Source organism: Dasypus novemcinctus, chromosome X (genome assembly GCF_030445035.2).
Source record: "Dasypus novemcinctus isolate mDasNov1 chromosome X, mDasNov1.1.hap2, whole genome shotgun sequence".
Lineage (NCBI taxonomy): Eukaryota > Metazoa > Chordata > Mammalia > Cingulata > Dasypodidae > Dasypus > Dasypus novemcinctus.
Genome location: NC_080704.1, coordinates 153,192,545 through 153,264,633, shown reverse-complemented (window position 1 = coordinate 153,264,633; position 72,089 = coordinate 153,192,545). Strand labels below are relative to the sequence as shown.

General features: G+C 39.1%; 2 pseudogenes; both read right to left on the bottom strand.

Moving 5' to 3' along the window:
* Positions 1–39,403: 39,403 nt before the first annotated feature.
* Positions 39,404–39,504, bottom strand: LOC111759382 (U6 spliceosomal RNA; annotated as a pseudogene).
* Positions 39,505–43,804: 4,300 nt separating this feature from the next.
* LOC101432226 (la-related protein 1B pseudogene) lies at positions 43,805–71,176 on the bottom strand (annotated as a pseudogene).
* Positions 71,177–72,089: the final 913 nt, after the last annotated feature.

Below are 72,089 nucleotides of genomic sequence, written 5' to 3'. Positions count from 1 at the left end.
TATCCCCTTTTACCCCTCCTAGTTGTTTCTTAGAATTGAAATAAAGTACTCTTTGCCCATTGCTGCAAAACTATTACAATAGTACTCTTAACAATCACCCATAGGTTACATTAGTTGTATTTTCATGTGTTTCACCACATTCTCAACACTTTGTAAGAGAAGAAAATTCTTAAATCTACACTATTAAACACAATACTCATTCACCCCCAAAATCACTATGCTATACTCACCCTATATTAGGCCCTAGTTTCCTTTCAATTGATATTTACACCCAAGAACTACCCCTTTCAGCCACAATTTCATTTCTAAATCTGCATTGTTAATTATACTCACTATAATGTGTTACCATCAACTCTATTCATTTCCACACTTTTACAATAAACCTTATTAAAAATTCTACACACATTGAGTATCAGCTCCTATTCTCAACCCACATTCTATTTCCTGCTAACCTATATTCTAGAGCTTATCTGCATGAGTTTACTCATTATATTGAGTTCATATTACTGAGATCATACATTATTTGTTCTTTTGTATCTGGTTTAATTTCCTAAACATTATATCCTTAAGGTTTATCCATGTTGTTATATACATCCTTATTTCATTTTTCTTACAGCTGTATAGTATTCCATTGTATATATAACACATTTTGTTTAGCCATTTATTAGGTGATGGACACTTGGGTTGGTTCCATAGTTTAGCAATTGTGAATAATGCTGCAATGAACATAGCTATGTTCACAATTTGCTTTCAGTTCTTCTGAACATATTCCTAGTAATGGGATTACTGGATCATATTCAGGTTCTTGAAGTACTGTTAAACTGTCTCTCACAGAGGCTGCATCATTCTACATTCCCACCAACAGTGAAGAAGTGTTTCTTTCTCCACATCCTCTTCAACACTTGTAGTTTTCTATTACTTTTTTAAATGATAGCCATTCTATAAGGTGTAAAATGGTATCTCATTGTAGTGTTGATGCGCATTTCCCTAATAGCTAGTGATGTTGAATATTTTTTCATGTGCTTTTGGCCATTTGTATTTCCTCTTTAGAGAAATATCTATTCAAGTGTTTTGCCCATTTTTAAATTGGGTTGTTTGTCTTTTCATCATTGAGTTATAGGAACTCTTTATACAATATGGATACCAAACCCTTGTCAGATGTGTGGTTTCCAAATATTTTCTCCAATTGAGTAGGCTGCCTTTTCAATTGATTGACAAAGTCCTTTGAAGTACAAGACTTCAATTCTGCACAGGTCCTATTTACTATTTTTTTCTTTTGCTGCTTGTGCTTTGGGTGTAAGGTTTAAGAAACCATCGTGTACCAAAATATCTTCAAGATGTTGCTCTAACTTTTCTTCCAGAAATTTTATGGTTGTAATTTTTATATTTAGGTCCTTGATCCATTTTGAGTTAATTTTTGTATAAGGTGTGATATAGGGATCCTCTTTCTTTCTTTTGGCTATGGATACCCAATTCTCTCAGCAACGTTTGTTGAATTGACTGTTCTCGCCCAGGTGGTGAGCTTGACTACCTTGTCAAAAATCACTTGACCATAGCTGTAAGAGTTTATTTCTGAGGACTTGATTCAGTTCCATTGGTCAATCTGCTTGTCCTTATGCCAGTACTATGCTGTTTTTACCACTGTAACTAAATAATATGCCATTATTATTAAATTTTGCGAAATGAGAGTTCTCCAACTCAGTTCTTTTTTGAAAAGATATTTTTGGCTATTTGTGGCCCCTTACCCCTTCCAAATAAAGGATAATTGTCTTTTCCTTTCTGCAAAAAAGGCTGTTGGGTTTTTTATTGGAATTGCACTGAGTCTGTAAATCAGTTTGGGAAAAATTGATACCTTTACAATATTTAGTCTCCCAGTCCATGAAACCGGAATGTCCTTCCAGTGTTTAGCTCTTCTTTGGTTTATTTTAGCAATGTTTTGTAGTTTTCTGAATATAGGTCCATTATGTCCTTGGATAAGAGTATTCCTTAATATTTGATTCTTTCAGTCATCACTTTTATGAAGGGAAATTTTTTCCAACTTCCTTCTCAGATTTTTCATCAAAAGTGTATGGAGGGAAGCAGATGTGGCTCAACTGATAGAACATCTGCCTACCATATAGGAGGTCCAGGGTTTGAACCCATGGCCTCCTGGCCCATGTGGTGAGCTGGCCCATGTGCAGTGCTGCTGTGCACAAGGAGTGCCATGCCACGCAGAGGCACCCCCCACAGGGGAGCCCCATGCACAAGGAGTGTGACCCACAAGGAGAGCCATCGCACGTGAAAAAAGTGCAGCCCACCTAGGAGTGGCGCCGCACACATGGACAGCTGACACTACAAGATGATGCAACAAAAAGAGACACAGATTCCTGGTGCCACTGAGAATGCAAGCAGACACAGAAGAACCCACAGTGAATGGACACAAGAGAGCAGACAACAGGGTGGCAGGGGGAAAGGGGAGAGAAATAAATAAAAATAAAAATCTCAGAAAAAAGTGTATGGAAATGCTACTGATTTTTGCATATTAATCCTCTATGCTGCCACTTTGCTGAACTTACCTATTAGTTCTAACAGCTTTGCTGTGAATTTTTCTGGATTTTATACATATAGGATCATATCATCAGCGAATAGCGACAATTTTACTTCTTCCTTACCTATGTGGGTGTCTCATATTTATTTATCTTGCCTAATTTTTCCAGCTAGAACTTATAGCACAATATTGAATAACAGTGGTGATACTGCACATCCTTGTCTTGTTCCCAGTTTCAATGAGAAAACTATCAGTCTTTCATCACTGAGTACAATGCTAGCTGTAGGTTTTTCACATATACACTTTACCATATTGAGAAAGATTCCTTCTATTCCTATATTTAGAGTGTTTTTTTTAAAGAAAGGATGCTGTACTTCATCAAATGCCTTTTCTGTCAATTGAGAGAATCATGTGAGTTTTCTTCTTCAATTTATTAATGTGGTTTATTACACTGATGGATTTTCTTGTATTGAACCACCTTGAATATCTAGGACAAAGTCCATGTGATCCTAATATGTAATTCTTCTAATGTGCTTTTGGATTCAGTTGGCAAGTATTTTGTTAAGGATTTATGCATCTATATTCATTAGAGAAATTGGTATGTAATTTTCTTTTTTTTTTGTAGTGTGTTTATCTGGTTTTGGTATTAGGGTGATGTTGGCTACATAGAATGAGTTTGGTAGTGTTCCTTCCTGTTCAATTTTTTGGAAGAGCTTGAGCGAGATTGGTATTAGATCGTCTTTGAACGATTGGTGGAATTCACCTGTGAAGCCATCTGGTCTCAAGCTTTTAATCTTTGGGAGGTTTTTGAAGACTGTTTTAGCTTCTTCACTTGTGATTGGTCTGTTGAGGTCTTCTAATTCTTCTAGGGTCAGTGTAGGTTGATCAGGTGTGTATTAGGCAGCCAAAGGGGTGCTGCTGCAAAATACCAGAAATTGGTTGGTTTTAATAAAGGCTATTTATTTTGGGTAGGAGCTTCCAGATACCAAGCCACAAAGCATACATTACTTCTCCCACCAAAGTCTATGTTCACATGTTGGAGCAAGATGGCTGCCAATGTCTGCAAGGATTCAGGCTTCCTGGGTTTCTCCCTTCCTGGGGCTTGCTTCTGTTTTCTCTGTGCGCTTACTTCCTGGGGCTCCAGCTTAAGGCTTCAGCATCAAACTCCAACATCAAAAACCCTCCAACTCTGTCCTTCACCATGTCTTTTATCTGTGATCCCCACCCACCAAGGGGCAGATATTCAACACCCTACTGGCACAAGAGATTTACTTGATTACTTAACCAAGTAAAACTCTGAATCCAATGTAATCTAATATGCCCAGAGGAAAAGACCAGTTTACAAACGTAATCCAATATTTCTTTTTGGAATTCATCAATAATATCAAACTGCTACACTCTACCCTCTGAATTCCAAAAAGACACTACAATATTCATAGAAATCTTAAATCAGTTACAATGCGAGTGCTAAATCATATCACAATCAATTAAAGAAATACAATTTTCTTGGGACAAAGTCCTGTCTGCTATAGACCTCTGAAACTTACAAAAAAATTTATCTCTTTCCAATACACAAAAGGACAAAGGATAAACATTTTCATTACAATAAGGAGAAATTGGAAGGGAAACATGAGTCATGGTTTCTGTACAGTTCAGTAAACCTGCAGGGCATCCTCCATTCAATTTCAGTCTGAGAGTCATTCTTGATGATGGCTTCTTCTCCTTGGTGCCTTATGGGAACCCACCCTTTCCATAGGCTTGCTGAACAGTCATTTTCTTGGTTCCACCATCATCAAGTATCTGGGTATTGACCAGGCTCCAGACCTAACCCTCAAAGAGTGGGGTGATTGCCACACCTTACCCAATTTTTGGATTAGAATCTTAACCCCCCTAGGAGAGTGACATGAAGGCAACATTCACCCTAACCTTTGGCAAACAGGCTCAACCCACTCAGAGCAATGAGTTGACCACCTGGCCTTCCCTAATCCATGGGGCACAGGTCCACCCCTCTCAGACCGGTGGGGTGCCGACCTTAACTGCCATACTCCTTGGGAAATGTGCTCCACCCTCTCTGTACCATGGGAAAGCAAAACTCTTCCTGAATATCAGACAGGAACATTCACCCTCTTCAACTGCAGGTGCAAACTCACCCTCTCTGTACACATGGATGGGGTTCCTCTCCACCCAAGGTGATGTCTTAATTTCAAATCCCAGCTCCCATGATTTTCCTCTTAAAGCCATCTCTCCTTCCATTTCTCCTTTCCATGTGCTTTTTATTCCAGGCTGACAGTGGCTTTCTTCATACAGTTCTCTCAAAAAGCCTTTTTGGTTTAGCATGCAAAAAACAGGGATCCAAGCCATCAGACAGTAAAACTTTCAACAAGTCTTTCCTAAATAACTGCATCTTCAATCCTGATTTACAAGTTCCAAGTTTAGTTAAGTCCTCCAATGGGGCACTTTCTTCTGAAAGCTTGATTTCCTGAGGCTTGGTATTTCCAGAATTAGTTTCTGTTTTCTTTGTGCCTGACAGTTCAGTCCTCAGTATATCTCTCTTGTCTAGCATTTTGCTATAAGCTGCAAGCAGAAACCAAGCCACATTCTCTAGGTTTACTTTGGAAATTTCTTCAGCTAAATGCACAGGTTTGCCATTTTCAAATTCTGTCTTCCATGAAACACCAGGAGATAATTTTGTTAAGTTCTCTGCAGCTTTAAAACATGGATTGCCTTTCCTCCAGATTCCAATAACAGTTTCATCATTTACTTTCAATGCATCATAAAAAGTCTCTTTAGCATCCATATTGTTTCCAACAGTCTTCAAAGCAAGCTAGGCCTTTTTCATCAAGCATCTCACAATTGCTTTTAAAAACACCCCTTGCCCATTTTTAAAACCCTTCCAGCATTCTGGTAATTGCAAAAGCACTTCCCCACTCCTCTGTACCAAACTCTGTATTAGTCAGCCAAAGGGGTGCTGCTACAGAATACCAGAAATTGGTTGGTTTCTAAAAAGGGTATTTATTTGGGATAAGAGCTTACAGATACCAAGCCATAAGGCATAACTTACTTCCCTCACCAAAGTCTATTTTCACGTATTAGAACAAGATGGTTGACAATGGCTGTGAGGGTTCAGGCTTCCTGGGTTCCTCCCTTCCAGGGTCTTGCTTCTCGCTGGGTTCAAGATTCCTTTCTTCCCAAGGCTTGCTGCTTCCTGGGCTCAGTGTTCCTCTCTTCCCAGGGCTGGCTTCTCTTTCCTCTGTGAGCTTACTTCCTGGGGCTCAAGCTTAAGGCTTCAGTATCAAGCTCCAACATCAAACTCCCTCAACTCTGTCCTTTGCCATATCTTTTATCTGTGAGTCCCCACCTACCAAGGGGCGGGGACTCAGTGCCCTAATGATGTGGCCCAATCAAAGTCCTAATCATAACCTAATCATGCCCAGGTACAGGCCAGATTACAAACATAATCCAGTATTTATTTTTGGAATTCATAACTTTATCAAACTGCTACAATGTGTTTTCAGGAATTTGTCCATTTCATCAACATTGTCTAGTTTGTTGGCTTACCATTGTTCATAGCATCATCTTATGATCTTTATTATTTCTGTGGGTTCAATGGTAATGTACCCCATCTCTTTCTGCTTTTATTTATTTTCATCTTTTCTCTTTTTTCTTTGTCATTCTAGCTAAGGGTTTGTTGATTTTGTTGATCTTCTTGAAGGATCAACTTTTGGTTTTATTTTTTTCTGTTATTTTTCTTCTCAATTTCATTTATTTTTGCTTGGCTTGGGATTAGTTTGTTGTTTTTTCTCTAGTTATTTGAGGTGTGCAGTTAGATCGTCAATTGTAGTTCTTCTTTTTTAATGTAAGCATTGAGGGCTATAAATTTCCCTCTGAGCACTGTCTTTGCTTTATCTCATAGGTTTTGATAGGCTGTGTTCTCATTTTCATTTATCTCAATATATTTAATGAATTCTCTTGCAATGTCTTCTTTGACCAGTTGATTATTTAAGGGTGTGTTGTTTAATCTCTGTATATTTGTGAATTTTCCTTTTTTCCATCTGCTATTGATTTCCAACTTCATTTCATTATGAATAGAGAAAGTGTTTATATAATTATATCTTTTTACACTTATTGAGTCATGTCTTGTGACGCAACATATGGTCTATCCTGAAGAAAGATCCATGAGCACTTAAAAAGAATGTATATTCCCTTTTGTGGTGTGATTTTCTATTAATGTCTGTTAGGTTTAGTTCATTTATCATATTATTCAAGCTCTCTTTTTCATTATTTATCATCTCTCCAGAAGTTCTATTTACTGCTGAAAGTGGTGCATTGAAATCTCCAAAGGAGAGATTTTATTGTAAAGACATCATTTTTTTCTCTTCAGTTTTACTAGTGTGTGCCTCATGTATCTTCAAGCATCCAGGTTAGGTTCATAAATATTATTACAGTTATTTATTCTTGATGAGTTGATACTTTTATTAATATATAATGACCTTCTTCATCTCTTATAACAGCTTTCCATTTAAAAACTATTTTTTCTGATATTAGTATTGCTGCTCCAGATCTTTTTTTTCTTAATTACTATGCATGGACTATCTTTTTCCAACTTTTCACTTTCAACCTGGTTGTGTCCTTCTATCTGTGGTGAGTCTTTTGTAGACAGCATATAGATGGCTCATATTTATTTCCATTCTGCCAGTCTATGTCATTGATTGGAGAATTCAATCTATTAATGTTCAGTGTTATTACAGTAAAGGCATTACTTCTTCCAATTTATGCTTTGACTTTATATTGTCATATCTTATTATTGTCTGTCTTTTTACCCTTTAATATACACTTACTGATAATGTACATTTCTACACTCTTCTCCAAGTCTCTTGTTCTTTTTATTTCCTTTCACACTATAACACTCCCTTTAATATCTCTTGTAAATTTGGTCTTTTGGTAGCATACTCTCACAGTTTTTGTTTTTATGTGAAGACTTTAAATTCACCCTTAGGTTTAAAGAACAGCTTTGCCAGATAAAGAATTATTGTCTGGCAGTTTTTCTCTTTCAGTACCTTAAATGCTTCCTACCCCTTTCTTCTCACCTCCCTGGTTTCTGATGAAAGATCAGGACTTAGTCTTATTGAGGTTGCCTTGTACGTGACACATTGCTTTTCTCTTGCTACTTTCAGAATCCCCTCTTTATCTCTGGTATTTGCCACTCTGAATAGTTGGTGTCTCAGAATAAGTCTCTTCAGATTTATTCTGTTTGGGGTGTGTTGTCCTTCTTGGATACTGATATTTATGTCTTTCATAAGGTTTTGGGAGTTTCAGTCATTATTTCTTCAAATATTCTTTCTTCCCTCTTTTCTGTTCTCTCCCCCTTCTGGGGCACTGATAACTCGCATGTTTGTTCATTTTGGATTGTCATTCAATTCCCTGAGACCCTGTTCCACTTATTCCATTCTTTTATATTATTGCTCTCCTGTCTTTTCCAATTTTGATGGTCTGTCCTTGATTTCACTAATTCTTTTCTTCATTAATTCAAATCTACTGTGATACACATCTAAAGTATTTTTAATCTCATCCATTTTCTCTTTTGTTCTCATAAGTTCTGTTGCTTTTCTTTGCAGGCTTTCAAATTTTTCTTTAGGTTCACCAAGTGTCTTCTCAATATCCATTATCTCTTCAGTCATACTTTCCTTCACCTACTTGAATTGATTTAGGAGATTTGTGTGATTATGATTGATTAGTTGTCTTAAATGTTGTCTCATCAGGATTTTCTATCTGTTCCTTTGGCTGGGCTATCTCTACCTATTTCTTTGCATCACCTGTATTTTTTTTTTTTTTACTGATGTCTGGGCATTTGAAAAGGTTGTTGAATTTACTCTGATGGTCAAATTCTCTCTCTTTCTTAGTGTTTTTGTTTTATGGCTCTTTTTTAATTTTTGGATCAACTTATTCTAATTTTTTCTGAATTACCCAGCTTAAGTTATCAATATAAGACCAAGGACTCACTAGTGTTGTGTAGATCCGCCCCCAGCAGTTTGGGACACAAGATGCCTTAAAGCAGTTTTTCTCCTTGCAGTTTCCTGGCTGGGCAGTAGATGGCACTTGTCAGAGAATATTTCCGCCGAGATGACTCTTAAAACCTCCACTTGCCCATGATTCTGGCCTGGCCAGAGCCGAGCCTCAAAGCAGGCTCTGCTGGCAAAAGTCATTGAAAAGAAACCACTTCTGCCACACCCTCCCTCTTCCCAGGAAGGAAGATGACTATTCCCCTCTCAGATGGCTGCAATAAATCATGGGCTTTATCCAGGCTGTTTGCCTTGAAGGTGGGGGATGAGTACCTTTCCCAGCCATGGGTATTAGCAAATCACAGTTTTCTACCAAATGTTTCAGTTTGATGTAATCTAATTCTGCTGAAATATTTCCAAAAAATTGAAGAGGAGGGAACACGCCTTAATTCATTCTACAAGGCCAACATCATCCTCATTTAAAAAAACGAACAGGTGAAGATACCACAAGGAAAGAAAATTACTGACCTATATCTCTTATGAATGTAGATGCAAAAATATTCAAAAAAACACTAGCAAACTAATAGCATATTAAAAGAATTATACACCATGATTAAGTAGGATTTATCCCTGGTATGCAAGGTTGGTTTGACATAAGGAAATCAATTAATGTAATACATCACATTAACAGAATGAAGGGGAAGAAACCCACATGATCATCTCAGTTGATGCAGAAAAAGCATTTGACAAATCTATCTCTCTTTCTTGATAAAATCTCTTAGAATACTAGGAATATAAGATGATGTCCTCAACACAATAAAGGGCATATATGAAAAGCTCACAGCTAACATCCTACATAATGGTGAAAGACTGAAACCTGTAGTACTAAGACCTGGAACAAGACAAGGATGCCCACTATCACCACTGATATTCAACATTGAACTGGAAGTTCTTGCCAGGGCATGGACAAGAAAAATAAATAAAAGGTATCCAAACTGGAAAAGAAGAAATAAAACTTCCCTATTTGCAGATGATATGATCCTATATACAGAAAATCTTGAAAAATCCACAACAAAGCTCCTAGAGCAAATAAATGAGTTTAGCAAAGTGGCAGGGTACACAATCAACACCCAAAATCAGTAGTGTATCTAAACACAAGTAATGAACAATCAGAAGAAGAAATCAAGAAAAGTATTCCTTTCACAATAGCAACTAAAAGAGTTAGTTATCTAGAAATAAATCTAAACAAGGATGTAAAGGACTTATATACAAAAAACTACAAAACATTGCTAAAAGAAATTAAAGAAGACCAAAATAAATGGAAGAATATACCATGTTCATGGATTGAAAGACTAAATATTGTAAAGATGTTTATCCTACCCAAAGCAATTTATAGATTCAATACAAATCAATCAAAATTCCGACAACCTCATTTGCAGAGATGGAAAAGCCAATCATCAAATTTATATGAAAGGGTAAGAGGCACTGAATAGCTAAAGCCATCTTTAAAAAGAAGAATGAAGTTGGAGGATTCACACATCCTGATCTTAAAACTTATTACAAGGGAGCAGATGTGGCTCAAGCAATTGAGCTCCCACCTACCACATGGGAGGTCTCTGGTTTGGTTCCCGGTGCCTCCTAAAGAAGACAGCTAGCTGGTATGATGGGCAGGTGCAGCAAACTGATGCAACAAGAGACACAAGAAAGCAGGGAGCAAAGGTTCCTGGTGCCTCCTAAAGAGGATGAGCAAGACAACAAGCTGATACAATGGGCAGGTGTGGCAAGCTGATGCAACAAGGTGATGCAACAAGAATAAAAACACAATGAGAGACACAACAAAGCAGGGAATGGAGGTGGCTCAAGAGATTAGGCACCTCCCTCCCATACTGGAGATCCAGGGTTTGGTTGTCAGTGTCTCCTAAAGAAACAAGGAAGATGAACAGACACAACAAGTGCAAACAATAAGGGGGTGGGGTGAAATAAATTAATTTTTTAAAAAACATTACAAAGACACAGTAATCAAAACATCATTGTACTGGCACAAGGAAAGACATATAGACCAATGGAATAGAATTGAAAACTCAAAGGTCAACTTTCACAGTTATGGCCAACTGATTTTTCACAAGTGGGCAAAGTCCACTCAATTGGGAAAGAATAGTCTCATAAAAAAATGGTGTAGGGAAAACTGGATCTCTGTTTGCATAAAAAAGAAGTATCTGTACCTCACACCATATACAAAAATCAACTCAAAATAGATCAAAGATCTATATGGAAAAGGCAGAAGTATCCAAATCCTAGAAGAAAATGTAGGGAAGCATCCCTAGGACCTTGTGTTATGCAATGGTTTCTTAGACTTTACACCCAAAGCACAAGCAACAAAAGAAAAACATAGATAAATGGGACCTCATCAAAATAAAAAAGCTTTTGTTTCTCAAAGGGCTTCATCATGAAAATAAAAAGACAATCTACACAATGGGAGAAAATATTTATATATCCAATAAAGGATTAATATCCAGTATATATAAAGAAATCCTTCAATTTAATAACATATAGAAAAACAACCCAATTTAAAAATGGGGAAAATACTTGAACAGACATCTTTCCATAGATGATACACAAATGACCAGAAAGCATTTGAAAATATGTTCAACATCATTAGCCATTAAGGAAATGCAATTCTAAACCACAATATGATATCATTTTACACCCAAAACAAAGGTTACTATTAAAAAATTTTTCAGAAAATTACATGCTTTGGAGAAAATGTGGAGAAATAGGAACACTCATTCTTTGCTGGTGGGACTATCATATGGTGCAGACATTGTGGAAGACACTTTGGCAGTTCCTCAGAAAGTTAAGTATGGAATTACCATATGACCTGGCAATATACTTATAAGTATATATCCAAAAAAATTGAAAGCAGTAACTCAAACAGATATTTGCACGCCAATATTCATATCAGCATTATTCACAATTGCCAAAAGATGGAGGCAACTCAGGTGTCCATCAATCTATGAGAGGCTAAATAAAATGTGATGTATACACACAATGAAATATTATTCAGCCATAAAATGAATGAAGATCTGCTACCTGCAACAACGTGAATGAGCCTTGATGACCCCATGTTGAGTGATATAAGCCTGAAACTAAAGTACAACTATCATATGATCTCACTGATATGAAATAATTAGAATAAGCAAAACAGTCAGAATCTAGAATACAGTTTACCAGGAGATGGGATGGGGGTAGGAAATAGGGAGTTAATTCTTAAATTGTATACAGTTTCTGTTAGAAATGATGAAAAAGATTTGATAATAGATGCTGGTGATGGTAGCACAACATTGTGAATGTTATGAACAGCACTGAATCATATATTTTACTGTGGTTAAAAGAGGGAAATTTTAGGTTTCATGTATGTTACCAGAATAAAAAGTTTTTAAAAATTCATGGAACTGCACAACATGTGAGCCCTAAGTTAAACCATGGACAGTATTTAATAGTACAATTATAATAATGTATTTTCATCAAATGTACCATACCATTGATCTGTAACCCCACAACTTGTCTAATTTTTTTAAAAAATGGAAAAAATGCAAGGGAAAAAAGTGAGGTAGGCAAAATTTTAAATTAAGAGATTTAGGAGACATATGAATTGTCCATACAATTGCAAAATATGGGCAATTTTTTACTTTGTAAAAAAATTCATGAAGCAATTATGGAAATTTCAACAGACTGAAGATTTGACAATATTAAAAATTATAATTAATTTTTTTCAATATGATAATGTGGTTATACATTTTTTAAAAGGAGTCTTATTTTAAAATTCATACATACTAAAATATTTATAGATTTAATTAAAAATAAATGAGCAAAAGACTTGAACAGTCATCTCTCCAAAGAAGATATACAAATGGCCCCACAGCACATGAAAGATGCTCAGTATCATTAGCCATCAGGGAAATGAAAATCAGAACCACAATGAGTTACAATGTCACACTAATTGCAATAACTGCTATTAATTAAAATGGAAACTAACAAGTGTTGGAGAGGAGGTAGAGAAATACAAATCCTCATTCATTGCCGATGGCAATGTAAAATGGTGCCGCTGCTGTGGAAGACAGTTTGGTAGTTCCTCAGAAAGCTAAGTATCAAACTACCATATGACCAGGCAATCCTACTTCCAGGTAAATACCCAAAAGAATTGAAAGCAGATACTAGAACAGATATTGGCAAAGCAACATTCATAGTGGCATGATTCACAATTGTCAAAAGATGGAAGCAGAAAGTGGCTGTGGCTCAAGCAATTGAATTCCCATTTACCATATGGAGAACCCTGGGACCTCCTTATAAAAAAAGAAAAAAGGCATCCCAGACCTGCATGGTGAGGCACAGGCCACCGTGCAGCGAAGCAATGCACCAAAAAAGGACAATGATGCAATCAGGTTGAAAAAACAAACATGGAAGCAACCCAAGTGCCCATCAATCGATGAATGGGTAGATAAAATGTGGTACATACATACAATGGAATATTATTCTTCCATAAAAAGGAATTAATTCCTGATACATGCAACAACATGGATGAACCTTGAAGACATCATGTTAAGTGAAATAAACAGAAACCAAAGGACTAATGTATAACCTCACTGATTTGAAACAATTAGAATAATCAAACTCATAGAGTCAGAATCTAGAATACAGTTTCCTAGGGGATGGATTGGGGTAGGGATTGGGAAGGTAACCTTAAAATGTACAGGGTTCCTGTCTGGAATGATGGAAATATTTTGGTAGTGGATATTGGTTATGATAGCACAAAATTGTGAACAGAATTAACAGCACTGAAATATATATCTGAATATGATTAAATGGGGAAATGTTATATATAGTATATATATATGTTGTATATATAGTAAAAGAATAAAATTTTTTTTTAAAACTTACTGGAACTATGCTACACAGTGAACCTAAATTAATACATGGACTTTAATAGTACAATTATAAAAATGTGCTATTATCAGTTGCAATAAATATTCTATAACAATGTAAGGTGTTTGTGGTGGGGTGTCATATAGGAATCCTGCATTTCATGCATGATTGTTCTGTAAACCCACAGCATCTCTAATAAAGAGGGAAAAATTTCAAAAATATGTCTCTCTTATCTGGTATTAGTATAGGTACTCCAGCTCTATTTGGGTTAATATTTTCATAGTCTGTATTTTTCCATCTTTTCACTTTCAACCTAATTGTGGCTTTGAATTTAAGGTCAATATTTTGTCAGTGGCATATAGTTGGGTCATGTGCATTTTTTAATCCATTCTGCCAATCTCATCTTTGGTCTGGTGGGTTTAGTGCATTTTCTTTTCTTTTTTTAAAGATTTATTTCTTTCTTTCCCCTTCCCACCCTCCCGACCCCAGTTGTGTGTTTCTATTTGCTGCATCATCTTCTTAGTCCGCTTCTGTTGTTGTCAGTGGCATGGGAATCTGTGTTTCTTTTTGTTGCATCATCTTGTTGTGTCAGCTCTCTGTGTGGGCGGTGCCATTCTTGGGCAGGCTGCACTTTCCTTTGCTGTGGGCGGCTCTCCATAAGGGGTGCATTCCTTGTGCATGGGACTCCCCTAGGCGGGGGACACCCCTCCGTGGCACGGCACTCCTTGCGCGCATCAGCACTGAGCATGGGCCAGCTGCACACGGGCCAGCTGCACATGGGTCAAGGAGGCCCAGGGTTTGAACCACGGACCTCTCATGTGGTAGGCAGGCGCCCTATCCATTGGGCCAAGTCCGCTTCCCATAGTGCATTTTCATTTAAAGTAACTACTGATAAAGCAGGACTTTCTTCTGCCATTTTGCTATTTGCTTTGTAAGTTGTAGTGGTCTGAAGCTAAATATATTCCCAACAAATATGTTCTTAAATCTAACCATTCCTGTGGGTGTAATCCCATTGTAAGGAGGCTCATTTGATAAGACTTCTTCAGTTAAGGTGTGAAGCACCTCATTCGGGATGGGAATTAATCTTATTACAGAAGTCTTATATAAATAGAGTGAATCCAGAGAGAAAGCCATGGAAGCAAGAAGCTGAAAGCATCACAAACCCAGGAGAGAAGGGAGAGAGCAGCAGAAGCTGCCATGTGCCTTGTCATGAGGCAGAAGAGCCAAAGATTGCTGGCAGCCAGTCTTCAGGAAGAAAGAATTGCCTTGATGATGCCTTGATTTGGACATTTTCTTGGCCTCAAACTGTAAATTTATAAATACTCATTGTTCAAGCCAACCTCATGGTATCTGCTTTAAGCCATTGTTTAAGCCAACCTTGTGGTATCTGCATTATGCAGCCTAGGAAATTAAAACAGATTTTCATACCAGAAGAGTGAGGTGCTGCTATTGCAAATAAAAATGGGGCAACAGCTTTGAAATTTGATAATGGATAGATACTGGGAAAATATTGAGCTGTTTGATAGAAAATGCTTAGATTGCTTTGAAGAAACAGTTGGTAGAATTATGGATGTAACGGTACTTCTGATGAGGTCTTAGAAAAAATGATGAATGTGTCAGACAATACTTATTTTTAAATGACAGAAAACTAGGTGAAATTGAGTTCTGATGTCATAAGGAAGACAGAATTTGAAAGTTATTAAGTTGGATAGTTAGCTGAGGAGATTTCCAAACTAAACATTGAAAGTGCTGCCTGGTTTCTCCTTGCAGCTTATAGTAAATAGCAACAGGAAAGGGATACACTGAGAACTGAACTCCTGGGCACAAAGAAACCAGAAATTGATGGTTTGGAAAACTCTGATCTGCCAGAAAATAAGTCCTCAGAGAACAGTGCACCATGTGAACATTTAACTGAACATGCATCCAGTCAGTCATTTCGGTGCAAGTCAAGAGTGGAAATGCAGTTATCTAGGAAGGATTTGTGTAAAGTTATTTTATCTGATTGTTTGGACCCCTGTGTACTACATGCAAAACCAACAAATTTTTTGGGCAATATCTGTATGAATGGAACCATTGCCAGACTAGAGTAAAGGGGACAGAAAAGGCAAAAATTGAAGGGAAAAATCACTTTAAGAGCAGTACCATGGAAGCTGAGGTCTGGACAGAAGACATCTTCTCAGGCCAAGAGATTGGACCTACCCATGTGTGTGGAAAGGGTGAATCTGTCCCAGTAGTTGGAAAAGATAGGCCTTCTTTCCTGTTGTTCAGGAAAAGTACTTCTGCCACAGGATGAGTAGAAGATGGAGCATATTCTTTGGAGATTCCCAAGAGTATGGCTTCCCCCATGATGCTTTAGGAATGTGGCACTTTTACCCCAGTGTTTGGGGGAGAGCATAGAAAAGGGTGCAGCTGTGCAAGCACTTGTATAGGGTGGGGCTGCCACTCCATCAGACTTAGAGAAAACATCCTTCCCTAAATGATTCTCAGACCTTGTTATCTAATGGAGTATTCTCTGCAAGGTTTTAGAATTGTTTTGGATCTATGTCCCCTGTTTTCCTTCCAATTATTCCCTATGGGAATGGGAATGTTTATCCTCTGCCTATCTCTCCTTTATATATTGGAAACAAATAACTCTTTCTCTAGGTTTCAAAGGTCCACAGCCAGAGGGGAATTGTGCCCTAGCACACAACACATCTATAACCGATATTTTTTTTTAGATTTGTTTTATTTACTTCTCTCCCCTTCCCCCCACCCTTGCCAGTTGTCTGCTCTCTGTGTCTATTCGTTGTGTTTCTTCTGTGTCCACTTGCATTCTTGTCAGTGGCACTGGGAAACTACCTCTCTTTTGTTGTTGCATCATCTTGCTGTGTCAGCTCTCCATGTGTGCAGCACCACTCCTGGGCTTTCTGCACTTTATTTGCACAGGATGGCTCTCCTTATGGGGCGCACTCCTTGCACATGGGGCTCCCCTACAGAGGGGACACCCCTGTGTGGCACAGCACTCTATGTGCACATCAGCACTGCACATGGGCCAGCTCTACATGGGTCAGAAGGCCCTGGATTTGAACCCTGGACCTCCCATGTGGTAGGTGGACACTCTGTCAGGTAAGACAAATTGCTTTCCACCTATAACCGATTTTGATGAGACTGTTTAGTATTATTGAAGTGCCTTAAGACTTTTGGGATATTGTGATAAAATGAGTGCTTTTAGCATATGGAAAAAACATGTCTTTAGGGGTCCAGAGAGTGTAGTGAGGTGGTTTGAAGCCGTATATACCCCCCAAAAACTGTTCTTAAATCTGATCCATTCTTGTGGATTCAAACACACTGTAAGTAGGATCTTATGATTAGTCTACTTCAGTGAAGGAGTGAACCATGTCATTCAGAATGGGGTTAAATCCTATTACAGGCATCTTTTAAAAGGGAATGGAGAGTGGGGGTGGACACAAGATGATGTCACAGCAAGGAGCTCCTGCAGTCAGTTCCTGAAACAGGACAGTTGGTGGTGACCCAGAGCTACCTAAAGCACTGTCTGGAGGCCCCAGGAGACCAGAGGTGTATCCTGCAACATCCTTGACAGTGTGTAAGGAGGAGACTGCCCATCTGCACAGAGGAATTGTGAGTAGAGCCCTCCATGCCACGGATGTTGGTGCCCATGGTGTGCAAGCTGTCTCGGGAGCTATTCTGTGGTTGGAGTTGCAGTTCCATCTCCCCTAATAAAAATGGGAGGAAGACATGGTATGGCACCAACTTCAGCTACTGATTAATGGATTCAGTGGGCTGAAGTAGGATTCTAGGAACAACTAAACTTTGAGCCTGTCCGGGTCAGAGGGAAGCCGGTGACTGCCATTCTAACTCTGCCCCAGACATGAGGGGAAGCGGCACTGACTGAAAATCACAGTGCTTGTAAGGACTGGCTTCTTTCCACCCAGGTTGGATTGTTTGTCTAGCCTAAACCCCAGTCCCACCTCCGGCAGGGAGGAAGCTGGGGGGACCTGCACCACCTCTCTGGGAAGCTACAAGTCACACTGCAGAGGCTGGTGCCCATCCTGCTCTAGGGGCACAAGCTGCCTCAGGAGCTCTTCCATGGCTGGAGTTAAAAGCTCCATTTCGCATAAATGGTGGAGGAAGAGACAGATGTCCACTGACCTCAGTTACTGATTAGTGGACTCACCTGACTAAAGTATAATCCTAGAGACAGCTGGGGTCTGAGCCTATCCTAGTGGGAAAGAATCCCAGTAGCTGCCATTTTGACTCCACCCCCAGCACGAGGGAGAACCTGGTTGACTGAAACTCAGTGAAGTTAGGGACAGGCTTCTTTCTACCAAGATCAGACTGCAGCCCTAGCTGAGGCCCCAGCTCCACCTCCAGCAGAGAGGTAGCTGGCGGGACCTGCACCAGGCTCTCCAGGGAAGTGCAAGTGCTCTCCACTGGCAGAGGCTGAATAATCAGACACCTGGGGCTGCATCCCCACACCCCAAGAGAATAAACTAGGAGCTGGGTATCCTCAGCCTCTCCAGGCAAAGGCAGGATTTTTCAGCTCACACAGATTTCTTGAGTGCCTTTGAGCCCATCTCCACCTCTGTCCCACCACAGAATAAGAGGGGGCTGATGTTGCCTCAACCTCTCAGGGCAAACGTTTTGGGTTGCACAAGTCTGACTGTTGGGTACCTGTGGCTCCACCTCCATCCCCAATAAGACGAGAGATGGACTGTGTTTGCCCAACCTCTTTGGGTAACTGCAGGTGCTTTTGGCCCACACAGCCTGGTCTGGTGAGTACTTATAAACACAACCTCACCCCCAATAGGAAAGAAGGGGTCTGGTCTTTCCACATCCTTTTTTGGCAACAGCAGACCTTCAGCCTGCATGGACTGGACTATTGGATGCCTATGAATCCACCCCCACCCCCAATAGGATAGGAGGGTTTTGGTATCTCCACAGCCTCTCTGGATAACAGTGAGAACTTTCAGCCAACAGGGACTGAACTGGCAGGTGCCTTTGCATCCAATCCCATTCCTTAAGAGGAGAGGAGGAGCCTGGTGTTTCCTCAGCCTCTCCAAGCAATGGCAGGTATTCTTGGCCTAAAGGGACTGAACTGTTGAGTGCCCATAGAACCACACCTACCACCCAATAGTTTAGGAGGGAACTGGTGCTTCCTCAGCCTCTCTGGGCAACTGTGGGTACTTTCAGCCTACAGGACTGAACTGCTGAGTATTTGTTTTTCTGTAACCACCCCCCTAAAGGGCAAAAGGGACAGTACTCCCTAAGCCTCTCAGGGCAACTGCAGGCATATTTGGCCCACAGAGACTAGATTGTTGGGCACTCCAGAGGGTCCATTCCCACTCCCAGTGGGGAGAGGGTCTGGTAATACATCAGTTTACCTGAGCAACTGTGGTCATTTTGGACCCACACAGTATAGCTTGCTGATCAAAACTATTGCTCCATCCCTGCCTAAGGTAGGGGAAGTAGGGGTGTGAAGCTTCATCAGTGTCTCCAGGTGACTACAGACAGTCTTGTGATCAACCAGAATCATTATACATGGCTACAGCTCTGTCCCTATCCCTGACAGAGGAGTGAGGTGGGAGAAGCTTCATCAATTCCTAGGGAGCAATGTGGGCAGCTTGAGCCTCCATAGCTTACAGCACCAACTACATTCTTGGCTCCTACTACACAAACAGCAAGGGAGAAAAGACAAGAAATCCTTAAAGTAAAGGGAGAAATTGCACCCAGAACAAATACTTCTAGCAAGCCAGATGCAGAAATACTAACATAAAAATTATAATACATAACAAGAAAGAGGAAAAGATGCCCCAATTAAAGGAACAAGATAAGCCTGCAGTCGTGGTCACTAGGGGAGCAGTGGCAGTCCCCCAGGTGCAACAGTAAGGATTAGGAAGGAATGAGGGTCCAACAGTGAGCTCCTGATACTAATGACTATATTTGTGAGCCTATACACCTGAAATAAGAACAAGGCCTAGAGCAGCACTGTGCCTAAGAGTTCCCTCCTGACAGCCTCCGTGTTACTCAAATGTGGCCAGTCTCGAAGCCAAACTCAGCATGTAAATGCAATGCATTCCCCCCAGCATGGGACATGACACCCGGGGATGAGCCTCCCTGGCACCAAGGGATCACTACCAAGTACCAGCTGATGAAGTAACTAGAAAATGACCTTGAATTAAAGGTTCAACGCAGACCAGCAGAATATCCCTGTCTACATATAATAACAGGAGTTTAAAATGCTGTTTGACCTAAAGTAAGGGGGAAATGGAAAGGAGAAATGAGCTCATATGGCTATGAGTCTCTAAAAAAGAGTCTGGAGGTTGTCAGAAGGATTGCCCTTATGCACACCTGAGCAGAGTCTCAGAGACAGATAAAGTAGATACAACCCCAGATATTGGTCCTTTTGAGGGCTAAAGAGACCCACAGGTTCTATGGTCATGGCAGATGGGGTTCACTGCCATGCCAATTGGCCCTTCTTTGGAGCTGATATTTCTGCGTGATGGAGCTGGACTCAGATGGGATCTCTTTTCACAAGCCTTTCATGCTATTTTACTGGAATTGTAGTTGGTGCTGGGGCTTAAGATTAAGATATATCTAGGGGATTTGAATCTCTGGACTGACAATATGATAGCCAGGCCCTGAGCCTCAACAGACTTCAGCTCCTACACTCTATTTTATTGGACTTACCCCACTCAGCTAACATGGAGTTGAAGAATGTCAACCACTACACCATGGAGCCTAGAGTACCTACAACTGAAAGCAGGAGGATTGCATCCAATATCCATGTGGAATCTAAACCCCCTCTTGACATAGATGTGGAATGGACACAACCAAGCCAAGGTCCACAGGAAGGGGGAATACGTAAGGATCAGAGTGGACTTAATGATATCCTATTCATGAACTATTGTGGTTAATAATCGAGAAAATGTGGCATTGGTGTGGAAAAAGTGGCCATGGTGGCTGCTGGGTGCACGAAATGGGAGGAAGAGATGAGATGTGGAGGCATTTTCGGGACTTGGAGTTGTCCTGGGTGGTGCCCCAGGGACAAGTGCCGGACGTTGTATGTCCTCCCATGGCCCACTGGATGGAACGTGGGAGAGTGTGGGCTATGGTGTGGAACATGGGTCATGGGGTGCAGCAATGCCCGGAGATGTACTCACCAGATGCAATGGATGTGTCATGATGATGGGGGAGTGTGTTACTGTGGGGGGAGTGGTGGGGTGGGGGTGGTGGGGGTGAATGGGGACCTCATATTTTTTTAATGTAATATCTTTTAAAAATGAATAAATTGAGTAGAATTTGGAAAAAATAAAAAATAAAAAAAATTTTTTAAAAAGATAAGCCTGCAGATCACATAAAGGAGTTGAGATAACTAATCTTAAATGTTCAAACAAATCTCCTTAATAAATTCAATGAGATGACTAAAAAGATTAAGGATATTAAAAAGACATTGGACAAGCACAATGAAGAATTTGAAAGCATACATAGAAACATAGCAGACCTTATGGGAATGAAAGATGCAATAAATGAAATTAAAAATACACTGGAGGCATATAACAGCAGATTTGAGGAAGCAGAAGAAAGGATCGGCAAGCTTGAAGACATGGCCTCTGAAAGTGAACAAACAAAAGAACAGATGAAGAAAAGAATGGAAAAAATTAAACAGGGTCTCAGGGAACTAAATGACAGCAAGAGAAATGCAAACATATGTGTCATGGGTGTCCCAGAAGGAGAAGAGAAGGGGAAAGCGGCAGAAAGTGTATTGAAGAAATAATGGTAGAAAATTTCCCAACCCTATTGAAGGACATAGGTATCCATGTCTAAGAAGCACCAACATACTGCCATCCAAATAGACCAACTCTGAGACACATACTAATCAGAACGTCAAATGCCAGAGACAGAGAGAATTCTGAGAGCAGCAAGAGAAAAGCAATGCATAACATATAAGGGATACCTAATAAGATTAAGTGCTGATTTCTCATTAGAAACCATGGAGGAAAGAAGACAGTGGTATGATTTATTTAAGATACCACAAGAGAAAAACTCCCACTCAAGAATCTTATATCTGGTAAGACTGTGTTTCAAAAATGAGGGCGAGTTTAGAATATTCCCAGATAAACAGAACATGAGAAAGTTTGTAACCAGGAAACCAGCTTTGCAGGAAATTCTAAACAGTGTGATACAGCCTGAAAAGAAAAGACATGAGAGAGAGGCTTTGAAGAGAGTCTAGAAATGAAGATTATATCAATAAAAATAACTGAAATGTCAAAAGAGTAGTAAAAATAAAATATGACAGATAAAACTCAAATAGGAATAAACTTAACCAAAAATGTAAAGCACTTGTATTCAGACAACTGCAACTCAAGATTAAAAGAAATCAAAAAAGGCCTAAATAACTGGAAGAACATTCCATGGTCACGAATTGGAAGACTAAATATCATTAAGATGTCAATTCTACTCAAATTGGTATAAAAATTCCACCAGCACTTAAAAAAAAAAACAGCATTTTTTTAAAACCAGCAAACTAACCCCAATCCAAACCAAAGGAGAGAAATGGTAAAGATCAGAGCAGAAATAAATGAAATTGAGAACAAAAAAAAAAATAGAGAGACAATTAACAAAAGTTGGTTCTTCGAGAAGATTAACAAAATCGACAAACTATTAGCTAGCCTGACTAAGAAAAAAAGAGAAGATGCAAATAAATGAAATAAAAAATGAAAAATAGAACCATACTACTGAACCCACAGAAATAAGGGAGATCATAAGAGGATACTATGAACAACTTTATTCTAAAAAACTAGACAATGTAGATGAAATGGAAAAATTACTAGAAATGTACAAACAACCTTCACTGACACTAGAAGAAATAGAAGACCTCAACAAGCCAATCACAAGTAAAGAAATTGAAACAGTCATCAAACAGCTCCCCAACATGAAAAGTCCAGGACCAGACGGCTTCACAGGTGAGTTCTACCAAGCAGTCAAGGAAGTTTTAATACCAATCTTACTCAAGCCCTTCCAAAAATTCAACAAGAAGGAACACTACCAAACACATTCTATGAAGCCAATATCACGCTAATACCAAAACCAGATAAAGATGTTACAAAAAAAAAAAAGAAAATTACAGACCCATTTCTCTAATGAATACTGATGCAAAATTCCTCAATAAAATACTTGCTAGTTGAATCCAACAACACATTAAAAGAATTATCCATCATGATCAAGTGGGTTTTATACCAGGCATGCAAAGCTAGTTCAACACAAGAAAATCAATCAGCATAATACACCAAATTAATAAATCAAAGAAGAAAAACACACAATCTTATCAATTGATGCAGAAAAGCCATCTGACAAAATATAGCATCCTTTCTTGATAAAAATACTACAAAAAAAAAAAAAGAATTGAAGGAAACTTTCTCAACTTGATAAAGGCCCTATATGAAAAACCCACAGCTAACACTGTACTCAATGTTGAAAAAATAAAACCTAAAAGCATTGAGATCAGGGACAAGACAAGGATGACCACTGTCACCACTGTTGTTTAATATAGTCCTAGAGGTTCTAGCTAGAGCAATCAGGCAAGAAAAAGAAATAAAAGGCATCCAAATTGGAAAGGAAGAATTAAAACTTTCACTATTCACAGATATGATTGTATGTCTAGAAAATCCTGAAAAATCTACAATAAAGCTGCTAGAGCTTATAAATGATTTCAGTAGAGTGTCAGGATACAAGATCAATACACAAAAATCAGTGGTGTTTTTATACACAAATAATGCACAATCTGAGGAGGAAGTCAGGAAAAAATTTCCATTTACAATAGCAACTAAAAGAATAAAATATTTAGGAATAAACTTAACCTAGGATGCAAAACATTTGTATTTAGAAAACTATAATGCCTTGCTAAAAGAAATTTTAAAAAGACCTAAATAATTAGAAGAACATTCCATGTTTATGGATTGGAAAACTAAATATCATTAAGATGTCAATTCTACCTAAATTGATATACAGATTTAATGCAATCCCATAAAAATTCCACCAGCAATTTGTAAGCAAATGGAAAACAATTATCAAATTTATCTGGAATGGTAAGGGGCCCCAAATAGCCAGAAACATCTTAAAAAGGAAAAGTGAAGTTGGATGACTCTCACTTCCAGACTTTAAATCATATTACCTAGCTACAGTGGTAAAAACAGCATGGTATTGGCATAAAGATAGACACATAGACCAATGGAACTGAATTGATGGTTCAAACCCAGACCCTCACATCTATGGCCAAGTGATTTTTGACAAACCTGTCAAGCCCTCCCAGTTGGGGCAGAATAGTTTATTCAACAAATGGTGTTGGGAGACCTGGATATCCACAGCCAAAAGAAACAAGACCCCTACCTCATACTTTATCCAAAAATTAACTCAAAATGGATCAAAGACCTAGATATAAAAGGCAGTATAATAAAGATCCTAGAAGAAAATGTAGGGAAACACCCTCAAGACCTGGTGGTAGGTGGTGAATTCTTAAACCTTACACCAAAAGCACAAGCAACAAAGGAAAACATGGATAAATGGGGTCTCCTTAAACTTAAACATTTCTGTGATTCAAAGGACTTCATCAAGAAGGTGAAAAGGAGGCCCAGTTGATGGGAGAAAATATTTGGAAACCACTTAGCTGATAAGGGTTTGAGTTCCATTCTATATAAAGAGATCATACAACTCAACAATAAAAGAGCAAGCAATCCAATTAAAAAATGGGCAAAAGATTTAAATAGACATTTCTCCAAAGAGGAAATACAAATGGCCAAAAAGCACATGAAAAAATGTTCCATATCACTAGCTATTAGGGAAACGTAAATTAAAACAACAATGAGATATCATCTAACACCACATAGAATGGCCATTATTAAAAAACAGACAATAATTGCTGGAGAGGATGTAGAGAAATAGGAACACTCCTTCACTGTGGGTGGGAGTGTAAAATGGTGCAGCTTCTGTGGAAGACAGGTTGGTGGTTCCTCAGGAACCTAAATATAGAACTGCCATATGATCCAGCAATTCCTCTACTAGGAATATACCCAGAAGAACTAAAAACTATGACACGAACAGACATGTGCACATCAATATTCATAGCGGCGTTGTTCACAATTGCCAAAGATGGAAACAACCCAAGTGTTCAATCCACCAATGAATGGTATAAACAAAATGTGGTATATATGTACAATGGAATACTATGCTGCAATAAGAAGAAAAGAAATTGGGACATATATTATAACATGGATGAGTCTTGAAGACATTATACTAAGTGAAGTAAGCCAGACACAAAAGGACAAATATTGCATGACCTCAGTAATGTGAACTAAATAAAAATAAACACATGGAATTAAAACCTAGAGTATAGGTTATAAGGAGATAAAAGGAGGGTTGAGAAGAACTATGGATGCTTAATGTACATAGAAGTTTTAATTAACTTGACTGTAAAAGTGTGGAGATGGATAGACTTGATAATAACACATTATAATGAGTAACAACTCGTTTATAAATAGGATTGTGACTGAAAAAGGTAGCTGGGGAAGTAAATGTCAATAGAAAGGAAGCTAAAGAATAATCTAGGGACTGAATAACAGTGAATCCAGAGGGGGTTGAGAATTGTGGTTAAGAGTACATGGAGGAAAGAAGACAGTGGTATGATTTATTTAAGATACCACATATGTCCAGGGTGCATGGTAATGATTGGATATACTCATAGTGGCAACAATTAAAAACCCAGCAGGGGGGGTACTGGGTTCCTGGCCAGTGGTGCTCTGTCGTGGTCCCTAGGGGAGCAGCAATAGTCTCCCAGGTACAGCGGCGGGGACCGGGAGGGAGTGAGGGTTCAACAGTGAGCCCCTGATGCTAATGACTATGCTTGTGAGCTGATAAACCTAAAATAAGAACAAGGCCTAGAGCAACATTGTGCCTGGGAATTTCCTCCTGTCAGCCTTCATGTTACTCAAATGTGGCCAGTCTCGAAGCCAAACTCAGCATGTAAATGCAATGCCTTCCCTCCAGCGTGGGACATGACACCCGGGGATGAGCCTCCCTGGCAACGAGGGACCACTATCAAATACCAACTGATGATGCAACTGGAAAAGGACCTTATATGGAAGGTTCAATGCGGATCAGCAGAATATCCATGTCTACATAAAACAACATGACTTTAAAATGCTGTTTGACCTAAAGTAAGGGGGAAATGGAAAGGAGAAATGAGTTTATATGGCTACGAGTTTCTAAAAAAGAGTCTGGAGGCTGGCAGAAGGATTGCCCTCATGCACAACTGAGCAGAGTCAGAGAGACAGATAAAGCAGATACAACCCCCAGATATTGGTTCCTATGAAGGCTAAAGAGACCCATGAGAGTTATGGTCATGGCCGATGGGGTTTACTACCAGGGCAGATGGCCCCTCTCTGGAAATGGTGCTTATGTGTGATGAATCTGGACTCAGATGGGATCTCCCTTCATAAGACTTTCATACTAATCTGCTGGAGGTGCAGTTAACGTTGGGGTTTAAGATATAGTTAGGGGATTTGAATCTCTGGACTGATAATGTGATAGCCAGGTCCTGAGCCTCAACAGACTCCAGCACCTACAATCTGATTTATTGGACTTACCACACTCAGCTAAGATGGAGTTGAAGAAGGACAATCACCACACCATGGAGCCTAGAGTGATTACAACTGAAAATGGGAGGATGGCAGCCAGCATCCATGCGGAATCTGAGTGTCCTCTTGACATAGAGGTGCAATGGACACAACCAATCCAATGTCCACATAGAAGAGGTGGCATTGGATTGGGAAAAGTGGACATGGTGGACGATGGGTATGGGGAAGGGCAGGAAGAGATGAGAGGTGGGGGCGTATTTGGGACGTGGAGCTGCCCTGGATGGCGCCTCGGGGGTGATCACCGGACATCGTGGATCCTCACAGGGCCCACTGGATGGAATGGAGGAGAGTGTGGGCCATGATGTGGACCGTTGACCATGAGGTGCAGAGGTGCCCAGAGATGTACTTACCAAATGCAATGGATGTGTCATGATGATGGGAACGAGTGTTGTTGGGGGGGGAAAGGGGGGGTGGGGGGGTGGGGTTGAATGGGACCTCACATATATATTTTTAATGTAATATTATTACAAAGTCAATAAAAAAAAATGTAAAAAAAAAAAAAGACTTGAAAAAAAAAAAAGAGTACATATGCGAGAGAGTCCTTCTGTGAGCTAAAGCAGATGTACATTGCTGCATTCAGCTCACAATAGGTTGGCTCGAAGGGAAGGCAATACAGAAATAAAGGTAGAGACACAAGAGGGGAGACAAACCTGGGACCAGGGGACTCACAGCTTCTAGAACTGAGAGCCTCAACCCTAGTTATCCCATCGCATTTATTGGGAAACGACCAAACAGCTGTTTGCTATCTGAACTGCAACATCATTTACAGTAACAGGAAACAACTGCAACATCTAATAACCGCTACATTTAACAGGTGTAACATTTACAATAACAAACAGGTAAGCCAGTTCCCCACAACAGTACATCACTATTGCAGGATAATGGGAATACGGAGAAACATGGGAATACTACAACTGGAGTGACCTATAGACTATGGTTAACAGCAATACTATAATATTCTTGCATTAATGCCAAGCTGTACTGTGTTGATAATGGAGGTATATGGAAAAAGTGTGCCAAATGTATGCTATGGACCATGACTGGTGGTAATAATCTGATGATATTATCTCATAACCTGTAACAAATGTTCCACCAAGGTGTGGAGTTGTATGGGAAATCTACACATCTGTATGATTGTTTTGCAAGTTCACAATATCTGTAACAAAAATACATTAAAAAATACTATGGGTTGGGGGAAAAATAAACCAAATGTAAGATAAGGAATATAGTTGGTAGTAATATTTTGACAATGCTCTTGCATAGTTTGTAACAAATGTTTCACACCAATGCAAAGAGTTGGTGGAGGGGTGATATATGAGACCCCTGTGTGATGTTATATGTTTATTTTGTAAGTTTGCAATCTTTACTATACACTTATTATTTATGTGTGCTCATGCATGAATGAGATACTTCAATTTAAAAAAATAAATGACAAAAAAAAAGGGAATGGAGAGAGAGACAGAGAGAGATGGAAGCAAGAAGCCGAAAGCAACAAAAACGCAAAAAAAGAGAGACCAGGAGATGCTACCATGTTCCTTGCTATGAGGTAGTGGAACCAAAAATCACTGACAGCCAGTCTTCAGGAAGAAAGCATCACCTTGGTGATCCCTTGATTTGGGCATTTTCTTGGCCTCAAACTGTAAGTTAATAAATTCCATTAATTAAGACAACCCATTTCATGGTATCTGCTTTAAGTAGCCTATGAAACTAAAACTTAAGTCAGGGAAGCAGATTTGGCTCAATGGATAGAGCATCCGCCTACCACATGGGAGGTCCAAGTTTCAAACCCAGGGTCTCCTGACCAGTGAGATGAGCTGGCCCACCCGCAATGCTGATGCAGGCAAGGAGTGCCATGCCACACAGGGGTGTCCCCTGTATAGGGGAGCCCTGTGCACAAGGGGTGCATCCTGTAAGGAGCTGCCCAGCGTGAAAAAGTGCAGCCTGCCCAGGAGTGATGCCACACACATGGAGAGCTGATGCAGCAAGATGACACAACAAAAAGAGACACAGATTCCTGGTGCTGCAGATAAGAATATAAGTGGACCCATAAGAACACACAGCAAATGGACACAGAGAGCAGACAACTGAGGGGGGGAGGGGAGAGAAATAAAAAAAATGAAAATCTTTAAAAAACTTATAAAGTAAAATAAAACATAAGTCATACCTTTTGTGTCCCTCAAATCTTCTGTTAATGCCCACTTTCATATTTGTTTAATATTTTTTGTAGTGTATTATTTTCAGTCCCTTCTAATTTCTTTCTGTATATAATTTTCAGGTATTTTATTTGTGGTTACCAAATCTCTAACAATCACGTTTGATCTGATATTGATCTAACTTCAATAGCATACACATTCATAGTTCCTTTACTCCTCCATACTCACACCTTTTTTGCACTTGGTACGAATTATGTCTTCATGCATTGTATGTTTACAACCAAAGATTTATCATTACACTTTTTGCATTTGCATTTTAGAAGCTATAAGAAGTAAAATAGGAAGTCACAAACCCAAAAATATAATATGATAGTACTGACATTTATAATTACACATATGGTTATGCTACCAGAGGTCCTTATATCTTTATGCCTTTTCAATCCACTGTCTAGTGTCCATTCCTTTCAGTCTTTCAGTCTGAAGAACTCCCTTTAGCATTGCTTGTAGGGCAGGTCTAGTTCTGTGGAACTTCCTCAGCTTTTGTTTATCTGGGAATGTTTTATTATTCCCTCCCCCTCATTTTTAAATAACAGTCTCTCTAAATATAAAATTATTAGTTGGTTGTTTTCTCTCAGCACTTTAAATATTTCATCCCACTGCATTCTTCCCTCTATAGTTTAGGATGAGAAATCAGCAATCAACCTTATTGGCACTCCATAGTATATAACACATTGCATTTCCTCATGCCACTTTCAGAACTCTCTCCTTGTCCTTGGCATTCAACAATCTGAGTGTTACCGGATTTTATCTAGGTTCTTGGCTATGCTGCAGAAATGAATTTAAAGAGCACACCGGGTTAGTTAGGTGAGTAATTTATTCAGTTAGGGAGGGAAGAGAAATGGGAGAAAATAGCAGAGCAGGGGTCCCAGGTAGAGAGGAAGGGAGTGAAAAGTGAGAAAGAGGGCTGATTTACAAGATACAGTTCCCCATTATAGATTATAAATACCCAGGTTTACTTGCATGGCCACGTGGCAGGGGAAAAATGGCGAGAGCGGTGCACAGTGGGCAGGAACAGGTCCAGAGGCAAGAGAGAAGGGTGAGCACACTCTCAGGCTTCACCGTTTGCTTTATAAACTATTAATTATTCCTCTCCTTTGCTAATGGCAGGGGAGGGGTTCCAGCTGTATGCTGTTTTGATTGATTACCCCACTCATCAATCCCCCAGTGAGAACCCAATGATAAAGTCCTTAGGGAATATCCAGGGCTTTTCCTTGTTCCCAGAAGAAGTCTTTGTTCTGGACAGCAGAATCTTGATGGTGGGGGTCTTCCAGAATCCATCTTGGGGGTTACTGATGTCCACATGGACTCTCTAGGTTCCAGATCTATCTATTAATTCCCTACCTTAGTAGGCTGCTTCATGAGTACTATGTATCTGGTCTGGTTCTTTTTGGGTTTATCTTGTTTGGGAGTCATTGAGATACCTGAAGGTGCGTATTAATGCCTTTCATTAAATATGGGAAAATTTCTGCCATTATTTCTTTGAATAGTTCTTCTGCCACGTTCTCTCTTTCTTCTCCTTCTGTAACACCCATAATGAGTATAGTGGTATGACTGATGGTGGCCCACAGGTTTGTTAGGCTCTGTTTATTTTTGTCTTTCTTTTTCTTTCTGCTTCTGATACTGAATCCTTTCATTGGTCTTACCTTCCAGTTGACCTTCTAGTTCCTTTTTAAGATCATTTTTTAGAGTGCAAAAATTATTTTATTTAGAAATTGACACAAACAACCCCCTCAAATGTATATATATTCTTGTATAAAAATAATAGCAGTGATTACTTCTGTAACCTTTATATAGCACTTATACAATATTGAAGGAACTGTCCTAAGGATTTTACATATATTAACTCATTTAGCCCTCACTGAAACTCTATGAGATGAATAATACTGTTATCCTCATTTATCAGATGAGAAAACAGAGGCATGGAGAGGCCCAGGGACTTGCCTAAGTTCCTACAAGTATAAAGTAGTAGGGAGGGGGCATAAACCCAGGTGGATTAGCCCCAAAAATCTTGCTCCTAAAATCTAGGCTACACTACCTCTGCATGAAGGCATATATGAAGGGATATAGGTATGTAAGTACATAGAGGAAATAAGGAAAATGTCCAAAAGTATGTATTTTAACAGTTTAGCTTTGAGGAGGGCAAAATGGTGAGATCAGAATATAATTTCTTATTCTATATACTTCCATATACTTACAAATGAATTCATATATGATATGACTTGTTTTATGGGCAAACCTTGTACATATATAAAGCACTGTTACAAGTACAGTATATTTGACATAGGAACAAAGGAATATATCTGTGAAACAGAGTCCAGAAACAGATTAGAATACTCCTAAGAATGTGGAATCTGCCAAATGGAATTTCAATTCATTGTTTGAAAGATCTCCCAAAATGATCTTGGGAGAACAACTAACAAGATAGCAGCAGAGTTAGGAGTTTCTAGAGCCCGCTCACGCTACAGGGCAGTTAGTAATCACCCAGAGCTATCTAAAGCACCTGTTTGTGGGCTCCAGAAGACCAGAAGAGCATCTGGCAACATCCTTGGAAGAATGGAAGGAGGAAACTGCTCATCTGCAGAGAAGATCCATAAGTAGAGCACTCCACACCATGGAGGCCGCTGCCCATCCTCTACTGGTGGCACAAGCTGCCTTGGAAGCTATTTCATGGCTGGAATTGGAAGCTCCATTTCCCAAAAACAGGGAAGGAAGAGAAAGTTGGTCACCACTTCAGCTACTGATTAGTAAAATCAGCGGGCTAGAGTATAATTCTAAGAACAGCTAAACTTTGAACTTTTACAAATCAGAGAGGCCAATAGCTGCCATCTTAACTCCACAGCTGGCACAAGGGGAAGGGGGTGGACTGAAAAATCATAGTGCTAGTAGGGACTGGCTTCTTTCCATCCAGACTGGATTGTAACTCTAGCCTAAGCCCCAGTACCACCTCTGGCAGGGAGGAAGCTAGGGGCTCTTGCCAGCCTCTCTGGGAGGCAGGAAAAAGGATTGGTGAGCTTGAAGACATGGCCTCCAATATAATTATGGTAGATGGATTTGGAGCTCTGTGCCATGTTAGAGGGCCCTGCTTTGGAATTTGTGCTCCTGAGTGTGATGGAGCTGGACTCAGATGTGACTTTACTACACATGCCTCTTCTGTCACTTTTACTGAACCTGTGGTTGGCACTAGGGATGGTCCATACTCAGGAGACTTGAATCTCTGGACTGCCCATATGCCAGCTGGGCCCTGAGCCTCAGCAGAGTGGCAACTCCTACTCTCTGGTTCATTGGTGTTACCCAGGTCAGCTAACAGGGAGGTGAAGATGGTCAACCACCACACCAGGGAATCAAGAGTGCCTACAACTGTAAGCAAAGGAATTGCATCCATCATCCATGTGGAATCTAAGCCCCCTCTTGATCTAGAGATGGAGGGGAAATCGCCATCCCAGGGTCCACAGGATGGAGGAATAAAATATGCATTAGAGTGGACTTACTGATATTCTACTATAAAACTATTGTGATGAGTAATAGAAGAAATTTTAGCATCGAGGTGAAGAAAGTGGCCACAGTAGTTGCTGAGGGCAGGGAAAGGTTAGAAGAGATGTGATGTGGGAGCATTTTGGGGATTTTGAGTTGTCTTAATGATACTGCAGGTCAGATGCTGGACTTTATATATCCTGCCATAACCCACTGAATGTACTGGGGGAGAGTGCAAACTACAGGGTAAGCGATTATCTGTGTAGTGCAGCAGTGCCCCAAAATGTGTTTACCAAGTGCAATGAGTGTGCGACAATGATGAGGGAGGTTGTTGGTGTGGGAGGAGTGTGGGGGCGGGTATATAGGAACCTCTCATATTTTTTAATGTAACAGTTTTTTTGTGATGTATATATCTTCAAAAAATACAATTTACAAAAATTATGTGGTGGGGAGTTGGGAGTGGGTTATATGGGAACCTCTTATGTTTTTTGTTTTTTTAATGTTTTTAATGTAACATTTCTTGTGTTTTATTAATTTAAAATTTTTTTTAAAAAGACAGATAAAAAAAGAATGGAAAAAAATGAAAAAGGCCTCAGGGAACTAAACAACAGCGAGAGACATGCTAAAATACATGACATGGGTGTCCCAGAAGAAGAGAAGGGGAAAAAGGCATCAAGAATATTTAAAGAAATAATGGTAGAAAATTTCCCAACCCTATTGAAGGACATAGATATCCATGTCAAAGAAGTACAATATCCCATCCAAATAAATCTGAATAGACCAACTCTGAGACACATACTAATATGAATGTCAAATACCAAAGACAGAGAATTCTGACAGAAGAAAGAGAAAATTGATGCATAACATTTAAGAAACACCCAATAAGATTAAGTGCTAATTTCTCATCAGAAACCATGGAGGCAAGAAGGCAGTGGTATGATATATTTAACATACTGCAGGAGAAAAACTTCCAGCCAAGAATCTTATATCCAGCCAGATTGTCTTTCAAAAATGAGGGTGAGCTTAGAATATTCACAGATAAATAGAAACTGAGAGAGCTTATAAAAAAGAGATCAGCCTTACAGGAAATACTAAAGGGTGTACTACAGTCTGAAAAAAAAAGACAGGAGAGAAATGCTTAGAAGACAGTCTAGAAATGAAGATTATATTAATAAAAGTAACTAAAAATCTTTAAAATCTTGTGAAAATAAAATATGACAGATAAAACCCAAAGGTAAAAATGGATGAAATAAGAACTGCCTTCACAGTAATAACATTGAATATAAATGGATTAAACTCCCCAATTAAAAAACATAGACTGGTGGTCTGGAGAAGAAAATATGAGCTATCTATGTGTTGTCTAAAAACGACTCACCTGAGACCCCAGGATACCAATAGATTAAAAGTGAAAAGCTGGAAAAAGTATTCCATGCAAGTAGTAACCAAAAAAAAAAAAAAAGCCAGAGTACCTATATTTATATCAGGTGAAATAGACTTTAAAAGACACTAGTAACACACAATCTGAGGAGGAAGTCGGGAAAATTCCATTTACAATTGTGACTGAAAGAATCAAATATTTAGGAATAAACTTAACCAAGGATGTAAAGCATTTGTATTCAAAAAATTACAATGCATTGTTAAAAGAAATAAAAAAACTACTTAAATAATTGGAAGAACATTACATGTTCATGGGTTGGAAGACTAAATATCATTAAGATGTCAAGTCTACCCAATTTAATATGCAAAATTCACTGGAGTCCCGATAAAATTTCCACCACCATTTTTTAAACAAATGGAAAACACAACTATCAAATTATTCGGAAGGTCAAGGGGTCCAGAATAGCCAGAAACATCTTAAAAAGGAAAAGCAAAGTTGAAGGACTCTCACTTCCAGACTCTAAATCATATTACCTAGCTACAATGTTTAAAAAACAGCATGGTACTGGCATAAAGACAGACACATAGACCAGTGGAACTGAACTGATTGTTCAGAAATAGACCCTTACATCTACGGTCAAGTGATTTTTGATAAGCCTGTCAAACCCACCCAGCTCAGGCAGAACAGTCCATTCAACAAATGGTGCTGGGACAACAGGATATCCATAGCAAAAAGAAAGTAAGAAAACCCCTATCTCACACCTTATACAAAAATTAAATCAAAATGGATCAAATACCTAAATATTAAAGCAAGAACCCTAAAGCTTCTAGAAGAAAATGTAGGAAAACATCTTCAAGACCTGCCAGTAGGTGGTGGATTCTTTTTTTTTTTAATATATTTTTTATTTATTTTTAAAATATACATAGATCACACAAATGTTACATTAAAAAATATAGGGGATTCCCATATGGCCCACTCCCCACACCCCCCACTTTTCCCACATTAACAACTTCTTTCATTAGTGTGATACCTTCATTACAATTGATGAACACATTTTGGAGCACTGCTACACAGCATGGATTATAGGTTACATTGTAGTTTACACTCTCTCCCAGTCCATTCACTAGGTTATGACAGGATATGTAATGTCCTTCATCTGTCCCTGGTGGATTCTTAAAGGAGACGAGAGGAGGACTGAGATGGACTACTAATGTTTAATGCATGTACAGGTTTTCAATAATTTTATTGTAAAAATGTGTAATTTGTGTTCCTGAGTGTGATGGAGTTGGACTCAGATGTAACATATCTACACATGCCTCTTCTGTCACTTTTACTGAACCTGTGGTTGACACTGGGGTTGGTGTATACTCAGGAGACTTGAATCTCTGGACTGGCTATGTGCCAGCTGAGCCCTGAGCCTCAGTAGAGTTGCAACTCCTACTCTCAGGTTTGTTGGACCCACCCAGGTCAACTAACAGGGAGGTGAAGATGGTCAACCACCACACCAGGGAACCAAGAGTGCCTACAACTGTAAGCAGGAGAATCGCATTCATCAACCATGTGGAATCTAAGCCCCGCCTCGATTTAGAGGTGGAGTGGACATCACCATTCCAGGGCCCACAGAATGGTGGAATAAAATATAGATTAGAGTGGACTTACTGGTATTCATCTATAGAACTATTGTGACTCTAGCAATTGAAGAAACTGTATCATAGATGTGGACACAGTGGCCATGGTAGTTGCTGAAGGAAGAGAGAGGGAAAAAGAGATATGATGTGGGGGCATGTTTGGGACTTGGAGTTTTCCTAAATGATATTGCAAGGACAGAGGCTGGACATTATATATCCTGCCATAACCCCCTGAATGGACTGGGGGAGAGGGTAAACTACAATATAAACTATAATCCATGCAGTGCAGCAGTGCTCCAAAATGTATTCACGAAATAAAATGAATGTACCACAATGATGAAAGAGGTTGTTGATGTGGGAAGAGTGGGGTGTGGTGTGGGGTATATGGGAACCTCTTATAATTTTTAATGTAATATTTTTTGTGATCTATGTGTCTTTTTTTAAAAGGCAATTAAGTAATTTTTTTAAAAAATCAGGGTGGAATAAAGTTGATGGTAACATATTATAGTGAGTAACAGCTGGATGTGGCTGAAAAGGTTAGTCTAAGGCTATAAATGTCAATTGAAAGAAAGCTAGAGAATAATCTAAGGACTGAATAACAGTAAGCCCAGAAGTGGATGAGAATTGTGCTTGATGGTGCATATGCAAGAGTGTCCTTCGTGAGCTAGAGCAGATGTATGTCACTATTGCAGGGTGGTGGGAATGTGGAGAAGCATGGGAAAAATACAACTGGAGTGACCTATGGACTGTCGTTAACAGCAATATTGTAATATTCATGCATCTATGCCAAAGATGTAATGTGTTGATAATGGGGGAGGGGTAGTGTGCCAAATGTATGCTATGGACCATGATTAGTGGTAATAGTCTGATGATATTATCTCACTATCCATAACAAATATTCCACCACAGTGTCGTGTACTGATGGAGATGTACTGTATGGGAATTTGGCATGTAAGCATGATTGTTTTGTTAGTTCACAACTTCTGTAATAAAATTATATTTTAAGAATAATAATAGGGTGGGTTGGGGGAAAAACACACCAAATGTAAAATATGGACTATAGTTAGTAAATAAGATTTTGATGATATTCTTTCATAATTTATAACAAGTGTCTCAGACCAATGCAAGGTGTTGGTGGTGGGTAGATGTATGGGAGCCCTGTATGATGTTATGCATGTTTGCTTTGTAAATTCACAACTTTTACTATACACTTATTTATGAATGTTCACGTATAAATGATATAAAAATAATAATAATTATATTAGGGTGGGTTGGGAGGGAAATACACCAAATATAAGATACTTTGGTTAGTAGTAATATTTCGAGGATGCTTTTTCATTGTTAAAAATGCTTCACTACAATGCAAAGTATTGATGGTAGGGTGAGGTATGAGGGCCTTGTATGATGTTATGCATGTCTGTTTGTAAGTTCACAATTTTTTCTATACACTTATTGTTTATGTATGAGTCACATACTTCAGTAAATTTTTTAAATAAGTGAAAGGAAAAAAATGATCTTGGGAAAAATGACAATCTATGTGGAGTAAAAAATAAAGTTGGATCCTGACAACTCACTACTTATATCAAAACAAATTCCAGGGAAGCAGATGTGGCTCAAGTGATTGGGCTCCCATCTACCATATGGGAAGTCCAGGGTTCAATTCCCAGGGCATCCTGTTGAAAGCATGCTGGCCTGTGCAGCAAGCTGGCTAAAGTGGAGAGCAGGCCCATGTGAGTGCTGGCCCGTGCAGGAGTGCTGGCCCATGCAGGAGTGCTGGCCCATTCAGCAAGCTGGCCTGAGTGGAGAGCTGGCACAGTAAGATGTTGCAACAAAAAGAGACACAGAGGAGAGACAATAAGAGACTAAATAGACCAGGGAACTGAGGTGATGCAAGAGATTGAGTGCCTCTCTCCTACTCTGGAAGGTAGCAGGATCAGTTCCCAGTGCCTCCCAAAGAGAAGACAAGCAGACACAGAAGAACGCACAGCAAATGGACACAGAGAGCAGACAATGAGAGGGTGTGGGGAGAAATAAATGTCTTTAAAAAAAAAAGTGAATTCCAGACAGACCTGAATTTTAAATGTACAAATAAAGTCGTATTATATATCCTGCTACAACCCACTCAATGGACTGGGAGAGAGTGTAAACTATAATATAAACTATAATCCATGCTGTGTAGCTGTGCTCAAAATGTATTCGTCAAATGCAATGAATGTACCGCACAAAAGAAAGAAGTTGTTAATGTGGGAGGAGAGAGAGTATAGGGAGTGGGGTATATGGAAACCTCATATTTTTTAATGTAACATTTTGTGTGATCTATGTATCTTTTTTAAAAAAAGATAATAAAATTTTAAAAAGGAAAAAAATAGTCATGATAAACACTTGAAAAAAATAGAGAAACTTTAAAAAAGCCTTCTTATAAGAAAATAAGCTTGTTTATTAAGAACCAAAACCCAGAAAACTTAAGAGAAAAAAGTAATAAATTTGACCACATTAAAAACGATATGTTCATGGCAAAGAAAATAATTGCCATGAAAATTTTAAAAAAAACAACAAATTGTTGGGAAAATATCTGTAGCCATATTACAAGCAATGTATGAACTGTCCTTACTACATAAAGAGTTCTTACAAATTTAAGATCATTTTCTAAAAGACTTTGTTTAGTATATCCATATTCTCATCTTCTTCATTGGCGTTGTCTTGATTTTTTCCTATTCCTTTAGATGGACCAATGTTTCTTGTTTCTTTGTTGTCTTGTACTCTTGTTGCACACTATACACTTCAATGTTTTAAAATGTTAACACTGAGAAATATAATATTTTTTTCTTTCTTCTCCTCAGGCTGACCCATTTCAAATGTCAATTTTCTTCAAATTCTCTGATTCTTTATTCTGCCAGCTCCAATTTGCTCTTGAAATCCCCCCTGGGAAGTTTTCACTTCACTTATAATGGTCTTCAACTACAGTAGTACTGTTTGGTTCCTTTTTAAAATTTCTATCTCTTTATTAAGAGTCTCATGTTGTTCATTCATAGTTTCCCTGATATCCTCTAGTTCTTTCTCTGTATTTTAGTTCATCTCTTTGAGCATATTGAAGACCATTTTTCAAAAATTCTTTGTCTGGTATGTCCACAGTCTGTTCTTCTTCATTGGCACTTTCTGGATCTTTATCTTCTTCCTTTGGATGGGTCATCAATTCCTGTTTCTTTGTTTGTCTTGTGATCTTTTGTTGCACACTGTACCTTTTAATATTTTAAAGTGTTACCTCTGGGATTTAGTCACTGGGCTGTCTATTCCTTAAGTTTGTATCCAGCTAGTGATAATGACAAAGATTTTCTTGAGTGCCAAGAGCTAAGATGAACAAACCAAGGGAAAACACCTTTTATAATCTTCACAAATTTGTGCTGCATTGACTGGTGTGCTCCTTCAGAGTTTAATCATTTTATCAAGAAGATCAACTTGAGTTGTTGTGAAGTGCATGGTCTTCTCCATCTTTTCTGGGCCTTTGTCTTGTTCTGGGCTTGTGCTTTCTCATGGCCTTAGACATTCTTCCCCTTAAAGCAATTTGAATACCCTCTCTATTCCCTATGAAATAGGCTTCCTGCCTTTACTGGGTGCCCTACCTGTTGCATGACTTAAGACAGGTAACCTTTTGCCCCAGGCAGCTTTGCCTTGTTTCTTACACTGCTTTAGCTGTCTGCAAGCTGCTTTTACCTGCAGGGGAAGTTGTGGGAGGGCCAGCCAGAGATAAGTTTCCTGGTTCACTCTTTTAGGATGCCATCTGATAGACTGGCAGACATTGAGGCACCCCAGTATGTGCATAGATGTTACTCTTCTCCCTCAGGGTCAGTGATAGGGACCTACAATGGGAACTCAGGCTGGCTCCACATTGTGTCAGGAAGGGGTGGGGAAGGGGCCAAAAAGAGTGCCACAAGCTTATCCTACCATTTTTAGTAGGTACTGGAGATTGAACCTGGGACCTCATATATGTGAAGCTGGCGCTGAGCTATACCCACTCGGACTCCTACCATTTTCAAAGCTGTGTTTTCCTGATTCAGCACTCACCCAATTATCGCAACCTTTAAACTATTTTCCAGAGATTTGTGGAAAATGACTCTTTCAGCTTTTCCTGGTTGTTTAAAGATTTTGTGGGGGGAAAGGCACCCTGGAGGGTCATATGTCATCATCTTGGTTGACTGGGTTATCTTGGGTTTTGAAAGTACTTTATATAATTTAAATAGTAGTCCTTTGTCAGATACATGGTTTACAATATTTTCCCCCAGTCTGTAGCTTTTCATTCTTCTAATAGAATCTTTCAGAGAACAAAAGATTTTACTTTCAATCAAGTCCAATTTATCAATTTTTCCTATTATGGATCACATTTTTGGTCTTAAATCTAAGAAGACTTTGCCTAATCCTTGTTTCTGAAGAGTTCCTCCTATTTGTTTTCTAAAAGAATTATAATTTTACATTTTACATTTAAGTCTGTAATGTATTTTGAGTTAATTTTTTTTGAAATTTTGAAATAACTTCCAACATACAGGAAAGTTGAAGAAATAATATAGTAACAATACATAGAAAAATATGGAACACCACGAATTTTCATGTTATCCTTGCACAGGGGCCATGTAATCTCTGTATCATTCCAATTTTACTGTATATGCTGCTGAAACAAGCATTTTTGAGTTAATTCTTGTATAAGATGTGAGACTGAGGTTGAAGTTCCTTTTCTTTTTGTCTATGGAAGTTTAATTGCTCCAGCATCATTTGTTGAAAGGGCTAGCTTTCTTCCAGTGAATTGCTTTTGCACCTTTGTCAAAAAGCAGTTGGGTATATTTGTGTTGGATTATTTCTGGATTCTCTATTCTGTTCTGGGATCTCTGTTATGATCTATGTGTTTATCCCTTCTCCCACACCACAGTCTTGGTTCTGATTTTAATCAGGTAGATGGTATCCTCATTCTTTATTCTCTTTTTCAAAATTATTTTAGCCATTCTACTTTCCTGGTTTTCAGTATACATTTTAAAATAATCTTGTCCATATCTACAAAATATCTCATTGGAATTTTGATAGAAATTGCATTGAACAAGTATATCAATTTGGGGTAATTTGGCATCTTTACTGTTGTGATTCTTCCAACGCATGAGTATGGTTTGTCTCTCCATTTACATAGATCTTTGATATTTGTCTTTAATGTTGTGCGGTTTTCAGTACACAAGATATGTACATATTTTGATTTACATGTAAGTATTTAATATTTGAGCAACTGTATAAGATATGATATTCTCAATGTTACTATCCTTGCTTCCATCACTAGTATAGAAAAAATGAATTTTGTGTGTTTGTTTTGTATCTTACAATTTTGCTAAACTCATTTATTAGTTCTAGGAGTTTTTAGTATTCCTTGGGATTTTTCTACATAGACAATCATGTCATCTGCAAACAGGGAAAGTTTCATTTCTTCTTTTCTGATCTACATGCCTTTTATTTCCTTTACTTGACTTACAGCACTGATTAGAACTTCTAGCACTACAATGAATATGACTGATGATGAAAGAGGACAGCTTTGACTTGTTCCCAGTCTTCGGGAGAAAGTATTCAGCATTTTACCATTAACAATAATGTTAGCTATAGGTTGTTTATAGATATTTTATATCAAGTTGAGGAACGGCTCCAATATTTCTATTTTTCTTCATTTTATATTGTTTTGTTTTGAACTATAATTAACATATTATAAAATTCATCCATTTACAATTCAGTGGTTTTTAGTATATTTACAAGTTGTGCAACCATCACAACTGTCCAGTTCCAGAACATTTTCATCACCTCCAAAAGAAATTGTATACCCATTAGCAGTCATTCCCCATTTCCCTTTTCCCTAGACCTTGGCAACCATGAATCTACAGTCTGTCTATGGATTTTCCTATTCTGGACCTTTCATATAAACGGAATCATACAATATATGGCCTATTGCGACTGGATTCTTTCACATGCAGGTAAATGTGCCATACATTGTAAAAATTATACAGTGGTTACATTCCCAAGTAGTATCATCATCTTCTGGAAAGTGATTATACTCTGGCATTAATATTTAGAAAAAACATACCACAGCAGTATGTTTACTGTGAATCTCTTAAGTACTTAACCGTAGTGTTAATAAGTATGACATTATTTGATGAGTATGTAACATTTACATCCTTTCAAAAATATTGCCATTACTGTCTTTTATGAGTATTTTAGCTTGCTCACTTCCTTTATAAAATAATTTAAGAAAGTTTTTGAGATTATAATGAAGGTGAATTTCTTCACAAAGGAACTATTTTTGCTTCTGCAAGGAGTCTAGGAATATTGAGAGTCCAGGTACTCTGGACTCTTTATGACTAGAGGTTCCTTGAGTCACCTAGAGTATGAATTTGGGCTGCATGATTACAACTTCTAGACTTTTTTTCTCCTTGTTCTTCTCAGCACCACCAAGATATTCCTTTTAGTCTCCTGGGGAAGTGGGTGGGGAATCAAGTTAAGTTCTCTTTCACAGGGGCTGTATCTCTTTTGGGTACCAATTTAATGAGAAATGGATTTATTTATACTCCCCACTTTTGGCTGGTCTCTTGGTTCATGCCTTTTGCCCCTTTGTTTTGGGTGGCTTTTGCCACTCAAAGTTTCCACAATTGTCTCCTGGACACAATTGTTTTCGGTACTCCCTTTTTCTATGTTCTCCCCTTCTATTAGGTTTTATCTTGATAATTCTTTATCTTACAGTTCTTCAAGGCTTTTAGGTAGATGTTTTCTCATCTATTAACCAGCCACTTTTGTTTTCAGCAGTGAAGACAGGCTAGAAACAGAAAATCTCTACTCATGCTTTGGCCACTTGAGCATAGTTCTTTAATTTACTAAATCTCCTCTTGCAGAGGTCAGAAAATGCCACCAAACAACCACATTGATTTGGCGACTTTTCATTCTTATCTAACTCAACCTCACAATAGTTTCTGACACATCTGATTATTCCTTCCTTCTGGTAATGAATTTTTGGCTTCCACAGGGCCACACTTTCCTACAAAACTTCAAAAATGATCATTCTTTAGAGCTCAGATCCCTTGATCTTCTCATTTCTCCATTTCTTCTGCCAACAGTTTACCCTAAGCTACCAACATCTATCTCCTAGACTACTTCAATAGCCTCCTAATTGGAACTCTTCTGCCTGCTCTTGTCTCTATCTGCTCCATTCTCCCCACTGCAACAAGAGTGATCTCTTAAAATGAAAATTAGATCATGTCCCATTGCCTGTGTACAACCATTCAAAGTACTGCATTTGTACTTTAGGTAAATTCTAAACTATTTAACACGGTGCACAAAAGCTTATAAATTCTTTTCCCACTTCAGGCCCTTGACACTTGCTGTTGCCTCCCCCTGGAATATTGTTTCTCTGCTCTTTGGTGGTTAATGCCTAATCATACTTCAGATCTCACCTTAATTTTTTTCTTTCTCAGAGGTCTTCCTTGACCACTGAATCCAATAGCATGCTGTTCTTTCCCTTTAGAAAATATTATAATTTTTATTAAATATTCATTGTGTATTTATTTATTTAATGTCTGTTTCTTCAATTATCTGTAAATGCCAGGAATATAGAGACCCTAATCATTATCTCCCTCTCTATGCCCAGGACATGGCAAAATGTTTTATACTTTGCAGGCATTCAATAAACATATGTTAAACAATTAATTTCTCTCCCTTTAAGGAAACCTACATTAAAAGACAGTTCTAATGAGAAATTACATGTTGAACAGAGAATTAGAACCAAGGAGGATGAGTTAGATGATGGGAATATTTATAAGGATCAGGCTAAAATAAGACATAGCTGCAAATTGATCTATAATTCTTAAAGCCATATAGCCAAGATTATTTTCCTCTAATTAATATTGAATGGATAAGGCCAGCACTTGCCTCAACAACTTAATACATGACTTTTTATCATCGTTGTTTACACTTCAGTTAAAGCAAATAAGTAATCAACTACAATAGCATATGTTTGTCAAATTGCCTTGGAATTTCGTTATTTGGAACTCTGAAAGCATTCTCCCACAGAATCAACAGAATACACAGTGGTTAAGTTCCTTTGGTTAGTCCACATGTTTAATACATAATTCACTCATCCATTTGCCAAATATGAATTGACACTATTTTGTGCCAGGAGCTGTTCTAGTCCTGGGGATATAATAGTGAACAAAATAGCCAAAAATTCCTATCCTCGTGGATCTTACACCCATGTGATCAAACAGAAAAGAAAAAAATAGGTAAAATATGGTAAAAATAAGTAAAATGTTAGGTGACAATATATGCTATGGTGAAGAACAAAGCTGAATAGAGAAATAGGGAATGGGGAAAGTACAATTTTAGCCTATTATTAGTAGAAGATACGTATGTTCCTTACTGTTTCAAAAAGGATTTAAGGTAGATATTACAGAACTTAAGTATCACAAATAAAATAAAAAGCATTGTGCAAGGACTTACAAATAAGAAACTTTATAAAAACACACTTTCTTTCCCACAGTAGTAGAACAGACAGGGAACTGCTCAGGTTTTAAGTCACTGACAAAGTATCATAGCTTGGGGCAGGGTCTCCAAAAGAGTAGTGGCTAAAGGTGAAAATGGTGATGGAAATTCCAGGAAGAAGGAAATGAGGAGGCAAGAAGGAAAGCACACTTTTTGCTGATTATATGCACTCCTATGAATAGACAGCCACTCCTATTCAACTGCTGGTTAGTCAGCTTTTGTTTTTACAACTGTAACTATTTTTGACCCAGCTCTCTTTCCTAGTTGGTATATTACAGTAATATTACTTTTACTTTTCCCTTATTATTCTATCCTAAATACAAATACAAATATTTGTCTTTGTGGGATTTTCTGATAAATGTAATTGTTAAGAATATGGAAAAATGGCATCTAAAGATCCCTCCTTATTCCTACCTGTACCATTATAATTTATATCAAAGGAATGATGACTTGTAATGTGTAAATTACAATCAAAATCTTGTTTAAATTCTGGTTGTCAATTTCATAATCTAGCCAATCTGTAGACATGTTTTCTCATCCTTCTAATTCTTCCATCTTTTCATCAAATAAAAAATCAAGTTCTTCCTGCTCTTGTTCTTCTGAAGGATGGAGTTGATTTGCTGTCTCATTAAGTGCAAATGTTGATTCCTTAAATTTCACTAGGAATGGACCATGCCTCTTTTTTACTTCTATCCAAGGATCTGAGTTCAAGGTAGGCAAACTAGTAGACAAACCTCTATACATTGCTTGAAGGCACATGTTTCAGAATTTTCCTTTGGACTCAGTGGACCTCTAGGTTTGGAGAGTATGGGGGCAGACTTCATATGTGAGCCAAAGGTTTGGCTTGGTAGGAACTCTGGGCAGGAACTCAGTTGAGAGAAGTCTGTGACACATTAGATGGTGAAGGGCCAGGAATTGGTTATTTTTCTGGGTTTTTTTTTTTTTTTCCTCTCATCAATAATTTCCACTTCTATGCTATTTGTAATGCCTCTAAAACGTGAATAAGGTTTATAGCAAGAGCCTGAACACAGTGAAAACTAACAATCAGGGAAATAGGCAAGAAACCAAGTTCATCCATCTTTCTCCTAAAAACGAAGTCCCATTCCAAATTTTCTAAATTAAAGTATTAGTCAACTTGGCAGTTAATATACTCTTTAAGCAGTGCTTCTTCCGCAGGATACAACTATGCACCTGCACCATCATCATAGTAACATACCTTACTGATATTAGGCTCTGGTTCTGCTTGAAATGGTTGATGGGTCCTTTTGCCATGTTCTTGATAAAGATATGAAAAATGAACATTCATTCGAGGATTTCCTCTGCCTAGTCCTCTCCCCTTTCCTTGGCCGGGCCTCTTTCTTGCCCTCTAAAGGAATATACCACCCTCATTTCTCAAACTGGAAACATGATGTTAATCATCTCTCTTTTGTTTGCCTTGCCCCCAACTTCATGTATCACTTTGCATATTGCTATGTGCTGGTTTATTTGCTTCAGATTGACATCTTGAGCTGTTCTGGGATCCTGGTCTTTTTTGACTATCTGGACTGACATCATCTAAGTGCTAATTAACTCTTTTGTTGATTACTACTCAGAGCCTCTCCTTCATTGACATTTTCACCAGGACCATCTAATTTTGTTTCCATGTTTTCTTTGTTCTCACCATAGCACCTCTTTTCAACCTTCTATTCTTTTTCTTTCTTATTTTGTGACCTCTTATTTCATTGACTGATGACAGTCTCACATCCAGTGTTTACAAATTCTTCTTGGCCAACTTTCCATATCTCTGAAATCTCTAGTTTGTTGTACTTGTCTTGAGTTTTCTGGCTTTTATAATTTTGTGGGAACTGAGCTAGTTGCCCTGCCCTGTCACCACTTGCAATGGATGAGTGATGAGCTTGCCAGGTCCTGCCTGCCTTGTAGGCTGGCTTGATCCCTGAGTTAATTTTTGTGTATAGTGTGATATAGGTGGTCCAAATTCATTTATTGGCAGACAAATATTCTGTTGTCCTACAACTATTTGTTGAAAAGAATATTCTTTCTCCATTGAATTGTCTTGACACCCTTGTCACAAATCAATTGACCATAAATGTATGGGTTTAATTCTGCACTTTCTGTTCAATTCCGCTGATCTACATGTCTGTCCTTATGCCAGCACCACGTTGTCTTGATTACTGTAGCTTTATACTAGGTTTTGAAATTGAAAATTGTGAGTCCTCCAATTTCAATCTTCTTTTTCAACAAGATCAACCCTCAAAAATCAGTACTATATTCTTTATCTATCCTTTAAACTCATCGCTATATGCCATTCCCTAGTAAGGGACCATGACATTATATTGGGCTTCAAATTTCGGGGAGTTCTGGATCACAGAGTGTTTCAACAATGGCAATGGAGGGATACTGGTATGGGATACCAATGACAGATGATATATGACTGACAGGGAGCTGTACAGAACATATGTCCAGGGTGCATGGTAATGTTTGGATATACTCATAGTGGCAACAATTAAAAACCACAGTAGGGGGGGTACTGAGTTCCCGGCCAGTGGTGCTCTGTCGTGGTCCCTAGGGGAGCAGCGACAGTCTCCCAGGTACAGTGGTGGGGACCGGGAGGGAGTGAGGGTTCAACAGTGAGCCCCTGATACTAATGACTATGCTTGTGAGCTGATAAACCCAAAATAAGAACAAGGCCTAGAGCAACTTTGTGCCTGGGAATTTCCTTCTGTCAGCCTTCATGTTACTCAAATGTGGCCAGTCTCGAAGCCAAACTCAGCATGTAAATGCAATGCCTTCCCCCCAGCGTGGGACATGACACCCGGGGATGAGCCTCCCTGGCAACGAGGGACCACTATCAACTACCAACTGATGATGCAACTGGAAAATGACCTTATACGGAAGGTTCAATGCGGATCAGCAGAATATCCATGTCTACATAAAATACCATGACTTTAAAATGCTGTTTGACCTAAAGTAAGGGGGAAATGGAAAGGAGAAATGAGTTTATATGGCTACGAGTTTCTAAAAAAGAGTCTGGAGGCTGGCAGAAGGTTTGCCCTCATGCACAACTGAGCAGAGTCAGAGAGACAGATAAAGCAGATACAACCCCCAGATATTGGTTCCTTTGAGGGCTAAAGAGACCCATGGGAGTTATGGTCATGGCTGATGGGGTTAACTACCAGGGCAGATGGCCCCTCTTTGGAAATGGTGTTTATGTGTGATGAATCTGGACTCAGATGGGATCTCCCTTCATAAGACTTTCATGCTAATGTGCTGGAGGTGCAGTTAATGTTGGGGTTTAAGATATATTTAGGGGATTTGAATCTCTGGACTGACAATGTGATAGCCAGATCCTGAGCCTCAACAGACTCCAGCACCTACAATCTGATTTATTGGACTTACCACACTCAGCTAAGATGGAGGTGAAGAAGGACAACCACCACACCATGGAGCCTAGAGTGATTACAATTGAAAATGGGAGGATTCCATCCAGCATCCAGGTGGAATCTGAGCCTCCTCTTGACATAAAGGTGCAATGGACACAACCAATCCAGTGTCCACATAGAAGAGGTGGCATTGGATTGGGAAAAGTGGACATAATGGACAAAGGGTATGGGGAAAGGCAGGAAGAGATGAGAGGTGGAGGCATCTTCGGGACATGGAGCTACCCTGGATGGTGCTTCAGAGGTAATCACCGGACATTGTAAATCCTCACAGGGCCTACATGATGGAATAGAGGAGAGTATGGGCCATGATGTGAACCAATGTATATGAGGTGCAGAGGTGCCCAAAGATGTACTTACCAAATCCAATGGATGTGTCATGATGATGGGAACGAGTGTTGTTGGGGGGGGGAGAGGGGGGGTGGGGGGGTGGGGTTGAATGGGACCTCACATATATATTTTTAATGTAATATTATTACAAAGTCAATAAAAAATAAAAAATTAAAAAAAAAAAAAAAAAAAAAATCAGTACTATTTCTATAATTAGTAATGAGCACTCTGAAGAAGAAATCAAGAAAAAAATCCAACAATTAAAAGGATCCAATATCTAGGAATAAATTTAATCAAAGATATTAAGGACTTGTACATAGGAAACTATAAAATATTGCTAAATGGCATCAAAGAAGACCTAAATAAATGGAAGGGCATTCCATGTTCTTGGATTGTGTTTCAGTCCGCTGGGCTGCCAAAAGCAATATACCAGAAATGGGTTAACTTTTACAATAGGGATTTAGTGGCTTGCAAGATTATACTTCCAAGGCTAAGAAAAATGTCCAAATCAAGGCATCATCAGGCAATGCTTTCTCCCCAAAGACAGGATCTCCCTGTGATCCTGGACTCCTTTGTCACATGGCAAGGCACATGGCAGCATCTGCTGGGCTCTCCCTCCTCCTTCAGGCTTCCTTGCCCTCAGCTTCCTGTTTCACTGGCTGTGTGTGGTTTTTCTCTCTCTCTGTCTGAATTTCATTCTCTTACAAAGGACTCCAGTAAGAGAATTAAGACCCACCCTGGGCCACACCTTACTAAAGTAACATAATCAAAAGATCTCACCTACTACAGTTCTACAATCACAGGAATGGATTAGCTTTAAGAACATTTTTTTCTGGGGTCCATTCAGCTTCAATCTGTCACAGATTGTTAGACTAAATATTGTTAAGATATCAGTTTTACCCAACATGATTTATAGATTCAACAATCCCAGTCCAAATCCCAGCAAATTTGCAGTATGAATTAACAAGCTGCTTCTAAATTTCAGAAAGAATTACAAAGGATATAGAATAGTGAAAACAACTTTGAAAAAAAGAAAACATAGTTGCAAGGCTAGCACTACCTAATTTCAAGAAATATCATAAAGCTACAGTAATCAAGTGAGGGTGGTGTTGTCATAAAGACAAATAGAGCAGTGTAACAAAAAAGAGAATTCAGAAATAGACCCACACATAATCAGGGAGAAATGAGTTTTGATAAATGTACAGTGGCAATTCAGTGGAGAAACCATACTCTTTCAGTAAATGGTGCTGAAACATTTTAATATCCATTTGCAAAATTTTGTATTAAAAAATTAACTCTGGGAGAACAGATGTGGCTCAAGTGGTTGGATGCCTACTTCCCACATAGGCAGTCCTGGGTTCAGGCCCTGGTGCTTCCTAAAAACAAGAACAGACAACAAGCAAACAGACGAGGGAAACAACACTCAAGAGAGCTTATGTGGCTCAGTGGTTGAGTACCAGCTTTCCACATAAGCGGTCTCAGGTTCAATTCCTGGCCCCAGTACCTCAAAAAAAAATTAATTCCAAATGTATCACAGACTTAAATATAAAACCTAAAACTATGAGACTTATAGATGGAAACTATGGACAAAATCTTTGTGTCTATCAGTGAGGCAAATGTTTCTTTTAATTATGACACAAATACCTCAGTCTGTGAAAGGACACATTTATAAATTAGATTTCATCAGAATCTAAAACTTCTGCTCTTTAAAGGTCAGTGTTAAGAGGATGCAAACACAATGACTGGGAGAAAGTTGCTTTTTTCTTTTAAGATTGATTGATTGATTGATTTCTTCCCCCCACCTCCCCCCCCCCCACCCCTCAGTTGTCTGCTCTTGTGTTCATTCACTGTGTGTTCTTCTGTGTCTGCTTGTATTCTCATTGGGAGGCTCCAGGAACCAATCCTGGGAACTTCCAGAGTGGGAGATTGGTGATCATTCTCTTGTACCACCCCAGCTCCCTGATCTGCTGTGTCAGTTATTATCTCTCCTCTGTGTTTCTTTTTGTTGCATCATCTTGCTGCACCAGCTCTCCATGTGGGCCAGCACTCCTGCATGGAGTAGCACTCCTGTGCAGAGTAGTACACTGAGCAGACCAACAGTCAGCGTGGGCCAACTTGCCACACGGGCCAGCGTGCCTTCACCAGGAGGCCCTGGGCATCGAATCCTGGATCTCCTATATGGTAGACAGGAGCCCAATTGCTTGAGCCACAACCACTTATACAAATTTTATATCTGGTAAAAAATACTTGCATACAAAATATAAAAAGAACTATTAGAACTCAATAATAAAAAGACAAATAACCCAATTTTATAAAAGGGCAAAAGATTTGAACAGACCTTTCACCAAAGTATATATACCGATGGCATATAAACACATGAAAAGATGCTTAACTTCATTAGTCATTAGTGAAATGTAAATTAAAACCACAATGAGATACAACCGCACTTATTAGAATAGGTAAAATAAAAAGACTGATAATACCAAATGTTTGCTAGGATGAGGAAAAACTAGAGCAGCTATACATTGCTGGTGGGAATGTAAAATGATACAACCACTTTGGAAAATAATTTAGCAGTTTCTTAAGAAGTTTAATATACACTTAATATGTGGTCCAGCTATTGTATTTGTAGGTATTCATCCAGGAGCTATGAAAGCATATTTCTCTTCAAAGACTTGTACACAGATGTTCACAGGAGTTTATTTGTAATAGCCAGAAACTGGAAACAATTCAAATGTCCATTCCCAGGAAAATGGATAAACAAATTGTAGTACATCCATACAATATAATCCTACTCAGAAATATAAAGGAACGAACTATTGCTACACACACCTACATGGATGATTCTCAGAATAATTATCCTAAGTGCAAGAAGCCAAACTAACTGACTATATATTGTATGATTCCATTTATATAAAATTCTAGTAAATGCAAACTAATCTATAGTGACAGAAGGTAGGTCAGAGGTTTCCTGGGAATTAGGGTGAGGCAAAAGGAAGGGACTACAAAAAGGAGCAAGGACATTTTGGGGAGTGATGGATATATTCACTATCTTAGTAGTAGTGATGATTTCATGGGTATATATATATGTCAATAATTATCAAGTTGTATGCTTTTAACAGGTGCAGTTCATTTTATACATTTTATGTTAATTATATCTCAGTAACGCAGTTAGAAGGTATTACAAAAAGAGGAATAAGGGTATTCCACATTCTGCAGCACTTGCTTCCTTTAAGGGAAATGGAAAGAAAAGGTAGTAGAGTTTCCAGGGGCATGTGTGTGTTCTGAAAATAAAACAGCACTTTGTTGCATTGGCATGATTTGTTGGTAGTCACAATGTTTAATTTATTTTTAAATTTCGAATGGCATTAAAGGAGGACATGATATTTTAAGGTATATCAAAAAAAGAGGTGTGGGTTTTAAAAAGCTGTAAAATTAATACATTTTTAATTTCAAATAACTTTTTCTGCATCATTTTTCCTGATGTTTTAGATGCATATGCATGGTTTAATTTTCAAAACTAAAAAATCAAGAAAGGTACAAAATAAAGTCTTCCTCTCCCCTTCACCTATCTAATCTTGTCCTTAGAGGTCACCTTCATTAATAGTTTCTTGTGAATTCAACGCCAAATTTTCTATACTATACAGGCAGAGAGAGGGAAAATTTTTGTTTATTTTTATTTTATTTGGACTCCAATGGGACCATACTGAACATAGAGTTCAATACAAATAGATCTCCCTTATTCTTTTTAATAGCTGAATAATAGTTCATGGCCTGGATGTATCTTAATTTATTCAGCCAGTCACTCATTCATGAATATTTAAGCTATTTTCAGCTATTTGCTGTTTCGGTATGGCACTGGACATTTTTAAGCAATGTGTACTGTACTTGTAGACATATATTTGTAAGAGAAAGTTCCCAAATTAGGATAGTAGGTTGGTATAGCGATTAAGTGCTTGGACTTTGGCCCCAAAGAGGTTGTAGAGATTTACAGTCCCACTCTCTCAGCTTGGAAAGTGCCCCTCAGTTTCTCAACACCCTTGCCAATGTTGGAAGATTGCAAGATTGCTGATTTAACATGCAATCTTTTTTTTAAGATTTATTTATTTATTCATTTCTCTCCCCTTCCCCCCCTACCCTGGTTGTCTGTTCTCTGTGTCTATTCGCTATGTCTTCTTCTTTGTCTGCTTCTGTTGTTGTCAGTGGCATGGGAATCTGTCTCTTTGTTCCGACATCTTGTTGTATCAGCTCTCCACGTGTGTGGCACCATTCCTGGGCAGGCTGAACTTTTTTCGTGCTGGGCGGCTCTCCTTTCGGGGTGCACTCCTTGCACGTGGGGCTCCCCTACATGGGGGACACCCCTGCGTGGCAGGGCACTCCTTGTGTACATCAGCACTGTGCATGGGCCAGCTCCACACGGGTCAAGGAGACCCGGAGTTTGAACCGCAGACCTCCCATGTGGTAGATGGACACCCTATCCACTGGACCAAGTCCGCCACCTAACATGCAATCTTTAACTGTGAGGATGAGCATTTTTTTATGTCTTCTGGATATTTGTATTTCTTTAAGGTAGCATTTAAAAAAAAAAGACTTCTCCCAAGTGAGATAAAAATGAATGGACATATATGGCGCCTTAGGGAAGCACGGCTATTGTAGCAAACAAAATACCCTTCCATGTTAGTTATACTTAAGAAATATAAACTAAAACATTTCTATTGCTAGTATAAGTGCTAAATGTACCAAGGCAAGAACAATGGAAATACGGTTTTCTGGCATTTTAAAAATAGACCAATGATCTGTAATGTGCCATGGGCAGTAAAACATATGGTGGGAATTAACATTTTCAGAGGGATAGAAAGGATGGCTTGTTTCTTTCACTGGCGAAAAGGTCATGACCCACCATGCACCACGTGACCCGTCAGGACCTAGTGACCCACCAAGTATCCTGTGGAAAATGGAACTCACTAACTCTTCCCAACAGATCCCTTTCACCCAAATCTGCAGCTCCTGCTGTGTTCCTCATCTCTGTTAAAGGCATTACATCTACCCAGTCAGCCAAAGTAGAAATCTGGGGGTGATCACCACCCCTTCCTCTATCCCATGCCCTCAACGTCTTTCACTGGAGGAAACAAGGTAACACGTCTAGACGTGCCCGACACAATATCGGGCTAGTAGCACTCAGGATAAGGGATTTCATTCTTTCACCTTTTGCAGCTTTTGCTTTCTCCTTCAGCCTCCTCCCCACCACAGAAACGAATCCAAAAACAACACAAAAGAAAATCAAACCACTTTTTTATTACCAGTGATCCTCTGGCTTTCCACACTGTCTACCTAAGGCTTCTGCCCTACTTGTTAAACTGTATACCTGGAGGAACTGGTGTATAGGAGACTCACATTCCCTAGGCAGAAATAATGGAGCTGTCCATGTGGAACATATTAATTGAAAAATGCCCTAATCTTTTTTGCTTTATACACAGAAAGGATGCTAATGATTTCTTCTTCCCTTACAGATCAGTATTGTTATTTTAAACTTCAGTTTGGGAGGAAAATTAAGTGGAATGCCCTCAGAAAGATTTTGGAGGGAGGTCAGATGAAGGCAAAGGCAGAATGTTTAAAAGGTGGTGGGAAGTGAAATTAAAATCTACAGGCACCACCTCCTGACCTAGTTATAGGTTATCAGTAGCTCTTTTACCACAAAGAGTATTTCTGGCCCATGTCTTCTACCACCTTCTGTCCGTGGGTGCTCGGAAACTACAAACGCACTTTAAGGTGTCTATTATCCTCAGCAACATGTAATTGAGAACATAAATTGGCGACTTCTAAAAATAATATTGTGCATTTCAAAACAAAATATTATGAAGTTTGGATTATCTGCTGTTTCAGATTATCTCTGCCACCGCTCAAGAGGGTCGAATTTCCTCTGCAGCTTAGTAGCCCTTGAAAACATGTGTTTAGTTATAAACATGGGTCCCTCTGGGGCATCTCCAAATGGGAATGTTTCTCTCATTTGCGAGTGAGAAATGCATGCATTTCCTTTGACACAAAAGAGAGCATTAATGCTTGCCAATTTGCAGATAATCCCAAAATGTGTCCTAACCCCCCAAACTTTGAGCAGTCGGCAAAAAATTTACTAGCATCGATTTGGCAATGAGCAGGGTCAAATCAAGGAGCTCAGTTCCTACCTACTGGTCTGGGCCAGATTTTAAAGTTAATCAAATGAAAGATGTCTTTTTAAGTTAGAAAAGTACCTAATGTCTCTCTTGCATGCCCTATTCTTCTTTTACACCCACCCTCTTCCCAGGTGCAACTACTGTTAACAATTTCTTAAGAATACATTCAGAAATAGTATATGCAAATACATGTATATATGTGTATATTTATTCCCTCCTTTTTACAGAAATGAGAATGCATCGTTCACATTGTCTTGCATTTTGTTTTGTTTTGTTTTGACTTCCTGTATCTTGGCAGTTGGTCCATATTGGCGTGTGTGTGTGTGTGTGTGTGTGTTATATCTTTTTCTTTTTAATAATGTTATAGTATTCCATTGTGTGGCTCCTTTAACCAGCCCTCCTTACAGATATATAAGTAGCGTCTAGATTTTCTTTCTTCTTACAAACAATGCCAAGATAAAATATTCTCCCTTTTAAAATGGAAAATGTAAAAGATATACAAAAGTAGAGAACATAGCACAATGATCCCCCATATACCAAACACCCAACTTCAACAATCACCAACTAACTCATGATCAAGATTGTTTCATCTATACCCCTCCAGTCCCCTCATCAGATTATTTTGAGACAGATTTCTTCCATAAATATTTCATTGTGTATCTACAAAAGGTAAGAGTTCCCTTTTTTTAAGTAACCACAGACCATCATCATACCTTAAAAATTAACAATGATTTCTTGATACTAATAACATCCAGTTAGTGTTCAAATTTCCCCTGTGGACTATTGTTTACAGCAGGTTTATTCAGCTCAGAATCCAAACAAGGTCCACACACTGCATTCATTTGATTTGATATGCCTCTTTTAGTCTCTTTTAATTTATAAATTCCCCTTCTCCATTTTTTCTTGCAATTTTTGTGTTGACCAAACTGCATTCTTTGTCACACAGTTTCCCACATGGTGGGTTTTGATGACTGCATCACATGGTGTTGTTTACCATGTTCTCCTCTCTTCCCTGATTTCCTGCAAACTGGTGGTTTGATCTGGAAACTTTATCAGATGCAGGTTTAATACTTTGGCAAGAATACTTCCTAAATAGTGCGGTATACTTCCCTCAGGAGACAACAAGCCTTCTTGCGTATAGGTGGGAATGTGACTGTAGGATAAATTTGTCTGCATGAAATGGGTGGTTCCATTTTTTATTTTGGAAGATATTACCAAATTGCCCTCCTCAGAAATTATACCAGTTTACATTCCCACCAGGAAAGAATAAAGAGCTCTCTTTTGCCATACCAACACTGTTTTTATCAAGTTCTTTTCCATTTCTGCCAATCTAATACATGAAAAATGCTATCTTGTCAAGTGTTCATACAATTTAGATTTGACTAGAACCAGGTTGCTGCAGGCCAATTCCTTTTTTACATTAGCTAACATGAGTGCAATATTGTAGGTCAAGATAGCTATGACTGTGGTAGCATCACAAGCTATCTATGGTGATGGTAGCACAACAGTGTGAGTGTAGTTAATAGTACTGAATTATATATGTGAATGTGGTTAAAAGGGGGAAATTTTAAGTCGTATATAGTTTCAAAGATAAAACATAGCATTGTAGAACACAGCGAACCCTATTGTAAATGATGGCTATCGTTAATAGCACAATTATAAATATGTTGTTTCATGAATTCTAACAAATGACAAATGTACCACACTAATGCAAGGTGTTAACAGTAGGGTGGTATGGGGGAAAATACACTCTAATGTAAACTACAGACTGCATTTAATAGCACAATTATAATGTTCTTTCATCTACTGTCACAAAGGTACTGCACTAGCGCAAGGTGTTATTATTGTGGGGGGTATATGGGAACGCTGTATTTTTTACATGCTTTTCCGTAAGCTGACAACTTCTCTAATTAATAAAAGAAAGAAAATTCCTGAGAATATACAGGAAAAAATGAACTGGCATGGGTAAAATATTTCTTAGAATTTAATGGAAACCAATGAGCACAATGCTCTTGCTTCTGGTTTGCCAGTGCAGATGCAGCTCAAAGAAATCGTGCATGCATGCTTGCATTACTTAGAAAATTGGTAAAATTTCCTTATTCGACACCCGTGTTTAGAGCATCAGCTCTGTGCTAGGCCTGTGGAGGGATCCAATGAGCACTAACACCACGGTCTTTGTGTCAACAAACTTACAGTTCAGGAAAGGAGATGATAAACTTAATCCTAATGTAGGTAAAATTCGGAGGAGGGAGAGAAGCCACTTCAGCTAGAGGGTTGGGGGTGAGGAGGAAGGAGGCATTTCAGATTAGCCTGGAAGAATGGATAAGTGTCAGAAAGCCCGAAATGGGGATAAGATTCCAGATGGCAGGAAGACCATGAGCAAAGGCAGGGGATGAAGAAAAGTGCAAGGCTTCTGCAAGGAATCCTTAGAAAGCCAGTTGTGCTGTGCAGCAGATGAAAGACCCATAGGGAAGGGGAGGGACTATGAGTCTTGGAAGCATAGAAAGCCAAGCCAATCAGCAGAGTTATTACAGGACAATATTTTGAAGAGATTAGGAGGGAATTATTGTTACTGTAAAAAGGTAAAAGGTGGAATCTCTGGTGTGTTTGTTACAGTAGTATCACATGGGTCTTTGGAACAGTACTCACTTTACAACATGTTACCATTAAGTCTTCTCTTAACAATCTTCGATGATAATTTTACATGCATTTAATGAGTGCCAATCAAACAAAATTGATGTTATGTTCCACATGGCCTGGTAAGGAAAAAAAGGCAAAGGAAGCAACCTTTCTTTCTTACTTAATCAAAGTTAGATGGCATTGCGGCACTGAGGTTTTGTTTGTTTTAATGACAATTTAGAGGAGCAAACAACTCTTGAAGGCAATTTTCAGAGTTCTTAATAATCACATCAAATTCACAGCATCACTGAATTTCTCTCCTTCTGAATGGGAAGAAGAGAAACCAGTTATCTTCTAGAAAGCTGGGATTCTCTGGACAGCAAGTTACAATAATAATCAACATTTTCTGCTGCCAGGTAATAAGATCCATTTCAAAGAATAGGTACCATTTGAACTAGCCCTGCCCAGAAGAACTTTCTGTGATGATGGAACTATTCTATATCTGTGCTGTTCAGTACATAGCCACTAGCCCATGTGGCTATTGATAATTTGAAATATGGCAAGTAAGACCAAGGATCTGCATTTTAAATGTTATTTAATTTTTCATTAATTAAAATTTTAAAAGAATAGCCACATGTGGCTAGTGGTGCAGCTTTTAATTACAAATGGCTATTTATGTTTCCATGAAAGACTGAATTATTGATTAAAACAACAAACACCCATATAGCATTTGTACTCACAAAGCATTTTAATGTTTATGCTGCAGTGAGGTCAAGATGCAGTCTGGGGCAATACAAATTTTCATGCTAGGAAAATTCCACTTATAGTCATAAACATTTGTAATTTACTTCTGTATGCAGTGCTTACCGTGTCCTCTTCCTTTAATGAAGGCACGCTTGTCCATGTTGTACACTCTTTAATGTTCAGGTAACAAAAGATTAAAATTCTTAAGTGGCAATCATAAAAGTACCAACACTGCTGCTAAGCTCTTTGACTTGACTGGGTTTTCTTTTTCCCCAAATGTCGTGAATCCTAACTCCTCTTATTACTCCATGCAGTAGAAATACTCCTTAAGTTACCAATCAAGTGTCCCTTCTGCAGACTTTTTGAAAATGGATTTCAGATTCATTAGAACAAAAGGATGCACTTTTCTCGACCTTGGGAGCATATGACCATTGGCAGATGAAAAGAGTAGTGACACTAAGGAAAACTATTGTCCAGAAAAATAAGCCTCTCCAAGGGGCACCAGGAATCCACAATAAAATCCCTGTTTCCAAGAAAATCCAGGCATTTCCATCAAAAAAGCCTGGAAAGATAAATAGAATGTCCTTATAAGCCACAGGTTTTTAATAATACAAAATGTCTAAGTCTAGGGTAAACAAAGAGCTAAGAAAAACTAACATCTACTAACTCAAGTTTCTCAAGACCCAGGTCGTGACCTAAAGCCTGATCACAAGGTATTTTCAAAAGAGCTGCTTTTCCTGCGCCTGCGATGAGTTTATTTTGTAGGATTTTTTCTGGCTACAGAGCTCTACACTGTACAGAATTGTTAAAGCCAGGTGAATTACAATGACTCTTTCAGTTCACCACATGGAGAAATGGGACTTGGTGGCTAATTTTCAGAAGTGATATCAATGCACTCTATAGAACAACAAAGTTAACCAGGCTGATTTATTGAATCTGAAGTTAACTTTTATTTTCACCTTATTAGCTTGATACATTTGTCCCCTTCTCACCTGATTTTCCAAAAACTATTAGAGAAACTTTTCAAAATATGATGAATTCTTCACCTTTGATGCTTTCTAAAGGAGCTGTTTAAATACATTTTTCTTTCCAATTTCACCCCTCTAGGAGGCAGAAGTCAACAGATCTCTCTTCCCTTTGTTGCATAAGCTATTTAAACTTGCTGCTATACCACATCCTTTCTCTGACCGGCTGACTTCCAGGAACTAACCTGTGGTTTTGAAAACAGTATTTTCCATACCAGGCTGTATTAGTTATTACTGACATTATTCATGTATTCTGAAGGTGTGCCTCCAAGGCTTTGACAATGGGCTACTAAAAAAAGTCAAAGAGCAATAAACAAAAAACAGGAGTCTTGCTCAACCACCTAAATACTAATTCACTCGCTTGTATGCCTAACATTTTCTTCACTGAGGCAGGCTCTGAAAATGTTAAAAGCAAAAACAAAACTACTTTACCAAGGCCCCTAAGGTGTTTTTCTCGTGATTGTGTACATTTGGGGATAAGTACTTTTTCTTTTTTAAAGTTCTGTTGAGTAACAGCCCTTGAAAATTAAGCTCTTGTTACTGAGTCCCTGTTCTGCACTGGGAGTAGCTTCAGAGCCTTTCAGTCTTTATCCACCAAGGGTTGAGACCATCCCATTTGGTTCTTGGGGATTTCTTTAATGTAAACTATTTTGATTCTTCAATGATTTCAAATAAATTGTGTTGGCTGGCAAAAAAAAAAAATCATTAAAGAGCGGGGTCTCGTCATGCTTGTTAGAAGAGCTGTTTTCTGAGCGCTTTGAGAGAGCCAGGTTGAGGCTGGATGTCAGGGCTCAAGTTTCACAGCCATCTCCACTTTGAAACATAATATATAAAAGCCATGCGTTTTTATAAGAAATCAAGGGTGTTTTGTGCTTAAGTGGGAAACATTTCACCATTTAAACTATGGTCAAGCTCTCCACTTTGAAATAGAAGGATCCGAAGAAAGAGCGATGGCTAGTTTGCTGCTGAAAGAAAGCATCTTTGTGAGATCTTACTGCTGTTCCTTTGGCTGAAATGGCGACCATCCTAAAGGTCAAGCTGCTAACAATACTTTCTCCAGTACTGCGGTTTAACAGCATTGAAGGAAAATAAATCTATACAACGAGGGCTCAACTTACCCTCTTCATACTGATAATTGTACGATTTCGATTTCATGAATTAAATTTTTACTAAGGGCTCAGAGCAATAGGGAATTTAAATATGTGCATGATAGTGGCTTAATCCTCCCGGAACTTAATGCCTTGCAACTTAATACCTTGGGGGCCTGGGGAAGCATTTAGATTAGAAAACAATTTAAATGCTTACCTATAGGCACGTGCGAGGGAAGACCGGAGGGTTCCACTTTAATCTTGATTCTTAACTTTCTAAACCATATGAATACATTCTGCAAATGTGGACAATAAAAATGGTATTCTGTTAAGGTAGATAAAAATTTGATGATGAAGTATGTCTTAGAACAGACTTGCTACACTGTAGGAAGCACAAGGCATAAGAGCTATTTAGTCAATATTAAATAGCTTAAAGTCAGATTTTCTGGGTTCTAATTCAGCCATGTGACCTTGAGTCAGCCTGGTGGGCTGTACTTTCTTGAGGAGATGTTCTCTAAGATCCCTTCTGGCTCTACAATTCTAAGGTGTTTGTGGGAATTCTTTTTTGCTGTTTGTGTTTGATCTTGTTCGTGTATGTCTGTGCATGTAATCAGACATACAGATATGCATAAACTCTTCAAATGTACTATGTACTAATTGCTATGGGCAACCACCAAAGAAAAGGGAAGCAGTCGTGTCCAAATTTCTCAAAGATCTCCTTGAAGCTGAGTCCAAGTTGTACCACTGTCACCGACTCAAATGAAATGCTACCTAGCCAGTTTTTGCAGCGCTGGTCCTATAGCATGGTAGGGAGGGGACAGGGTGGAAGTAGAGGTGGTTACGCTGGTGGGGTTGGAATCATAGTGCCTCCACCTAATAGCTGTGTGGCTTTTGGCAGTTAAATAATCATAGCTGCCTCAAATGTAAAGTGGGGAGGCTGTAAAAAGATTAGCTACCCCATGAGGTTATTCTGAGGATTTTAAGACAATAGAGAGGGAGCACGAAAGCACTTAAAAACGTTCCTGGCCCATAATATGTATTCAATAAATGTTTGTTGTTACTACAAGATGAATATGGAGGGAACACTTTACTAAAAGAGAAAGCTTGATGGCCTGGAAACATTAATAAAGCAATATTAACAGCTAACAGCCACACTATGGATAATGAGTAAGAAAGAGGGAGACAGATTTGCTCATGCAACTAAGACAGTGGCTGGTGCCAGAAAGCAGCAAAACTCCTCTAAGCCTGTGTTGTCCATTGTGGTTGCCACTAGCCACACATGCTTCGGGGCACTTAAAATGTGGTTGGTCGGAAAAGATTTCAAAGACTTAGTATCCCCCCCAAAAAAAATTGAAATAACCCATTCATAATTTTATGTCGATCGCAGATTCAAATGATAATATTGTGACTACGTTGGATTAAGTGCAATATGCTACTGAAATTAATTTCACCTGTTTCTTTTTACCTTTTTAATGAGTCTGCTAGAAAGTTTAAAATTACATATGTGGCTCGCCTTGTCTTTCTTTTGGACAGCACTGCTCTGGAGTGTTAAAGGAACCAATTGTCCCTGGCCTTAAACTCTTTCCCCAAAAGTCTCCCATTGGGGGTTAAGCCACCATGTGACTCTGTCCCAAAAAGTTCTGTCTTCCTTCCTCTCAGAAACTTTTTTTTTTTAAGTACCGGGGTCCAGGGATTGAACCCAGGACCTTGTATATGGGAAGCAAGCATTCAACCACTGAGCCACATCAGCTCTCCAGAGTTAGTTTCTTTGTCTGTTTCACTTGTTGTTTGTTCTTGTTTTTTTCCAGGAGGCACTGGAAACCAAACCCAGGACCTCCCATGTAGGAGGTTGGTGCTCTACAGCTTGAGCCACATCTGCTCCCCCTCTCAGAAGCTTTGAGGAAAATCACATTGCATCACTGACAACCAGCACTAGGCTTCACCCTGATTTTCTAATCCACTGCATCTTTGCCCTATCTCTTTTGTGGTGACAGTAAGGATTTCTGAGACGGCGCCTAGTGACAGGCCTATCTGGCTTCAAGTACAGGCTCCATCATGTTCTGGCTCCACCATGTACTCCATCATTTGCAAATTACCTGGCTCATCAGAGCCTCCGTTCACCACCTCTAACAGAAGGTTAATGCTCACAATTACCTATCTAACAAGATCACAATGTAAAATATTCATGTAAAATGTTTAGAGCAATGCCTGGCATGTAGTAAATCGCCAACCAGTGTTACATATTATTAATCTCACCTTTGCCTGGTGTGGTTTTCTTTTGTGGGGGCTCTGAATTATTAAATCTGATTTGACTTTAGGTGAAAAATCTACCCAGGCTAACCTCCTGATGAATGATAAAGGAACAGAACCACCACAGATTTAGGACTCCAAGTTTGGTATTCCTCATTTAAGGGAACTGATGGAGTAGAAGTAGCAGCTAAAATAAATTTTTTAGGGACCCAGTGGGAGTGAGGAGCAGACTCTGTGAGTATGAAGCAGATAAAGCAGGTAGGGATAACATGGAATTGTAGTATTTGGGATTGCTAAGAAGGGAAAGATTGAGCAAGGTGAATGGTGCTCACTCTGCCTCTGTACACCCGATTTTCTGCCAGTGTACGATAGGGACAACCTCGAAGGTCTGCCCCACAGGTTTAAGGTGAATACCAATAAAATAATATACATATATTGATGTGCTTTGAAAACTGTTGAGCTCTGTATCAGAAGTAACAGATTATTATTTTCTTTCTAAATTCCCAAGTAAAAAATTTAAGAAAAATGGAACTCAATGTTATGGCAGTTCAGAGAGAGCAGAAATGCTCCTGTGCTGGAGTTAACAAAGACTGTGGGAGGTGTGACTTGAAATGAGGAGTAACTTGGATAATGGGAGGAGAAAGAACAGAGAGCACTGTTCTACCCCATTCTCTGCCAGCCACCATGTTGTGAGGTAGATTATCAATCTACTCAGGACATAATCCCAGTCAAAAGAGTCCTAGTGTCTTACTGTTGACTTCCATGAAAGCAAACCTTTATTTATAGCATAGAAAATTAGGTAAAATGCAACTGAGCTCTTACTACCTGAGCAACAACTTCCAACACTCACTTTTGTGGATTATTTTTCTATATGGTGCATCTATAATGAATGATTCCACTTTAACCCCGATTGACTGCACTGTGACTAACTTTTTATATTAGCCTTTATTTCCTCAAAAGAGGAATTCTTCTGACAGATTATTGAATACTTACTATAATAAGCCCCTTGAAATTATGAGAAATTGTTAGTTAAATAATCAGTAAAGGAAATGCAAGTAAATAAAGAGAAAAGTTTGTGACAGAGATAAAAAGCTAAGGTCTCCATTAATTCCTCACACACCATCTCAATTCTCTCTCCAGAGGTAACCAATTCATAATTACGATTATTGCCGGTTAAAAGGAAGAACAGAAGAACGGGAGGGAGGTTGGGGGAAAGGACGAACAAAAAGGAGGGAGAATGAGATAGAGAGCAAAGATTTATGAAGTGGGAAGAGACTTCAGAGGTAATCTAGTAAGTGATTTGCTTCAATGTCATTTGGCTAGTTAGTGACAGAGAGCAGGCTCAAGCTGAGATCTCTTGATTCTCGCACTAGTTCTCTTTCAACACTACCACGTGATTTGGGTAGAGGAAGGTTTGAGAAAAGTCCGTGGAAAAGGAAAGGCCCAAATTCCCCCTCTTTGAGACATAAAAACTGCTGTTCGAACACTTTGTACTGGCTCCCCTCAACATTTCCTTACTCTTTTCTGTTCCAAACCTAAAAGGAACTTCTCTGTGAGCCTTCAGGTCTTGGCAGAGAAATTCCCTAGTTAAGACTTATCTTTATTTACTAGGAGAACATTGCTTGATCTCTCAGTTATATATTTTTAGACAGAGTTAAAGAATTGCTAATGTTATCTAGTACTTTATATACGGTTCTTAGTCCTTAGTAAACACTTGGTGTTGAAATAGAATTTACAAAGTAGAAAAGATCTGGCCTTTCTGGTATCCCCCAATACAAATATTCAACCTAGCCACTAGACCAACAATGGGAGTGTCAACACACTCTGAAAGGGGTCTCATAAAACTACAAAGTTGAAGTTGTCTCCACCATGGCGGAGTTTACAATCTTAGTTGGGCGGATGGACAAAGCTCACTTATCCATAATGGTCTCAGCAAAGATGTGATAATACCGCACCTCATTAGCATGTTAGCATATGCTACAAAATATGATAATTTTAAACTCAGATGAACGCTTTTTATTCTTTTTCTCTATAAAAGGCTGGGGTGGGTATCCAATTCATGACATTCCTAAACAACAATGGGAACACTGTTTCCACATTGCTCATTCCAAAAGGCATTTCTGAAAGCTAGAGATAGATGCCTTTTAGAAAGTAGACCACATTTTCTGGCACAATACTTAAATTATTCTCCTTTGATGACATGCCTGGTGGAATGAAGGAAGTGGGGGGGGGGCATTCCATAAAACCTGATGAGGCAGAATTATAACACAGATGGTATAACAGTTTGTACGATATTAACAGCTCTTTTAATGCCAAGCTAGTACACATAAAGGTGTCAGAGAGTGAGCTGCGCTTATCCTTCTTAACTATATAGTTGAAGAAAAATCCATGAGCCAACTCACATGTGAGGAAAACTTTTGTTTGCAGGTTATGAATTTGAATTAAAGTTGCATTTTGATGGTAAAATGTTCATTATTTGGTATCATGATTTAGGATCCCAATCTGGAGTGGGGGTGTGGGACATGGGAAATAAAGCATGTATCGAATTTCCTGTGCGAAAGCCAGGTTCCTTGGAACATTTGCGTAGGAGGTTGGTAATTTAGGTAGTCTTTTTAGAAGATGTAATCAGATTGTAGTTAAATTGTGAGAATGACTAGTCTGTCAAGTTTTCAATAACATCAGTCTCCCCAAATTCTCTCAGTGTCTGCTGTGCCCCAAAGCCAGGTGTAGGAAGTCAGGATATAGACAAGGAATCTGACAAATATGCATAAGGGCATCTGCAGGGAGGGGAAAGGACAGAAAAATAGCATTCATTGAACACTCTAAAGTGCCAAGCATTATGCTCACGCTGTCGCTTTCCACGCATTATCTCATTTAATCTTCGTAACAGCCCTAAGGGGAAATAGAGATTGAAAATAAGTCAAGAAATAACTCAGGGTTCTTTCAAAATTGACCATAATTGTTCTTCTGGCTCTGTCACAATTAGTGGAGGCATCTTGAGCAAACCATTCGAAGGGCCCAGTTTCCTCATCTGTAAAATGAGACCTACCGAACCTAAAATTTTGGCTCAAACTATCCTTTAAAAGACACCCTGATAGGTCGTTTCTAGGTTTAATGTTCAGTATTTCATCACATACTTAAAGTTGAAACAACATTAAAGTGCTTGATCAGGCAAAATGAAAGACCAATCGTTGTTTGGGATTCTCTTCACAAATTGGGCTAATCTGTCAGAGGATGCTAGAACTGATTTCTGTAGTTGCAAATATGTGGGAGTGTTAAAGGACAGCACAAATTAATTTTAGAATGAATTTGCTAGGAGCTTTAGATCTTAAACATCAAGAATTTAATGTAAACTTGGTAGCTTTCTTACTGGAGTTTAAGAAAGATGCAGTATGCATGTAGGGATTAATCAAGTACAGAGATTAGTTTAAGAAGGGTGGGTTTGAATTGTAAATGAAATAGTTGACATTGCTGAAAACCAAGGAACCGTAGACCAAAACAAGCATAAATAGGACACTTTGTTTAGGAACTAAAACATAAAATGAAATCGCTAAATTTTTATATTTTAAATTTCTGACACAGAAGTAAAAGTCAAGTAAATGTACTTTTCCCCTCAGCAGATTTTTAAGGATGTTATTATAAACAGTTATTTAAAGAAGAGCCCTTTGAAACTTAATGAAGAGGGGTAATTAGTTGAGTGGGGCAACAAAGACTTCAACTAATACAGAAAATAATCATTGGTTCTTGTTTTATTAGGTGATTAACTGAATTGATGAGGTCTATTTAATTTCTAGTTTGTTGATTATTCTTAGACACATTTAACTTTAGAAAATATGGACTTCCTTTCTGAATGTCTATTCTGAAAATGACTACTTTGTGTTGAGGAATGGATATACAGTTATAACTATATCCAGTAATTAATAAAAGGTATAGTGTGCAGATAACCCCAATAAATAAAATAATGTCAGAAGAATGAGTTTATATTTCTAACAACTGAAAAAACATTGTTATGTTTAAAATACACAAAGGAAAAATTGTATTTCAGGTCAAACTAAAGAAAGCCTAAAGTAATATGATTAGGTCTGAAATCTGTAAACATTTCCAAGTTGTGTATCTTACTTTAGAGAAGCAACATCAGGATCTAGTGGTATCCATGCTTTTGTTTAAATGGTCTTTAAAGCAAAATTGCAAATGAGATAAATGTAAAAGGATTTACAGATTGGTCAAGTATTACATTCTAAAAATACAATTTAACTCCAGATATTCACTAGGATTATTTGTCTTGCTGTTTCTCCAAAATCAACAAGCCGACTCTATATTTAAAATGGCTTTGTTTATTAGCCTCAATATCCTTCAAGGAAACACTGAACTTTGGTCTAGTTAATTAATTATAAAAAGCACATAAAAAGGTTGAGTATGCTGGAGAACAGTATTTTTTGTAATACATACCAACATATCATGTTTGCTTCTTTGACCTTGAGTTCTTGAATACTTAAAACATATCCTATAATAATGTTATTTAGTTCAGCAAGTTTATCAATTTGATATCTAAACATTTTCACAAATATGCAAAGCCTACTTGAATCACAACGTCCACATTTTCTTCTTGCTTTTATCGTCTAGCACATAAACAGTTTAAATTCTTAAAGATGTTTTAATAAGGAGCAGTTATAGCAATGGGATCACTAACAGCTATAAACGAGCCATTTGTCTTAGTGATGTTAATCATTTTTTTAAATTTAGGGAGTAAAGTTTCAAGTAATAAAATTCATTAGGACTTGAAAAACTATGGACTGATAAGGACAGATCACTCTTTCTGAAAGAATAAAAGATACTCTTAGCTCCAAGTAGGGTCATAAATTATACAATTTTTTAAATTGTGTCTTTCCATTTGGATTTTTCAATCATTAGTCCTCCTGTTGACTTGGACATCCTTTCAAAAATTTTAAAAGTAAGCTAGATTACATTTGTTTTGAGAAAATAAAATCTCTCTTTCATTTTTAAAGTAGATGCCCTCTGTAGGCTGTATCTGTTGAAAGATTCCCTTTTACAGTGAGTGTTAGCCCTGTTATTTAGGTTGTTCCAAGCTTTCATTGCAGTCCTTTCAGGCATCTGGATAATTCAACACATTTCACTGCGCCTTCCTCCTCAGCATGAAAAAGGCCAGACAATGGTTCTACTTCCTTCAGCAATCACAAGTCAGGAGACAGTTAAAGAGAATCTCTAAGCTTAGCAGAGAGCTACCAAGCTGAGGATAAATGCTATCTTTGAGAAGAAAAAAAAAAAAAGAGAAGCACTAAAAAATACCATTGTGCTCTCTTTCCACATAGATAGTAGAAAATCAATGTGCTGTATTTCATCTATAGCAGAGAGAATACGGAAATGACTTAAAGTATTCTGACTTTAAATGAATATTTATGATCTAGGGATTTTACCTCTTAATCATGACCTTTTCAAATAACAAACTTCTTAGTGTAAAATTGTTATATAATTAGATAATTTTTAACACAATGATTTGCTTGCTTTAGAAGAAAGTGTTATTTTGGTGATTCGTTTTTTGGAGATTGTGTTTTGAATATAAACTATATCTTTTATACTGTTCCATACCATGACATATTTTCACATAGAAAATTTATAATGGTGCAAAGATGGACCAATTTAATCAGAAAAGTGATTGGAAAAAAGTGATGTGTAAAACATTTCTGTTTTATAGCTTTTTCTTTGATTATAGTATTACAGTCTGCTAGCAATTTTATGGTCTGTAATACCAGAAGTTCCACTTCTAAGGTCACATAAACAGGAAAATCAAAGTGTTTCGAACAGAGTGTAAAAATACCTTTAACACTACTTAATCTTAATATTGAATCACTTTCATGTCTACTGAGTGCATTCTCAAGGAAAGAGTTAATTTGAAAAACATTTTTTCTATTGTGAGAAAGCAGGTTATTCTTATATCTTTTCAACAAGTATTTTGACTTAAAATATTTGACTTGTGAAAATTACAGTTGTTAATGAGCAGAAACTGTGCTTTAACATACTACTAAGACAAGCACAGATGCATACAACTGTGTAATTTTAAAGCCTCACACACTGACAAAATTAGTTCTACGTTGTAAGTGCTAGTACTGACATACTTCATCCGAATTACGCAAAATATAATTTAGTCTTATTGTAATTTAATTATTCCTGCCATTCAAAACAAAATGAACTCATTAATAAGAGACAAGAACTGTTTATAAATAAATGATCATTTATTATTTTAAAAAATCAAAGTTAGTCAAGATTAGTTTATAAAAGTAAGGTTTACTTACAAATGAAATGTAATAAAATGTATATTTTAAACTTATTCATATTTCAGTTGAGCCACCTCTTGCTGCCATTTTATCTTCATAAAACCCTTTGAGATTGGGATAAATATTTTTACTATCTGCATGTTTAAACCAAATTATATTAACTTTGCATGTTCAATTGGTGACATTTTCTGCTTCTTATCAAGGAGTAAACCTTTTGAAACGGATTTTAATTCACATTGACACTATTTAGTTGAAGACCTATTGTTTATTTCATTTACATGATTTATGTTAATGTTGCTATTGAAAAGAAACAGCATTTGGGATCTTGTTATTTACTTCTATTTTTCTTTGCTTTGCAGATATATGTTTTCATAAACAAATTAAGGATTGGTAACAAAAAATTCAGATTTCTTTTTCTTAGGTTGATTTGTCTCAATATTCTTGCCAGACGAAACAAGGGCAAGTCATTAATAAAAATAAGAAATGTTTGTAAATAAAGGAGTACTTATTACAAAAACACACAACACAGTGAAGACCAGTTTTACCTGATTCTAATGAAATCACAGTTCCTGCTCTAAGATCAAATAGCAAAATAGCATTTGAAATATTTTCTCTCTTCCCTCTGGCCGGCACATCCCGCCCCCCCCCCCCATTTTGTTCAGTGAGTGTTCTGATATGCTGGCTTTGTTTTAGGCCTCTTGGGCACACACTCATATGGGCACAAAGAACCACACAATTGTAGCAAAACACATGTCAACAAGACACTAATTTCTGATGATGCGCAAAACTAGAGCGTAATATCTTAACTGCCAAGTGCGGTCAAAATTTTCAAAGTAGTAACTACACATAGAACAAAAGCTCTATTCTAGTTGTGTGGGGAACATAATACTCTTAAATTACTTTCTGGTTTCCATAGGGACCTTTTTGTTCTAAGATACCAATCATTAGGTTTAACGGAGCCACTTAATATTATTCTAAATCAAGTGAAATGATTCTTCAACTGGGGAAAAATGTCAATTACCGGTATTTTTAAAGGTGGTAAAATCCAAACTACTTGAGATTGCTGCTTTATGTGACACAATTAAACCTCGGGGTCAATGCAGAAGAACACCTCCTCCCCTTTTCAGGCGGATAAAAGCTCAAAGTATCTCTATTTTGCGAAGGAGGGGGTTCTTTGCAGAGCGTTTGATTTTTTAATCCAGCAGAAACTCAAAATAGTGGCAAAACTTTTTAAAGGAATTAAGAAGATAAAAGCTTCCCCCTTCTTTTGGCCGTTTTCGATACCTTTCTTACACATTCTCATGGAACATCTGGGCTTCTGTGTAAGTACATGCTCTATATGTATAACGCGCGCACACACACAGAGGACAGTCTGTTTGGGCGTAAAAGATGTGACAGGGGGCTAGGAGTTGTAGCTCCTTTATTTTGTAGAATGCCTAAGTATTGTTTGTCTCACAATACTGGGAGCCAACAGGAGCCTGGTGGGAGCTTGGAGCCTTAAACCCTGGGCTGTGGTCGGGGGAGGGGACGGGGTTGCGGGGTCACAAGCTCTTAGCTTTTAGCCTCAGCATGACCACAAGTTTTAAAGCATGAAGGGATCACGTGCTTTTCTTTAAGCTGTTAGTTATTCTGACTTTTAGGTGTTTGTGTGTGTGTGAGTGTATGAGAAATGCTTTGTTCTTTAGCTTTTTAGATTTTCTAGGTATTTGGGGCTGATGACATTTTTTCAAAAAAAAAAAAAAAGAAGAAAAAAATAAATTACTTCTTGTATCAAAATATCCTAGTATTCTATACCCTGTATCTTGTACTTAGTTAATTTTACCATGCCCTAGACAGGTACTGAGATGGAATGAATTATTTTCGCCAGTTGGGAACCCGATCCAGACATTCTATATGTTGCAAGCCCTTAAAAAAAATTAAGAACAAGAAAATATCCTGGTAAAGCAATCTCAAAATACCTTATTCCGGGTATTGTTCTGGCTTTAAAGGGAAAGAGGGGTGGGAGTTGGCGGGGGCGGGGGGGGGGGCAGGTAGGAAGACTCTGGGAGGATGTCTTGTTTAACGCACTGTTTAAAACTTTTGGCAAATTTTAAGCTAGTGAATTCCCTCAACCTGGTATTTCCATTTGCAAGCCTCTACTTAAATATTTCATTTTTGGGGGGCTACTTCTGCTTGTTCCCTTTTAATAGGATTATTTCATTTTTTCCAGCTCTCTTCTGTGTCTCAAACCAAGACACAGACAGAATCAGAACGCCAAATTAAGACTTTTGATGATGATGAGATTTATTTAGGAACATTTTCCAAAATCAGGGTAATGGGTCTTTTTGTTCTGATGGTGAAGAGGATGAGGAGATGTTTACTCATTGACCGGGACGCTCTGGCTGCAGCTGCAGGACACAATTAATTATGCTAATAGTTTGTGAGGAGCGGATGTAACTCCCCCACCACCCCCCCTTTTTTCGAGGGGGGAGGGGAGTTTGGCAAAAGGGGAAGGAGACGCCCTGGGGTCGGATCACATGATATTATCTTCGCGCCACTTTCGCAAAAACCCTTTTTTACTCCAAGTTTTGTGCGAGCTCAAAGGTACTGTTCTTATCTTGCTTTAATACAACGCTTCTTAAACACGGGTCTAAAATCTCTTCCCTCCCCCTCCTCTTCTTTCCACTGCTAGTCTTTACCATTAAAGGTCGAAAGTTGCATAGCTGTCGGTGGACTCACAGGAGGGATCTGGTTGGGTAGCATACTTCGGACTGCGTTGTCTCCAAGAAAGTAATAGGCAGACGTGCCAGGGTGGGCTGCAGGGTCTGTTTGCACGTTCCTATGAAAAGGAGAGAAAGCCCACCTGTAAGAGTGACTCCCTTTGGAGAAATGAGTGTGGCTTTCGTTGCATCCACCGCTGAGTCCTGAGGGGCGCTGGACGTTCAGGTTGGACTCCATCGCGGGCGGGGCGCGGGAGTGGGCCAGTCTTTTGTAATCTGCTTGCCTGAGCCACTACTGGGCACCAGGTTGAGAATCACATGGCGCCCTTGTCCGCTTCTAAGCTTTGGGCTGCCACCAACACCCGCGGGAACAATAGTGGGGAGGGGTCCGCCTTCATTCTTGCCTCCCCACCTCGTTCCTTCTCACTCCCGCTTGCTTTCATTGCCGGGACCCTGCGTGCTCACTGCCCTCCTCGGATTTGAAACCTTGAAAACTTTAGCCTCCCCCTCTCCCCTCCCCCCCCCCCCCCCAAACCCCCGTCCCGGCGCATGGGTCCGCCTGAGACACGAAGACGGCGCAGTATGGTTATCTCGTTTTGCCCAGCGTTCAAAATCTGGTTTGATTAATTCCATTGTCATTGTGCTCCTTCAACTAAGACATTGCTTGACTTTTTACACGGAGGGCATTTGGGCTTTGGCCTTTAAGCGGCCCGCCCGCAGTCGGTTCTCACTAGCCGTGGAAGGAGAGGAGAGAGCAGCACAATTACAATTGCTCCGTATCTTCTTCGCATTTGTCCGTGTTCTTGGTGGCTCCTACCGTTAACGCTACCTGCCAAGAAACCCTGATTGAATTGGGGGCGGCAGGCGCCTGGCAAAGGCGAAGCCCTTCCAACGGTAGCACAAGATGCCAGAGGTGAAGACTTTCCCAAGCGCACAGGGGGAAGATGTGGTGTGTGTATTTCTTTCCTCCTCGGGCCTTAGGAACCCTTTCAATCTAGCCGCGAGGTGACGCGCATGCGCGCGCGGGGTGGGGGACACCCTGGTCCCACGGCTCCGTGGGCCTCCTCGTCTATCTCCGGTGGGGGGATGGGGTGAGCGCCGCGGGAGCGGGCCCGGGACCGGACGAGGTGGTGGCGAGTGCGCCATCCCGGGCTCCGCGCCAGTGGCACCGGCTCCAGCACCGGACGCTGCCGTCCCAGGCGCGCCTTGAATTAAGGACTCCAGTTGAGGGGAGCGGGGGGCGGGGGAGGGGAGTGCCGACTGCCCTGGGCTTGCGGGTAACTGGGGCTCGGTGGGGTTTTCGCCCTGGGCGGGGTGGGGGTTCCGTTTCCAAATTCCTGTGCGGGCCGGGTGGGCGGGGGCGGGCTTTTTTCCCTGGGCTATTAAAGGAAGAGGGGCGGGCTTTTCCCAGGGATATAGCTGCGGCCAGAGGACCGAGGGGACGGAGCGCTCCTCAAGTGGTAGCCAGAAAGCTGGTGGCCCCGCGTCGTCCTGGAGAGAGCAGGCGCTTTGGGTGAGGTGTGCCCTCGCGGCCCCGTTTAGTTTCCTGAACGCTTTTTCTCGCTTCTCTTCCTCCTTGGGCTCCACCGGGGGCCACGCTCGCTCGTGCGGGGCCCCTAGGAGCGCTCAGGCTGCGCGCGCCGCCCGGGATGGTGGCAGCGAGGCGATGGGGTGGCCGGTTAGGAGTCGCCGCGCGCGCCACCTGCGAGGGGCGGGCGCCGGCCAGAGCCAGATCCCGCGCCGGGTCCCCCACGGCGGGCAGCGGGGCCCGAAGGGGGGACCTTCGCTGGGGCAGCTGTAAGCGGGGAAGAGTTGACTGGCCGGGTGGGAGGGGACGCAGCGGGCGGGACTTGAGAATGGCCAAGGACCACAGTGCAGTCGAGGGGTAGCGGGGAGGCGCGCGGGGAAAGACCCCCCTTTTTTGCCTCCGCCATTGACCTTTAGGGTCCTGGAGAAATTGGGGGGGGGGTTGCGGAATGAGGGGGTGCACGTGGAGGGAATAAAAGGACTCCCCTCCCCCTTGGCTTCTCTCCCACCAACCCGGGAATGGAGGGGGAGG